A 72,089-nucleotide genomic window follows, 5' to 3' on the forward strand; every position below is an offset into this window, starting at 1 on the left:
CAAGCAGCCAGAAGCCAGAAATGTGCTAATTAAGGTATACAACAAAATATTAATCAAGAGATGTGGAGGAGGAGGAGGGAAAGAAACAACTTCAATTAGTCACACCATTATGTGGCATCCAGCATAGCCTGAAAGAAAAAGCTAGCTGAACTGATGAAACAGTCAAGGAAAATAGCCAGGAGACCTGTCTAGCATGCGGTATGAGGGTGGAGACCATGCATGAATTCTGTAGACCTGCATGAGCTTCTGACAAAGAGCATTTACAGAACAAAACAGGCAGTGCTGAGGGCACCATGCATGAGCTTTTCCAAGAGCACTTTTCCACATTTCCCTTCCCAAGCCTTGTGTTTGAATAATAATCATAATACGGAACTTAAACATGCCATACTAAAGAAAGGAATGGTTAATTAGACTGCAAGCCTTCCTTCACCATTGGGTAAACCAGCATGCTTCACTCTGAGGAAGCTACTTTCTACTACTAGCTACTGCTGCTAAAGGCAGTGCTGGAAATGTCATTGTCCCTGGCTGTGCCATACACTAGGGCTCAGTTTCCTCAGCCCTTCTGTGCATATTGCTGTTTTGAGACCCCCAAACAAACTAATAAATTGTTGGTTCCTATCTCTACAAGCTTTAAAGTCTGATGATTGGAGCAAACTAAGTGTTTTGTAATGTCTGTCCCCCTGGAATTTGTCTTGTGATCCCAGGTGCTCCACCTGTGCCTTGTTGTTTACAACCATATGCATTTTATAACAAACACCTGCTTTGCTGAGAGCCCAAATTCCTCTATCCTCATGAATTCTGGAAAGTGTCTACTCTGTGTTCTGATTTTTAAGCATGGGGACCAATGCCTTTCACTAGATAATCATTTGCACACAGTTCTCTTGTTATACCACCAATTTCATTTTACTGGCAGCCACTGGATTTTTCTCCAGCAAAATGATACAGATGGCTAGTTATCAAAACAGGCCGACAAATTCAAGATGAGGTCTTGCAAAATTCCAGCAAAACATCAAGTTTGGCAATACTATTTTATTCAAAAAAAAAGCCAGTGAGCAGGAAGCAAGACAAAGAACTTCAGTTTGGATTCATCTTTAAGGGTTTTTTCCTGTGCTTGTAGAGTATTTATTTAGTAAACAATCAAGGCCATTGTCACCTCTGTTTTTCAGGACATCTTCTCATCAGTTAACTTTTCCAGTGTTCCAGTTACAGCTTTGGAAAACAGAGTTCCTATTCCAGCCTCACATTATTTTCCTTTCTACAATACGTTCAGAGAGTGTACTGAAAAAGGGAAAGCTACTTAATATTTTTCTCATCTTCTGGTGTTAGACATCCTTTAGAGAATATATTAAGATTATGGCATCTGAGATCACAGCCTCTCCAGTCATATGGAAAGATCGTGTGTGAAGAAACAAACCTACCTGCTCACCTGCACTAGCTGAAGTTGTTAATTTCACATCACACTGTGCCCACAGGTCAAGATAGGTACCATGGCGTTTACCTTGAACTTTTTGATCAGCACAAGTCAACAGGATATAAACTGCCTCATGAAACTGTCTTCAACAGTTTCTGTGTCACCATCAAAATCCTATTTTGCTTCTAATTTCCGTTTTCTGGAAGCTTTCTCATTGACGTGGTTTTCAAAATACTGATTATTTGAAAGACATAAACTTCACCCCAACATTGCAGGACTAATATATAAAAAATCTGTCTAAAAATAGGTTGGATCCCTAATAAGAACATCAAATTTCAGGAGGCTCATCATAAAATTATACAAGTCAGCAGGACTGTGATCACATCACTCTATGTCTAGTTAAATTTCAAATATACGGCTTGACAGCAGCAGAATGACATGTCTGCGTAGCTGGAGAAGCTGTTTCATGCTTTTGTACTTCATAGTGTTTTTACACAAAAACAGATCAGAAGTTCTCAGATCCTTAGGAAAAGAAGAGTTAACTGTTTCCCTCATGTCCTAAAGAAAAATGGGCCCTTAAAGACGAGAGTCAAATTCTGCAATGAACAACTTATTCAGTAGTGGGCTAGCTTTAAGACCTTTGAGACTATGGGCATAAGCAAACAAATGCTAGCCATTAGTCTCACCAAGGCAGACAATCAGTATAGTAACAGATGTTGGCATTGCCCTTTATTTTTAGAGGTGGATGAAAGAGGAACTGAGCCAAAACTTCATATCTAAATGCAGTGTGAGGATCTCTCTCATAGGAAAGGAGGGATGTGAGATCTTTGTGGCCACCCAGATCACAAATGCCATGTCACCACTTGAAGAACGGGAGAAACTGAGGAAAATACAGAGATACAGAAGGTCTGTGTTCAGAAAGAGGTTATCTGACCCACTCAGGCTTTGGAAATTATTACTTCCCCCTCTTCCTCACTTTTCATGTATTCTTTTTTCTAAAAAGCTTCATAATTTTGTTTCTCCAGAAAAACCCACCCCTCTTCTCTAACCATCCCATCTGGCCTTGCCTTTGTAAGTAATCTAAGCAGCTTCTCTTGCTCATATCCTTTAGAGTGTGGTGCCAGTCATCTGCTCCTTTCCATATCTTTAGCCAATGATCATTTTTGAGTCTACCCTGGCACAGGTTTTTAAAGGCCTTTTCTTTGGGACATGTCTTTCCAAATTTAAGATAATGACTGTCACTCAGTGCATATTCCTCAGAAATGGCTTTTCAGTGTGGCTAGTCACATCCCTCTGGAGTCTGCGGCAGTGTCAGGGGGTAGAAACAGGGCTGAGTTACAGCTGTGATATTGCTCTTCACACTCTGTTCTGTACCATGGAGACTTCCTTCTGTTAAATCATGGAAAAAGGGTGGTGAAATTTAGCTTCTTCAAACTAATTCTAAAGCTGTAATTCCCCCTCTGACTCTATCTCCTTGTGAAAGCTTGTAGTAGCATCAGATGAGCTGGGAAGCCAGAGCTGTGGACAAGTCTCACTCACAAATCAAATATTGTTATCACAGCATCTCATGACAAAAAAAATTGTCAGAAGATTAGTAACTGCTCTCTGCCATCATCTGGGGCTAAAGCTCACACGTACTTTTCTCACTTTATTATGTAATAGCTGGAGATACATTGAGTTTTGACTGCAGTAAAATTGAACCCGTCACCTGTCTTTACAGCAATAATGTTAATCAGCAGATTTTTCAGGGCCATAGTAATGTGTCATCTGTCTCCCTATAACAGCCCTTTTTTAACATGGGAAACTGATGAATTCTTCTTTTAATTCTATTGCATTAGCATTAGGTTTCATTGATTCATAGAATGTGAAGTGAGTCATTTCTGCAACTGCAGATGTCCAACAATAATAGGAAAAAAAAATCTGTTCTTTACTATTTGGTTGCAGTCAGTAAAAACTTTAAAAGATAAAGTTCCTGTAATTTTGAATCATAGAATCATAGAATATCTGACTTGATGATCCACAAGGATCATCAAGTCCAACTCCTGGGTCCCCAAAGGACCACCCCAAAAAATCATACCATGTGTCTGAGAAAGTTGTCCAAAAACTTCAACTCCAGCAGGCTCAGTGCCATGAGCACTACCCTGGAGAATGTGTCCCAGTGCCTGACCACCCTCTGGGTGCAGAACCTTTCCCTAACACCCAGCCTGACCCTCCCCTGTCCCAGCTCCATGCCATTCCCTCAGGTCCTGTCGCTGTCCCCAGAGAGCAGAGCTCAGCGCCTGCCCCTCTGCCCTCTGTCCCTCGTGAGGGAGCTGCAGGCCGCCATGAGGCCTCCCCTCAGCCTGCTCTGCTCTGGGCTGAACAAACCAAGGGGCCTCAGCTGCTCCTCATACATCTTGCCCTCCAAATCCTCCACCATCTTCGCAGACCTCCTTTGGGAACTCTCCAATAGTTTCACATCCTTTTTGTACTGTGGCGCCCAGAACTGCACACAGTGCTGAAGGTGAGGCCGCACAGTGCAGAGCAGAGTGACACAAGCCCTTCCTCATACTGTTCAGTATGTAACCTCATACTGAAGACATTGCCGTTTCCTAACCAAGTCCCTAACATGAATGGCTTATAATACAACCATAGATGAACTGAGTAAAGGCACTGAAGCATTAATGAATATTTGTCAGACCTTAGAACCACTGTTATCAATGCTGCTTAGGGATGACCTTCATTAGCAGCTGTTTGATTTTATGCTAGTGTCCAGAAGTACTCCTGAAGATCAAGAGGAGTAGAAGATCAAGATCTTCATCGTGGTCTTTCAATATTTAAAGGGGGCCTATAAGAAAAGATGGTGAGCAACTTTTTGCTTGGGCAGATAATGATAGAAAAAGGGGGAATGGTTTTAAATTAAAAGGGGAGAGATTTAGACTAGATGTTAGGAGGAAATTTTTCACTGTGAGGGTGGTGAGGCACTGTCACAGGCTGCCCAGAGAAGCTGTGGATGCCCCATCCCTGGAGGTGTTCAAGGCCAGGCTGGATGGGGCTTTGGGCAACCTGGTCTGGTGGGAGGTGTCCCTGCCCATGGCAGGGGGGTGGGACTGGGTAATCTTTAAGGTCCCTTCCAATCCAAGTTGTTCTATGACTGATTCTCTTATCAATAACTCATTGTATCGTATGCTGAATGAACACATTGGAAGACATTGTCCTTCATTCACAGATCCTATAATAGGAAAAGCACACAGGAAGAAGGCAAATGCTAACACAGTTTGTCAGATTAGCAATTAGCGTTGTTTTATTTCTATCGCAGAATTAAATTTGCTTTGTTTTTTGGCCTGTTTTTACCAAGGGAATTTTGGACACCATGTAGAGGTAGGAAAGGGTAATGAAGGACTGCTACTTTCTGTTATGTATGCAACAGAAGAAGCTAAAGGGTAACAGGAGAAGGGGAAGAAACTGAGAAAAGATCTCTTTAAATATAGTGTAAAGAACGGAGTGCATATATTTTTATAGGCTCATAGAACTGATTGGTGCTGAATAAAATTTAAGAATTATGACTGCGTGCATTTCTGAGGAACAGGGTTGGAAAATACTGTGAAGCATATTTCTGGTTTCCTGAAAGGCTATCAGTAGTACATATAGGAGATGAATAGAAGTTTAATCCTCATGACATTTTTCAGTGATCTAGATACAAACATTTTGGATTTGGGGCATCTCTGTAGATAAGTAGAGCTTGGAAGAAAAGCAAATAGACATTTTCAGAAAATTAGGTGACAGCATCATAATATGTTTTTTCTTCCTGGAAACAAATGATAGGAAGATATCTTTCAAACATTTTCAAAGCAGCTTTTTAAAGGATAGTAACAATCAAAAGAGCAGCACAGATATAGCTGAAATAGGGTTGTGTGTTTTCTGGAGGCTTTTTCATACTTGATGAGGTTTTACAATCAATACACATGGAGTTTCCAGCAGGATTATCTTTCAAAGCATTTGCGGCACTTAAAAGAATTTTCTCTGTGTACATGCAAACCTTTTATTTTATTTTATTTTATTTTATTTTATTTAAAAAAATGAAAAGAAAGGAAGAAACACAGGGAAAATACAGCTCCCTGGATTTTGGTGGATAGATAACTGACCAGAAGAAAACCTCCCTTACTAAAGCTGATTCAGATGCAAAGGGAAACATCTCTTGACAACAAATGAACTAGTGCAGTTTATTCTAATAAAGTGTATCTTTCTACATTTTTTTCTACGTGAAATGGGGTCATTTATTAGTAATACAGTTCTCAGCTACTGTAAGATTTATATATATTTTGCAGTGAAAATGTACCTTTTAACCTGTGGTTGCAGGCTGCAGTGCCTGTTGGGTTATTCCTGAGAGACATCATAACTCCTGTCTGAAGTGACACATGCATTCTCACTAATGAGATGGCATTAATTAGCAAACACTTAGTGAATCATGTGAGCCACAGTTGTTCCCAAGTGCTTTTCGTTGTCTTGTTTTAATGTTTTTTATTGGCAGAAAAGTCTAATGGCCTAGAATTAGCAGCCTTCCAGTACCTAAAGGTGGACTACAAGAAAGAAGGAGAGGGACACTTTGTCAGGAGGTATAGTAATAGGACAAGGGGAAATGGTTTTAAACTAAAAGAAGGTAGGCTTAGATTAGATGTAAGGAAGAATTATTCACTTAGAGGGTGGTGAGGCATGGGAACGGGTTGCCCAGAGAAGCTGGAGGTGCTCCATCCCTGGAGGTGTTCAAGGCCAGGCTGGATGGGGATTTGGGCAACCTGGTCTGGTGGGAGGTGTCCCTGCCCATGGCAGCGGGTTGGGACTGGGTGATCTTTAAGGTCCCTTCCAACCCAAACCATTCCGTGATTCTATGAATTGAACGAGGGCTTCCTCTGGGTTTGCTCTTGGCTGTCCTGCATGGCACCATGAGTGCCTCTGTGGGAAGAAGTGATCAGCTGTGGGTCACAGAGGTGTCAGTATTTGGTGGTTTATAGGCTTCTAGAGAGCATGCATATGGTGAAAACACTCACCAGAAAATGAAGATCCAAGTTCAGTGCCTGTGAGCATTAAAATCCATATCTCTGTGCAACCATGTTTTGGAACTGAAAAGTGACACATTTTTAAATCAACTAGAGGACCTATTTTCATGCACAAAGTGTAATTAGAAAGGGGAACTCATTCCCTCAAGTTATTCCAAAGGCCAAGACTTGCATGAAATTGAAAACTGTATTATCAGTTTACAAGATAACAACGACTGCAATTATGTAGATGAGATTTTACGTATAACCATTATTTATGTGACAGAATAACACAAATCTATTTATATACATTGTGCATATGTATGAAAAACATAGACTTGAAGAGGACAGCTTCCTTATGGCTGTATTATTTAGTATTATTCCACTTCTTTTCCTGAAGCTTCTGGTACTGGATTCTGTGAAAGTCCTTACCAGAATGAGGCAGGTCTTTGGTTTGAGTCTTTGTGAATTAACTTGGAAAAAAAAAATGAAAAGGAAAACATAAATAGCACTTTTTAATAGAAAATGCTGAAACAAATCTGTTTTGTTGCCTTGGAGTCAGCATTCTGCACTGCACAACCAGAATTCCCTTGTCTATTACAGGAATACTTTTCAGGCTATGAGGATGGGTAAATGGACCAACAGAGCAAGACACCAGCTCCTTTAAACTCTTTATCAGTGATACCACTGTCCAGCTAGCACTTGATTTTCTGAGAAATGTTCATCAGTGCAAATTAGTCTAGTACCATTCAGGACTAAAAGGGAAAGTTTGCTATAAAACTATACCCACAGGTAATGGCATTAGCTACGGCTAATTATGCCAGCTGCGGTGTAGCTGATTGGCTCACTGTTCAAATTTCTATGGAGGAAGCATTTGGTATAAATTTTCCAATTTGCAGCTCTCTGAGGGTGATGTCATGGTTTACTAGCATAGAAATTCACTATAAGAAATGGACTTGGCTTTAAGCTGCAAGGGATTTGGGGCTTGTGGGTTTTGCATTGTTAGCTCTTTTAATTATACAAAAGATTTCCCACGTGTAAGGACCTTTTGAGTGACTCACAACAACAGTTATGAGCAGAACTAAATTAAATACAGCATAAATTTAAATACACACAATCTTATTAGACATTTGCAAGATAATTTTCCCATTACGGCTAAATGTGTTTGTAAGGGTAACAGCCATTCCAGAAATAAATGTTGTATTTGGGTGGATCATTTGTTCTCTTTGCTGTTTAAACTTTTGTTCTGTGAAGTTTAATTATACATGATTGTCTATAATGGTGAATTTTCTCTTCCGAAGTCTAATGTTTCAAGGCCTCTACAACCACAGGATGCACAGAGATCACAGATGCTGGTACAACATGCTTAGAACTCACAAGTTCAGTGCTGTGTATTGAGTTTCTTGCTGGGCTGGAAGACTCTTCACAATACTAATTTTAATCTAAACGCAGGCAAAGTGGATTATTAAACTGCCGTACATGGGATATAACTTATACAGCATACCTTTGCCCTGTCTTCAAGCTAATTTAGGTTTGGTTTTGCTACAGCAGCATGCAATGCTGCATTTGGATTACCATCACAAATTGCTGGCTAGTTTTCACAGCAATCTTAAACTTGTTCCGCCACACAAACGCATTATTGCAGCTTAGGAAATTGTACTGTATTAGGTGCCTGGCCACAGACTCTGTCGTAGGGCTGGTGCATGACAAATGGATATTACTCAATCTTTCCTGCTGTTGGACTCACCCGGCAGTCTATTCTTAGGGTAGTTCTGTAGCCACTGTGATAAAAGCTTCATGCACTCAGTATTCACGTCAAAAGCCTGTACAAATAGTGAATATTGTGCAAAAATACTCCGAAATATAATCCAATACATGACTGAATTTTCTTCCTGTTTCCAGAAATGAACCACCACTATGAGGAGAAAAAAATGCAAGTGCAGCAGAAGGCCTGACTCAGGGAATTACTCTGTGGGAGCTTGTTCCCTTACTGCTTGGCAGCTGACTGAGGTGCCTAAGTGAGGAAGCCAGGCATTCTTAGACTTACAGTGTTATAAGAGTGAGCCATGCCCTCTGCAGGGTGATTCTGTTCACCTGAGACTAAACGCGCTCTGGTGATGCCTCTGTGTGTTCTTCAGTTATGGAGGAGCCTGAATAAACCTGTGGTCCCAAGCTGGGCACCTGAGCTGCAAGTAGGTACGTGCAAAGAAGCTGAGCTCCATCCACTCTGATGAGGGCATCTTCAGCTGTGTTAACAGTTGTAGCTCGTCACTGGTACCTGGAGCTTGGTGGCATCAGAGACCGTGCAAACACAAAGACAGCTCCTGATCTAAAGAACGAGTTAAAATTGTAGTTAGAGAAGGTCAGAGGTGATAAGGCAACACCAGTAAACTTTGCAGACTCTGAACAGCTCAGAGAATGTGTAAGTTACGGTTTTATAAGCCAAAATTTTTAGTCTCAGTCAGACCAGAGCAAGATGCCACAGGCCACAGAGAAGGGGCTCCAGAAGAGAGCTTTTCACCTCCTTAGCTAGGAGTCACAACACAATCTTCTTGTCATTGAGTATAAAATAAAGATTGAAAGTTAGATCCAGTCTGGCAGGAGACAAGGTGACAAGTTCAGCATCTCTACTTTCTGTATTTGCAAGGTAATTTTATAGTGCATTTAAGTATTGTACCACAGCTTTATTGGTGATTAGATAAGAGAAGGTCTTTACCCTTGAGCAACGCTCTTTTGGCATTGCACTCAAGCTCAGGCTGAAGTTCTTACTTGCAAATACAATGAAACCTTGCTATGTTGCATTTAAAATCTAATGCCTGGGCAAGATTTATCCTTGATACACTGTCCTGTGTTTTAAGAACTTAAATCATAAATTAATTTCACTACTAAGACTGTTTTCTTTGTGTTAAAATACACTGCATGTGCATTCTTGGATGTAATATTTTCATTTTTTTATTTGCCTATTTTTTCAATAATTAATGTGATCAGCAAAGCTATTTTAAAATTTGTTTGTCTGTTTGTGGAATGGTTTCTTGAACTCCCTTCCCTCCCATCTGTAAGCAGAGACTTAATACAGTGTATGTTGGTACATTAACTGCTTTCATGATGTTTCAAGTATTAAAGAGAATTTTCCTTTGTTAAAGGTATAATTACAGGGGAAAAAAAAAAGAAAAAAAGAGAGAAATGGGTCACTTTCAAATTAGAAAGGGAGGGAAAATAAGTTTTATTTGAATAAAAGACTTTTGGAAAAGATTTTGCAGCCAGCCTAGGAAACTTCACACCAAATAAATGAAGATCTTTACATGTTACACATCCCTTCAGAATATGCTACACAATATGTCTAGGAGTAGGGGTAACACCATAAAGAGAACACTAAACCGTGGAGATCTATTATCCTAGTCCTTGAATCAATGGAAGAATACCAAAAGAACATTACAAAAATATACAAGTCTGAAAATATACAGGTCAGAGTCTGGAAAATGGTCCTTTCCAAATCAAAGTGTCTTGAGGATTTTCTGCCAAGTGCCAAGTGACTCTTACAAGCTCTGAGAACCTCTAGCTACTGCTGATATGAAAGGCAGGTCACCTCGTGGGCAGAAATGTACTCACAGATTATAGTTGTAAGTGTCTCAATTTTTTGTGTGTGTGATGTCCACTGAAGGCTACAGGATATGAATTAGCACTGCTTTTTTTTTTTCATCTTGAGTGAAATAATTCCCTTTTGGGTTTTATTGAAAGTAGAGATCATAAGTCATCTTCACTGCAAGAAGTACTGGAACCTGGAAGGAGATGAAAAGGATGATGCCATTGTCAGCTCTTCTACTTGGATCCAGTCCCTAATTTTCTGAAGGACATATTCCAGCTCTATATTCACAGCTGGCTGCTCCATCAAGCTCCCCATCTTTGCATAGTGTAAACTGTGTGGGATCCCATCTTCTTGAAGAATAATGAGCTTTCCCATCTGTTTTTCACTTACTCAGTCATTCTTCACAGGGAAATCTCACTCTGAAACTCTCAAGCCACGCACTGCAGGATTATTGCTCTGGATCTTTGCACAGTTAATGTCATTTCCAATACTAATCCAGTCTGTGTGTTAGGCCAAACAGCCCATATTTGCCAAGTAGTTGGCAAATGCTGGTAACCTATGACTGATCTCCCAAAATAACAAGAAGAGTCATTGCCAGCTTGTGACTTCATATGCTCTGGGCAGAGCAAGACAAGAGCAGCTGACAAACGTATGTGTGGAAAAAAAAATGACAGGGATGAAACAGCTGGGGAAGGAAACACAGCCACCAAAGTAAGTGAAGGCATTACAAGCTTCAGAGAACCAAGAAATCTTGATACTGGTGAAAGATGCAGTGAGCACTTGGCATGTGGAGCAGCTGAGGGTGCACACAGCCCTGGGTACCAGGCTCCCAGGTACATGAGGACATGCAACCAATTGTTGGGCTTGGAGGACCACTTCCCACTGCTGAGCCTTGCACTGCTGTGTTTTCTTCTGATGAAGCCCACTTGCTAGAAGACGGGCCATGTTTCCACAATCAGTGTCCCACTGCCCATAGTCATCACTTTGTCAACAGTAACCATGGCAGATCTCCAGGTTTCAGCCAAAATTTAGTTGTTGTGTTGTTTGCTCATTGCTCATGGTAGGTGAGTGTCTACCTATGAAAAAGACACTGGAGGGTTTAGGCAATTCATACCTCCCTGTGATGATTCAGATAGTGTCAGGGGTTTCTGCAAATACTAACAGGCTGAGAAAGTGGGGAATGAGCTGGCAATTCTGGTGGCATAAAAATATCTATCTAGTACCAGTCCCGGGAAGCCTGAAGGAAAAAATGCTCCGTGTTATTTTAAGACATGGATACTTCAACTCCAAAAAATCACGATGTTCATCTAAAGACTGCAGTAAGGTCCTTGTAAGTCAGGTATAAAGAGTTGGTGAAAAACTCAGAGCAAGCCCATGTTACAAGTATCTTGACAAATGACGGTATTTCAACACTCCACAATATTTTAAGTTCTGATTTCTTTCAAGACATTTGTGTTTCTGAAGCCAATAAATAAGATTTTTAACAGTATCTTGAAATATGGGCAATGGTGTAAGACCTACCCTTTTCACTGAAAAGCTCTTTTGCCCTGAAACTATATATATTTGATGCCTTAATGTAAAAACAATCAAGCAAAAAGCAACAACATTGTACAAAGAAGATAGAATATGTCACTTTTACTGTGCTGTAGTTTTACTGAATTTTATCTATGCCTTTGCCTGGACTTAATCTGACAAAATACTGATCATTTGGTCAAATCCGGAGAAGAAGAAAAGGGGTTGCTGGAAAGAAAAGGAAGCTGAGGGGAATAAGGATTCAGAAATATCATTTCACTAAAATCTTAACTCTTGGCAAGGTAGCATCACTTTCATTCTGTTGTTTTTAAGAAGAAAAAACAACTTCTGTCCCATGTGAAATGTCAGTAGTTGGAACATTTATTTGAAATACGAGAAAATAGTTGTCAAACAGTTGCTTTGCCTGTTTCAGAACAAAGACCTAAACACCAGCATCTGAGTGGTATGGGTAATGCCCTTAACTCCTAAGAAAGCTGCTATTTTGGGGTGAGTTTCCCTCATCCTTTGTGCTGGAGCTTTTTAACACTTTCTACAATGAATTAAGTAGATGAGGGAGAAAAATGAATCTGTGTTTCTCGTGTGCTAGACAAGTCCCCTGCCTTCGTGAGCAATCCTTTTTTCTTAACAGTATAAGGAAGGAGAAGCATTGTTGGCTTTCTCCTCTCCTCTCCTCTCCTCTCCTCTCATTTCCTTTCCCCTTCCATTTCCCCTTCCCTTTTTCCCCTTTCCTTTCCCCTTTCCTTCTAGAGAGCTTTTGTGCTAAATTTCCCTAGTATCAAAGTATTTCTAGTCCTGAAGCAATACATACTGAAATCAATGTTTTCAGTGAACATTGGGCCCCTTTGGTGCCTGGCTAATATACAGGAAAAGATCTGAATTGGTCATATTTTCCTTCCCAGTGCTATTCTTCTGCTCAGTTTTTCCCACCTTATATATTAAAATCTATTCATATCATTTTATGTTTTTACTTGTATTTTCCACACAAACATAAATGTTTACATTCCAGACATGCAGTAGCTGAAAAATGAAAGTAAACAAGAAAACTAATAGATTTCTATGATTTCACAGAAACTGCAAGTCATCATTAATATTTCCAAACCTGGTTAATTTTGTATTCATTTTCATAGGATCTCAAAATAGTTGTGTCTGTTTCTCATGCCTAAAGAATTAAAGGGCATATTGACATTTAAAACATCCTAAAACTGTAATATTTTTCTACATTAGGTTTGTTAAACCTAAAGCACTCCCTTAATGTAAAACAAATTCTTAAAGAACCAAAATTATAATTATACTAGTAGCTCATGAACACCTAGGATTTTTCATAAAAGTATGAATGCCCTTAACATCAACTTTAATTAAAAGCCTGTCCCAAGTGTTAGCACTGTTATTCTGTAGATAAAAGAAATCAGCTATATTGCAACATCTTTCCTGTCTTCTACAGACAGTGATCTCCAACAGTACATTGGAAACAAAAGAAGTCTACATGGTCTGCAGCTTCAGGTGGTGATGAAGTAAGCTGCATTTTTGAGTTGAACACCTACATAATCACCTAAATCTCACAAAAATCTTAAGGTAGGCCCTACAAGGGGCATCATTTGCTTTGGCCAGGCTTCAGCAGGGTTCAGCCTCTAGAGCAGATGTTACTGCAGGGTCACAGAGAAGAGAAATGAGTGTCATTAGTCAGCAGTATCACTCCAAATCACACCTAAACAAGACACCTATCTTTCCTCATGTTTCTTCTTCTCACCTTTTTTGGGGAAGCAGGAGGAAACCTGGATAAGCAGACCCTCTCTCCAGATGCTTCCAACTATAGTTAACATCTTAGGGGAAACAAAAAATAGAAATATCTGTGCTGAGTGTTAATACAGATAACTCCCACCAGATGGTCAGTTATAATCTTGATGAGAAGACATGTAACCCATCACCAGTGGCCATAACAGAAAAGAGGGGAACCTGCTTTTTAATCTTCATTCTCTGGCTGCCATCTGTCATGGGGTCTATCCCACAGGGCAAGGGCATCTGCCAGAGGAGTTCCTGCAGGGAAGACCCTACTTGGTTCTTCTCTGCACACACCCATAAGGGATCAAATGGCCACATAGCGTATCCACTGATATTCATTCATTCAGCTGAGGGGAGGTGCCTAAGAGGAGGTAAAGAAATAAGAAAGGAATGTTGGACCCAACCATCCTCTACCCGGTAATATAAATTAAGGACCAATACTTTTGGGTGTATTCACTCTCTGAGTCCTGTACAATGCAGTACACTGCTTTCTACTTTCTCTTTTCTATTGTTCATGGCACATTCTTCTCCATCACCACCATCTCCTGATACAATTTCTTTTTCACTGAAGAAACAGTATTTTATTCCCAGGACACTGTCTGTATTGATTCTTTCATGAGACTTGTCATCAGTTCCTGTAGTTAATACCATGGATTAATGGTATTTTTGATTTATGAAATATTGCACAGAAGTTCAAGTCAGGCTGATCATCCTCATCTGTTGCTTTCTCTTACCAATTCAATAAGAAATGTTTCATGTCTTTGAAAACAATGTAAACGAAATCTTGTCTATTTTCTTCTCGCTTCTTATCATAGCACAAATGATGCTTCCTAATCCAGCAGACACTGCCAAACACCTCACAAAGTGTGTCTTACGCCATCTGAGGATAATTTACTTGATGAGACATTTGTGAAAGGTATGAATTGAAGGCAAGAGCTCAGTGAAAAAGGAGTAGCATTCATTTGTTGTTCTTGCAAGAAGTAGTGTCATAAACCCTCCACCAATATAAATGCTTCTGATCCCTCCAGCATCCACACCTGAGCCAGTAACTGAAGCCTTTTCCCAAGTCTGAAGACTTGTTCATCAAGCCCTCTCTGCAGAGGTGTCAACTGGAATTACATGTGGAAAACATGACTTCCTCCCCACAAGCCCCTTCTGGCTTGCCCTTCCTTTACAAACTTAACCCATACATTAGTTTTAACAAAAGATTCCTTTGGCGGTTTAACCTTTTGGCAATTTTCTGTCTCAGGCTATGTTCAGTAGCCTGAGAGCCCTTGTTTTTTTTCTCTGTTATTCCATTATTTTGCTTATGTTACTGGTATTTTCCTGTTACAAACTCCTTTAAAGCCCATGGGAGTCACATGTTCTGCCCACCACCTTTTTGTATGCCACAGAGATTTTCTCTGCTCACTAGAAAATGCTTTGGCCATTGTGATACCAGCTCTGAAAGGAGCCCACATAATTGCCATGGATGCACACTCTTTCAGACTTTGCATACCATAATACTGACACTGACTTCCGCACTTTTGTGCAGAGCAAAAAGAAAGACCGCACCTGTCTGCCATGCCAGTCTATTGCTTTCTTGATTTCCTACATGATAAAGTTTCTTTTTTTGATCCTTGTAAGGTAGATGGGATTCATCTTGCCTCACCTCGTCATTGATTTCTACAGTATTAGTCATCCAGACTCCTTTTACTGACTTGGGAAAGAAACAAGCGCTTATAAGGAGGAAGTTATATTAGCAAAATGTGAAATACAAAATCTTCTAACTAGATATATAATTCTGTTAGCTGCCAGCAAGACATCAGCACTCAGCATGATGCCATAGATGACAAAGCTGGGGATGAGAAGGTAAAGTAGAGTAACACCACCTCACTTGCACATTTTCTATTTCCTGTGCAGTGAGATTTATAAGGTCCCTTCTGGAAATTTCAGAGTATTAAACACTTAGAAGGTAACAGGTACCTGAAAAGCTGCCTGTGTTCATTTTAGTCCTCAGCTTTCATACTATTTCATTGCTTTTGTATCTGGATTTTATGTTCCCCCTGCTCCTCGTTTCTTTTAAGCCTGTTTTCCAAACAGCAATATTGTTCTTTCTCTTGCCTCCTTTCTCAGCTTCCACATTCTCTACATTCTTCCTATTCCCACTCATTTCCCTCCAGGCTATTTTCCTTCCCTCAGGCTGCCTGGTTATCTTTCCCTCCTCACAGTCCTCGATATGCTGAATCTTAAACCTGTTTTCTTACACGTTCATCCCTTCAATCTCATTTTTCTTTTTTGTCTTTCCCAGAACATCCTGTTCTTCAAACACTTTCTCCCTTTCTCTTTGACCCGTAGTGATTAACGTTCATTCACATGGTACCTTTTTTGCCCCAGCCCTACGTTCATCCGTACCCGTGGTTTCACACCCCCTTGCATAGGCAGAGGGCAAGGAGTATGACTAAGAGTACGTTGTGTTGGTGGAGGAGGATGTTCCCTCTGCCAAACTGCAACCACACTGCACCCTCTGCAGATGGCTCTTGTCATGCTGAATGCTTCAACAAGCCTGCTTTCCTCCCTTGGGTTTCACTTATGACATACACCGCAACAATTTCTCCTACTTCCCCTGTAAACCCTTCCCGAAGAATACCCTTCCGCACCAGTTCTCCAGACTTAGCATTTATTTCATCTAGTCTTTTTGGCTGTACACAGTCCTGCTGACATATCCAGGGTCCTACCCACTTGTCAAATGTATGACTATCTACTAAAACCTATATTCATCCAGTTCATTCCTCATATTCTCAGCCAAATACACCTAATGTTTGGTAATTCACCCATTTCAGATTTAACCATGGCAGTAGCCTCCTATTTTGTTAAGGTTCTTGCACTGCTTTTGTCCCTACCCAGCTTCACACCTGATTCGATGTAATATTCACTGCAAAGTGGCCATCTTCTGCTCTTTTGTCAGTTTTTTTTTCATTCACCCTAGCTGTACACTGCTGAAAAATTATTTCTTCAGCAGCACCTCACACTGAGCTTTGGCAGCAGTCCTCCTGAATCCTGGAGCAAACACTTGGGTCAGAAGATTAATCTTTGCAGATTAATCTTTGCCTCCTCTTTTCTGGTTTTTGGGTCATATGATTCCCCTTCCACGGATGCTCTTGATCTAACCAGACAGGGGTCATTGCTGCTCATCACTGCTGGCAGCCCTTTCACCGCTGACTTACTGTGCTCAGTAAGAGCCTTCTGAATTCAGTCTGTGTGCCCTCAGTGGTCTGCTCCTGGACCTTCTTTCCCTGTCACTGCACAGAGGAGCAACCCAGCCTTCTGCACCAAAATGCACACCCTGCATGCCTTCCTCCCATGGTACCATCCTGACCACGGTCTCAGCAAAACAAGAGCAGGGCTTCATCAGAGGATGCCAACCTAGGAGTTGCCTCTGGGCAGGGTCCTCACAGCTACAGTCAAGGAGGGAGGAAACCAACAGCACCGGTAGCACCATGACATTTTCCAGAATCTCTAGACTTTTCACTAAAGCCTTTCCTAACAGCAGGCACAATTTCTGTCCCTCTGTTTTCCTCCATTAATGAGCTTGACTGATTAGCCCTGTTGCTGCTTCAGTTTCTCCCAGCTATGGTAACCCAAGTGCTGCCCACACATGTGCCTTCTTGAAGCCTAAAAATGATTGCCCTTTTCTCTGTCTTGACCTTTTCCCTGTCCTCCTTCAGCTGTCTTTTATCAGGAAGCCACTACAGGATCTGACTGCTTTGATTTCAAAGCTGGATAGTAGTTTGTATCCTTCCAATTAATTCGCTTTCAGAGAACCAACCTGCAGGGTCCTCTCAGCAAACACTCCAGCAGCCAAACAAACCCCAAATGGCCACTTGTAGATATCTTTTACCACCTAAAATGCAGAAAATCTTTCAGCATTTTGTGCTTTGTCCCTCTGGTAAGCCAGTGGGACCCCAAGGATGGAGCTAAAAGCTGTCTAAAGCATGGGTCTTGACAGATTGTGGACTAGCCAGAGAAACTAGAGAGCACACTGGAGCTGAAGTAACCCCCCACACTCCTCCCAGAAAGGTATTAAAATATTCAAGTTCACCTTCTGGGGTTTGAACACAGCAGCCTGGGCAGTGTCACCACGCTTGCTGCTCATGGCAGGCCCGCTTCTATTGTTGGTACTGTTCCCAGAGCTGATGAGAGACTTTTGCTGAAGGCCACAAAAAGGTCCATCACTTCTGACTTATCCTGCCTGGCTCACAGCTTGGAAATTCTCTATTTTGCCCCCAGGCAGGATTCACAGGTCTTAAAAATTTGAAAGAATATTTTTGAGCTTCTTTTGGGACCCTGATGGGGCATAAGTTCACTTTTCTACCAACATTTCTTTCCTGACTGAATAGCTGCAGTTATATTTTTCCTTGTGCAGATGTCTGTTCTTTCAGTTCTTTGGCTGTTTTCTTTTGTTTGTTTGTTTGTTTTTATTATTACTATTTTGTCAATTTGTTTCTGGTTTGTCTGGCCTATATTGTTGATGTTAGGACCTCATTATGTTAGGATCTTTTTGATGTTCAAGAGGAAATTCTTCACTTAGAGGATGGTGAGGCACTGGCACAGGTTGCCCAGAGAAGCTGTGGATGCCCCATCCCTGGAGGTGCTCAAGGCCAGGTTGGATGAGGCCCTGGGCAACCCGGTTTAGTGGATGGCATCCCTGCCTATGGCAGGGGGTTGGAACTGTGTGACCTTTAAGGCCCCTTCCAACCCAAACCATTCTGTCATTCTACTGTTCTATGACCTGTTAAGGTGCAACAGAAACAGGCATGGGGATTTTTGGTGAGTCACTACTGGGAGCAGAAACTCAGAAAGGTAGAAAGCAATCCTTTGGCCATAACATTAATGTCTCTGCTGTACTCACTGTTTCTTTGTGCCTGCAAAACACAAAAGAAAAATTTCTGAGATCACTGGGAGTTCTTGTTTGCTAGCGCAGTGACAGTAAGCAAGAGTGATGTGGCTGGTTAGAGAAAGGAGAGCCAGTGCAGCAGGGACACACGTCACACATCCTACCCCTTATAGAACAAGATGAATGAAATCATCCATTCAGTCAAGGGCTAAGAATCAAGAAAGCGATGTTACACAAGCAAAGCCTGAAACTAAGAACTAAAAAATACCTCCCTGAACACAACTGCTTTGTTGTTCTATTGTTTTTTTACAGATCAGAGGTGTACTGAAAGCTTTTAAAACAAAAGCAAGAGTAATTTCCAAAACCAGTAGCACAATTATAGGTATTAAAAACCACAGGTAGATTTGAAAAGACAATATTTTAGATAGCTTCAAACCCATTCTCTCCTCTTATGGGACTCTTTCTTCCCAGAGTTTTGATTTCTGCTGGCTTTGGTTATTTATGATTTAAAATAATGACTTAGAGATTGAGAAGTGTGACCTTGGTTCAGGAAAGCCTTAAAAAATGTGCTTCAGCAAGTTTTGAGTTGTTCTTCAGTATTGACCTGAGTGCCCCCAACAAATTATAAAAGACTCTATTCTACGGTGTTATCTGATATGCCACTTTGATCTAATAAGTCAAACAATTCTTTGGTGCTTGTAGGGACAGATGTGAGATTTATGCATCATGAAACATTTAATAATGTGTAGGATGTGAAAAACATTTGATAAACAGGAGATACAAAGATGAGTCTACTGTGTATGAAGTCATGAGTAGGGGCGCCTGGCATAGCCAGTATAATACAAAATTATAAATGCATTTATTTAATAGAAGTGGATTGTTCCTTGGCACGCAGTGCTGCCTTCCTGCCTCTGTGAAAGCATGCTTAATGGAAATCTGGAGAAACTGTGAGACTTTTAATTTGCTGTAGTAGCAAAGGGACTGAAGGATGACAATTCAAACAGCGTGTGGCTTGTGTATTGCAAAGGCTTATTTATTCTGTTTAGTCCTGGGTCAGGAGATTGGGTGTTGCTGGAGGAGCTGAGAGTTCCTTGTCATATTAATTCAGTCTTCACTCAGGGTGATCATCCTGAAGTTTCATAAAGTGCTGCTTTATCTTTTGAGCTTTAAAGACAGTTTGAAGATACCACTTCACATCTGGGAATAATCCTGTTCCTTTTACCTACTGCACTCACTGAGCTATGCTTTGATCCTCATAAATTCTCTTCAGTTCTGCCCTTACAGCCAAGCATTTGCAATTTGCCTGTTCACTGATCATGGTGATTTTTCCTTCTTCTGCACCCTCTCACCTGCCCCCAGGTTCCTCTAGCACTGAGCTCCCTGGCTTTCCTCATGGTGGTGGGGTTCAGATACCGGGAGGCCTTGGGTTTTGCTGGGTGCATTTATGGAGGACACAGCTTCATGTATCCTGTATCGTGTGTTTTAGCAGGTTGAGGGAGATGATCCTTCCTGTCTGCTCAGCTCTGGTGAGGCCATATCTGGAGAGACATGTCCAGTTATGGGGCCCCAGTGCCACACAGACATGGAGCTACTGGAGAAAGTGCAGTGTAGGCCCACCCAGGTGAGGAAGGGCCTGGAGCACCTCTCCTGTGAGCAGAGGCCGGGAGAGCTGGGACTGCTCAGCCTGGAGAAGAGGAGGCTCAGGGGGATCTCACCCAGGGCTGTGAATCCCCGCAGGCAGGGGGCAAAGAGGCCGCAGCCAGGCTCTTGTCAGGGGTGCCCAGCGCCAGGCCAGGGGCAGTGGGCACCAAGGGGCAGGCAGGAGGCTCCCTCTGAGCACCAGGCAGCACTTGTGTGCTGGGCGGGCGGCTGAGCACTGGCCCAGGCTGCCCAGAGAGGCTGTGGGGTCTCCTCCTGGGAGAGCGGCACAAGGAGCCTGGACGGGGTCCTGGGCACCCTGCGCTGGGGGGCCCTGCTTGAGCGGGGCTTGGGGCCGGGGGCCTCCAGAGCTCCCTGACAGCCTCAGCTGTTCTGTGGTGCTGTGGTACTCAGTGGGACTGGATGCAACCTCACACATGCTGGGAGATGATCTAGTATTATAAGTGGATACAATTTCCCTGCACGTGAGTAACAGGTCCTGTTCATCTGGCTCCACACAGATTGGCTCCACAGCCTTCAGCTCATTCCCTTTTTAAAGAAAGGTCCCTTTTTGTAAACTAGGCAACATTTATTTTCACATACTTCAACCTGCAATTCTGTTCCTTGGTGTTTCACTGCATCCCATCCCAACAGTCTCTTGAGGTCTCTTGATTGCTAACTTTGAAGCCACTGACATCATCAGCATTTTAAATGTGTGATTTCTCTGATCCGTTGTAGATGTCTTCAATAAGATGATGTGACTAGCAGCCTAAATGAATCTATTTCTCTTCCACTAATTATAATGGAATTTTAGAGTGTCTGCTTCAAGTGGTTTCTACCCTTAGAAGCAGAAATGTCGGGCTAGTTTTAGTGAACATACAGTACCAGCAATTCCTCACATCAAAGAACTCATTTATTTTAATGTGGATTTTCAATTTCCTGCCTAATTCATGATATGTAAAAACATTATGTAAAAACATCACTCTTTCAAAGATGGCAAAGGTGGAGTTCAGAAAGGTGGAACAGCTTGCTGAAGTTTGCCAAGTGTTCAGCACTGAATTACTATGGTGTTAGTCACTGAAATTCAGGTAGGGACAGCTGAAACCAAACCATCCTCCCTGGCATCTGTTACCTATTCCTTTAAATAAGAGCACTTGCAGAGATCACAAAGAGGATGGCCACATTTTCTTTTTCTTTGCGCCCCGTATTCATCCACATACCTCAGCCACAGAGGCATTTGAGAGACTTGAACAGCTGATAATGTCATTACAATGTGGTTCATGTGACAAGAGAAAACAGTTGGATTTACCACCAATCTTCAATCTGTATATGCAAAATTAGATGCAATTTACCCTTACAAAAACTGGGCCCTTGGATTTTGGGCCCTCACAACCTTTTACACTGACAATTCCTGTGTCTTTTATTTCCCTCTCTAGGGAGAAAAGTACTTTATTTTTCAATAGGTACGCTCATGCAATAGATGACCATCCTGTGCTGGCAGTAAGCATAATTCAAGCACAAATTCTAATGTTATGGCTGCCCCTCATGCCTTCCAGGAGCCAGAGCTGTCCATTTTCTGCAGCACCTGATAGAGCTGGACATCCTCCACCTGAAGGCTGGAATAAGATAAAGTTTGACAAAAGAGTCATTTCCTATTGTACACAGCAAAATTGAAGGAGAAGGACAAAGAAATCTTGAAGAGCTCAGCCCTGACTCCTAAACCGGACAATACATAAAATATACAAGCTCAAGCTTCAAATAATAAGGAACCCAGCAACAACAGTGAAGACGACAAAACATTTTAGAAGCGGCATGTATTTTGCCCTATATTTTTTGATGGTACTGTCAGGGGTGAAATATTTATATGACATATACTGACAGCAGGCCTTGGTGCATGGTAACAACAGACTCTAAAAGTACGCTGCATATCCTTTATTTCGTTTTATCTTCACACCTCATGCTTCAATGGACTATTTTTCTTGTGCTTATGTGGCAGAGGCAGCAGCATCATTCTGAATGCTTGCAAGAAAGCACTTGTTAAAGCTTCATATGCCCATTTTGGGCCTATTTCTGACTTCCCTACAAAGGATAAATCTGGAGTGTGCCAGAGGCTTTTGTCATTGGAGGTCTAAACCATCGGAGCTTGTAGACACTCAAGTCTGATTGCTATTAATCAGTCTTAAAATCCTAATGTAGTCTGGACAAATTGCATTATAGACACAGCATAATATTAGTTGGCTAGGATGAACTGTAAATCTATGCTTGGCACCTTGATTAGACACAGCCATTCAGATGAAGTTGCACTACACTCATTAAAAGCTTAAATGTCAGAGCAAGTATCTTTTATTTTTCATCCTAACAGCCAGCTCCAGTTTTGGACCAGTCAAGGAAACTTTTCAAACCAAAAGGATATGCTCCTTTTCTTTTTTTTTTTTTCTTTGTTCAAAGCCATACAAGAAGTTGATAAAAGGCATCACATAAGCCTCTGTCTTAATAGCTTTCCCCAGCTTCTCCTCATCTGACCTTTGTTACTGTCTGAATTATCTTCTATTGCACTGAAGTGTAACTTCTTTCTCTGTCATTGGATATTTTGCATTGCATTAAAAATAATAGTTCCTCAAACATATCCTCCAGCTATACTTGCTCCAATTCACATACCTCACCCTGTCATAGTGCAGCTACAATCTCTGCAACTACCTTTCTGTCCCTTTCGCTTAGCTCTTTGTGTGCTCCATTATTTCATGGCTCAGCTGCCTTTTGTCACTAGGCTAGTAACATACTCCTGCAGTCAGTGGGCATCTAACCTCATTTACTGAGCTGTTGGGTAATTGCCAATTTCTTTTAAATGTCCACTTAAAAAAAATAGCACTAGAAAAATTGTCATACAAATAAGAGTATGCATCAGATTACATATCAGTGTTTATTCCCTCTACCATGTTCCCCTGAGGACAGGAGTCTCTGCTGAAGTCAGTGAGAGCTTTGCCATGGGCTAATGCCTGAACTTCACTGTTGTTTTCTTTGCTGCAAGAGACATTACAAAATCACTCATCAGCCAAGAATGGCATGGCTCTGAGTTGCAAAAAGCTGATTTGCCTCTTTTAGTGTGTGGATGACATCAGTCCCTCAAACACTCAAGCTTCAGGTGCAGAAGAGTGACAACATGAGCCTAACATTTTTAATTTGCACTAAAATGCTACCTCCAGTGTGAGCTGCCTTTCTTACAGGTGCTCCCAGTGGCTTCCCTCAAGGGAAGGAGCTGCTGGGTAGCACCACCAAACAACTATCTCTGAAAAAAGTAGATGGGGTGACATGTTGAAAAAGTGAACACAGAGGAGGAGCACTGCCTCGCCAGTCTGTGTCTCTGTGCCGTACCGCAGCGAGGGGATGGGGAGGCTGCATGCAGGGCATTAATGGCAGCGACTTCTGCTGAAAATGACTGACTGCTTTAATTTGCAGGAGCACTGCTGGGCTCTTACCCAAGAGACTGCCAGGCCCCCTTTTGCCAGTTTTCCACTGATTTTATCAAGACTATGAATGCAACTGCTGAAGAAACTTCTAGCAACCTCTCCTGCTTTGCCCGGCTTTAGGCAGCACAGCACACAGTCTTTGCTGAATGAGACCAAGAACAGCATAGAAAGGCATTCACTCACATGACAGAAAAACAAAAGCTGAAGCATCTTGAAGGTGTTTATCCAAAAATTTTGCTTGCACACACTTTTCCCCCTCCAAGCACTACTTGCTGCCACCTGCAAGCTTCCTTTGATATTCATTATTTAATCAAGTGTTATTTTCAGACCTGTGGTCATTTAAATTAGTGTAGAGTCTCTGAATTAAGATTCGTTTCTGCTGAGGCAGCTGCAGAAAGCACATTGTCTGCTCCAGTGCCCACTGGCAAAGAGAAGCCCCAGGTGCAACAGCCTGTAATTCTCATTGCCCTTTCACCTATGGCTGCATTGATCCAGCAACTTTCAGTCCTGAGTTACACTTTATACAGGGTTTTCTATAACACCAGGAAACTTTACCAGGTTACTGGTCTTCCCACAAAGTCCTTTTTTCTGACCTTTTCAGCAAGGATGAGAAAAGAGCAGCACACTTCTCATGTGTTCTCTCATAGTGGAGAACATCAACAAAGAGTCAGATTAAGGGGAAAAATACCGAGGAAGTCTTCAAAAGACTTTGGGAAGTCTGACAAACTTCCATAAATGGTATGGAGTTTGCCCATTTCATCTAGCTATTGCACATTATTTAAGATGTGCCACCTTTTCCTAAAACCCCTAGCTATCACTGAAATCTCTTGCCACAGGTACTGTGCAACTCAACCCCCTCTGCCATTTTCCCATCAGTACCTTTTACTAGCTGTTATCTCCTTTGCATGTCTCGCCTTTCATTACTGTTGCTTCATTTTATCATCTAGTCCATTGTCAGTAAACGAAGTCTATTGCTCTAGAGAGTTTCTGCTTGTTTCGTGTTATCAGATTTGATTGCAGTATTCCCCTTGCTAGGTATATATGTGTCAGTAAAATATTCAGGCAGCATTTCTGTGTAGGTGCAAGCAAACCTAGCACTGGACACAAAGAAATTCAGAGAGCAACTTGGAGAAGCCAAGACATCTGGCTTCATGTCTATGCAACATAGGTAGTTTTCTAGGGTGGCAGACATTGGGGAAAAAAAAGGGTGGCATCAGCGTGCCACTGCAGCCACAAAGCAGGCAGCTGGGATTTGCAAAGTGAAGGCTTTTGTTGAGTGACACTGGGAGAAAACCCAGTACTGTGAAAGGTGTACTGCTGTTTAGCACCACAGCAAAGGGGTGTCCCTCTATGAAGGATGTGTAAAAACATATTACGACAGCTGTAGTTAAACTCAAGTGGTTCGAGGTCTTACAAGTCCAGTTGTCCACCATGCTCCTCTGCTGATGGGCATTTCCCAACAGAGGGAGTGGGACACATCTCGTCCTCCACGCTTCTGCATTCTCCAGTGAGGATGGAGTCACTGCTGCATGGGCTGCTCTGTTTCATGACTGTGGGGTAGGGAAAGGATCTTTGCAGCAGTCCAGCCTGCAAGTTGCCTTGCATGCTGGCACCTGGCAAGCTTCCTTTTCACTTGGCTTGAATAAGGTGGAAAGCAAAAAACTACAAAATTAACGCAGTGGTGTTTCATTCCCCATGGAAATCTGCAGGCATCAAAACAACTGCTACCTGTGTCAGTCTAACAATTGCAGCATTTCCTGCTGTATCACAGTGTCAGTGCTGAAAATGGATCCCTCGGCAATCCAGCTGAAGTGTCAGCATATTAATGCTGTTGGAAGTACAGGCTTTAAATGTGATAGAAAAATAATGACTAATATCAACTCCTACTGCTGACCCCTTGCATACTCACATCTGTGTATGTGATTTTCCATGGGTTCAGTGTCATTAAAAGATCTTATCCTGAGATGATGTAAAGCACCATAGCTCCATTGACCCACCCAGTTGTCCCCCATTATGTATTTACTTGTTACTGCCTGCATAGTATCTCGCACCTGTCCTAATTAAATAACATTGTTTTTCTTTTACTGACCACTTTTTCAAAATGCCGAGCTGTTTTTGAATTCTAAGCCCATCTCACAGCCTCTCAACAACTTGTTTTATAGACTGGCTTAATATCCATATTCTCTCCTCCACCATCCAAGTAATAGGCAAAACCACAGAACAGAACAGCACCGAGGTTATCGCAGACATCACGAACATCTTCAGGAGCCTCTTCCTTTTTGACAGTGAACCATCTTGACAAAGAACCATCCACAGTTTCTATTTTAGAGAGGTTATCCACCCAGTTCCCAATGTTCCCTTAGTTCTTCAAGTACATTTCTTTCAAATAGTTTGCTCTGACTAATCTGCATTGACAGTTACTCAGTCCGCCTTAGCTGTTTATAGACAGTTTTATTTTTGTTTGTTCTGTTCCAGACTTTCTCCAAGAATTGAATTAAGCTGAGGGGAAAGGGGAGGAATTTATTTATTTATTTATTTATATTTTTTTTGTTATTTGTTCTTCTTTTTTAATTCTTCAGCTCCTTTCCCCTTCTTTTTCACAATGGGCACCATATATGTCCTTTTCCAGTCTTCTGGACAAAAACAGGCGATCTGGGTTTGATTCATAATATTGAGAGTCACAGCCTCGTGCAATGGGCCTCTGGCCACCCTGAAGAGGACAGGCAATTGGGGCTGGGGAAGTAAGTATTTTTCTACCATGAAAATGCAACTAGGACAAAGGGGTAAGAGGGCATACATACTTGCACAGAGGACTAAAATTCAGTGAATAGTTTCATTCCCAGGAGGAGGGAAAGAGAGAGATTAAAATATTAAAAATGTAAGGCTTTTTAAACAGAGTAAAATTCCAAAACCAAAGGAAAACATTGCATTTTGGATTGGACAAAGATTTGAATCATGAGTGGATTTTACTCTGCAATCATTTCGTCTATTGTTTAAATGAGAAAAAAAAAAATGCCATTTGGCAATGACTGCAACCGATTTCATTCTCAATTTTTCAGGTTAGCTGAAGAGCTGAAAAAATCAATTGTTTGCACAGCTCCTGTCCTGGAGGCTTGGAAAATTACACTTTAGAGATAACAATTATGGGGGTTATGGTGCAGAACACCATCATGGAAGTTTAAATCAGAAGAGGCTGAGATTTACATCATTTTGGAAGATGTCATGAGACCTTTGTTTTGAAATGGACCTAAAAGCAGTTTCTGAAGCAGTAATGAATATGGCTTGACCTTCCCTATGCTTTTTTTGTTTGGCATTGTTAAGCATAGAAATCTTTAATGCTCTTCATGTTGACAACATAAAATGATAGGTAGTTTTCCTGTCATAGCTGAGACCTCTAAGACATATTTTCATATGACTATGCTGCTGGGAAAGATGAATTGCTTTTGCCTTCGTTCACGTTATCTGAATGCAAGGACATTAGAATGCTATGCCCTTTCATAAGGAGATTGAGCTCTTCCTTTGAGTCACACCAGTTCTGAGGTTGACCATCAGGACTCGGGAAATGACTGTTTGCTCACTTCAGACCTTGCCTAATACAGAGAGCTTATGCAAGTGATGACTGAGACGGCCAATGAGTCTGCTTTGTTTTTTCCAGTAACATATTGTTAGTGAATGGAATTAGTTAAGAAACTATTTGGTTTAAACTTCTTTTTTCATCGCCCAGAACAGAATACAGTTGGGTCTATTTTCCACCAAGGGACCAACAAAACTTGGGGCAGGCTTGAGCTGGTCTTCTTTGCAATTGGAGAGTGTTATAAGACAATGTCAACATTTGGTTTGCAGCTTGGCTTGAAGAAGACGCAGAGTAAGGTATGACCAAAACCTAGGAATGAGCAAATGTCAAATACATGACAAAGTGAGGAATGTTACAGGACAACACTCTGTGATCTTCATGTCTGCTTTACAGTGCACTTAGTAATCACTGAGGAAACATAAGGTGAGAAGCTGACTGAACATCACCATGGCTGGACTTAGGACATGAGATCCAGGCAAAAGCATAAGTGGAGTGCTTGGGATAGCACAGGTGGTACCACAGGCCAGACACGTATTGGCCTCTCTGCTCTGCATACCAGCTGGGAGCACAATGAAGGGCTCCACAGTTCCTCTGAGCAGGGCAGCCAAAGGAACTGTGGAGGAAGGACACACTTGCACTTACAATGACACTGATTGCAAGAAGCCTACTTTCCCTCAGAACCATAGAATCATTAAGGTTGGAAAAGACCTCCAAGATCATCTGGCCCAACTGTCCCCCTACCACCAATGTTACCCACTAAACCATGCCCATAAGCACTGGGTCTAACTTTTCCTAGGGACAGTGACTCCACCACCTCCCTGGGCAACCCGTCCCAATGCCTGACTGCTCTTTCTGAGAAGAAATGTCTCCTCATTTCCAACCTGAACCTCCCCTGGCGCAACTTGAGGCCATCCCCTTTAGTCCTATCACTAGTTACCTGCGAGAAGAGGCTGACCCCCAGCTCCCCACGCCTTCCTTTCAGGTAGTTGTACAGAGCAATGAGGTCTCCCCTGAGCCTCCTCTTCCCCAGACTAAACAACCCCAGTGCCCTCAGCCGCTCCTCACAGGACTTGTGCTCCAGGCCCTTCACCAGCTTCATAGCCCTTCTCTGGACATGCTCCAGGGCCTCAATGTCCTTCTTGTAGTGAAACTGAACGCAGTACTCCAGGTGCAGCCTCACCAGAGCTGAATGCAAGGGGATGATCGCCTCCGTGGTCCTGCTGGCTACACTATTCCTGAAACAAACCAGGATGCCGTTGGCCCATGCTGATTTATTTACAGTTCTGAAGGAAGCCATCACACTGGGAGGAACTTCTTTTCGCAGTTAAGCTGGACTCACCCTGTGGGCCCTATGAGCACAGGTAGGGCTGTGACACAGCAGAACCAGGCAAGAGCCAAGTGGAGAAGCTCAGCTTAAAGCAGCTCCTGCAGGATGGGGTCTTCCCTGGCCACAGCCTCCCAACAGGATATCTGGGAGACTTTCCATGTGGCCACAAGCAGGAAAAGGGCAGTTCTCTGCACTGTCTCTCGTCTGGCCTTGAGCCCCAGCAGTGAAATCAGCAGGAGTGGGGACACACAGGGCCCTGGCAATCAATATGGTTTTATATGTATGTGCTTATCTGGAGTACAGAAAAGAGCAGAATTAGCAAATCACCACTTACCTATGCTAGAAACCACTGCAGCTCCCCAGAAATGTGCTGGTGCAGACACTAATGCTGATGGCATTGACTGGCTTCAGCAGTCACACCACGGGGCAACACTGTTGATGAGACAAGACCAGCAAATGATTTTTTATGGGACAGATCAAGATTTATGGCTGCCCATCACAGAACACAGGTGCCCAGGAGGCTGCTGCCTCTGTTTTAGCTGGTGTTGGGTCAGGGGCTGGCCAGGGAAGGCTGACTGTTTTTCCCAGTCACAGCTATCAAAAGGAAAATTGTGCCTGTCACAGCGAGGGCTCAGTGAGGAGAAGGTGGGACAATCAGAGATACTCTGCTTAGGATATACCATACTCTGATAAGGATATACCATTGCCCTTTGACAATTTTCTGGGTTAACTCACTGAAGAAGCTGTCGAAACCATGAGGAACTCTCTCAGGTTACAAATTTCACTCAGGTTCACCCTGGTGAAGAACTCATGACAACAGTTCCTGGAGTGTCTTCTTCGTCCATTCTGGACTGGTGGTTTACCATTTCTTTCAAGGGAAATCTTTGCTGCCCAGGATTTAGTTGCTTCAGCTGCAATTAGTCCACACTTTTTTCAGAGACTGCAGCTAGGGAAATGATCTGCATATAAGCTGTCCTAATCATTTGTTTTTCATCCCATATGCAGACCAAAAAAATAACTTGTGTGTGTGTGCATGCACCCACATTAGCCCACAACCAAACCTTCCAGGAGTTTCAAGTGAATACCAGAGGAAGAAAAAAGGTTGTATGCAAGTTGTCTGTTACATTCATCTTCCCAGACATTTTACTGAAAGAGATGTGCTAGCCTAGGGATGGGAGATGAGTCCAGTTCACAAAACTACAGAAGAGAGTACCCCCCTCATCTAGTGGTGAGGGCACCTCTTCAGGGTGTGGAGGACCTATGTTTGTCCCTTCTCTCTGTCTGACACACACTTTGACAAGAACCAAGGACTCTTGCACCCCAGAGTTGCATCTGATCCCTGATCCCAGCATCCCCTAATAGGCCGTCTCCAATCTCTGGTTTTGGGTCTCTTTTCTTTGTAAAAAAAAGTATTAACCAGTCACAGAAACACTCTTGAAGGCTAACGCCAGTCACAGAAGCTGCTATCATTAACATCCTTTTACAATCACTTGACTACCTGCAACAGGAGAAGGTATTTTGTTTTGATTTAAAAAGTGAGAGGTATGGTCAAGATGATTTCCACATGAGATCTTCTCTTTTGAAATCCATTCCCTTTCACCTAGAAATGTACCAGTATTACATAAAGTCTGATTACAGTCTGACTGCTTTCCCTCAGCTTTGCTCAGAGGTGCACTGAATATCTGTGTTATTAATATAGGCAAAGCTCAGTGAGATGCTGGGTGCTTTAAAGTTTCTCATGAATCATAATAAAAATCATTAAAAAAATTATATAAGAGCTGGTATATTCTATACAGAGAGTGGGGAAAATGTTCTGAATCTCACTGCTCTGAGTACTGTTCCTTCTGTCCACAGTTACAAAAAATGAAATGTTAGTAGTTCATACCTGTGGGTGCCCAACACTTTCCCTTAGCAGGCACCTTGAGTAGCCAGGAACGTATCTTTTTAAGCTTTATCAGCCGACTGCTTTTGAGGGACATGTTCTTAATGCAGAAAGATCCTTCTGGGTTTTGCTCCTATTAATTTTACATAAGGAGTTTTTGTTAGCCAGAATTAGATAGCACCACTTATTTATGAATAACCCATGAAGGAATGCATGAGTCAATATGAGATACTTTCCCAGTCCCTGGTGCTGGGTATTCACAAATCAAGAATGGCATCTATTCAGAACAATCACCAGCAGAGGTATTTCTATGGTATGCCTGGACTAGCTTGGAATGAATTATCCTTCTAACTATATGAGTTGGTTTCCCCGAAGCGTATTTCTCCCATCCTTTCCCTGTTGGGAATAATTATTATGGTGGAGTTTTTTAGCTGCGCATTTTGGGTGCCCTCTGTTTCTTTCCAACCCCCTTATTTAACTGTTCTGATGACTGCTCCCAAAATAAGAAACATCTGGCACATATCATGATTGCAAAGCAACTGTGGTGAAATCCTTGATGTGTACAAGGTTTTTTGAGCTCAGCCAGTCCTGCATGGTGTGATATACAGTTCATCAGGCTCTTCAGCACTCCTTCTTCAGTGTGGTACTATTCATTCAACTATAGATATGGACACAATGGATAAAGACCTGGAAAAAAAGTGAATTATAACACAGTGAAGGAAAAATTGAGGCTATCACAATCAACACTATGCATGCATGTATACGTGTGTGCACTCACACACCCCTGGGCTGACCGCACCTACCTTGTTTCCCGTGAAATGACCTATTTAAAGTAGTTAACCTGCCCCAGACCGTTGTTCAGTAACTGTAGTTAAAGTAGGGGGGAAAAATCCCCTGAGAAACATCTTCAGAATGAAGGGAAAAAAAAAACGCTAAGCCTTTCTAAACCAAAACTAGTTTTTTGTAGGTTGTTCCTTCTGCCTTTATGAATTTTCATTTTTTTCTCACTGGGAAAAAAAAAAAAAAAAGACAGTTCTGTGTCCATCCTGTCTCCTACATACCCAGTTCCCACCTAAAATCTGTCTGAAGTTTCTATAGCATACGAGAAGCTTTTGGACTTCTAGGAGGGTGTCATAACAGAAAAAAGGTGAACCCACAAACTGAAGTGTAACACACAATACTGTTTAGCTTAGAGAGGAACAATAATGTCCATATTGTACCTGTGAATCTTTCAGACCACACTTGAAAGCCAGCAGGCCTCAAAGTCTAAACAATTTAAAAATATATTCACAAAACTTCCTCATGAGAGGCAGACACTGATTTCTCTGTGGTGACCAGCAACAGGACCCAAGGGAATGACGTGTAGCTGCAACAGGGGAGTTTGGTTGGATATTACATAAATTCTTCCCTGTTAGGGTGGTCAGGCACTAGAACAGGCTCCCCAGGTCATTGCCTCAAGCCTGTTGGTGTCGAAGAAACATTTGTATAATGCTCTTAGACATAGGGTTTAACTTTTAGGTTGTCCTGTGTGGAGGCAGGAGCTGGATTCAATGATTTTCATGGGTTCCTTCTGACTTAGGATACTCTATGATTCCATGATTCTATAAAACTTTAAGAACGATCCATGGGCAATTTTGAGGTAGATTGGAAGCAGTTTCTGATTAACACAAAAGCATGATTGATTTGGGAATGGAATCAGATTGTGCTTTCACTGTGAGACTTTGGATTCGTTTTAAACCAAGGATCAAGCTGAAATTCCTCAGCCACATTGCCAAAGTTCACCTTATGTTTTCCTAATGCATTAAAACATCTCAACCTGGTGTATGGACTGCTCAAACAAGAAAGCAGCAGATTCCCTGGGAGTTAAGGGTACTAAAGAAGGTCACAGGAAGCTCAAAGATGTAGTGAGGTTTGGCAATGACCTGGTACCATGTGATGCTGTCAGATATAAAACAAGAAAGTAATAATACCCATGGTCCATTCACTGCTAGATTTTGGTCACTTTGATGGGTGGGAAGACAGAGAATGCACAGAGAACTCAAGCACACTGAAATAAGAGGGACTGGGAATAAAAACCCTTGTGACTCTGAGTCGTACTCTCTAAGAACTTGTCCAAACAGAATTTTCTTTCTTAACACTACAAAACTGGGAAAGGCCAGGTAAGGTTTTCACTCTATCCCCTGCAGTGCCAAAGATAACTGGGAGGGACTGTTTGCCGAAGAATCACATCACCCTTTACGGAGAGACAGCAATTTGAGCATGCTATAACCTCCTCAAAATCTCCAGAAGAAAATTTGTTTCTGATGTATCTGCCAGAGCACACTGCCACAGCATTCAGCCATCAGGCTGCTCAGTTTGTGTGCAAGTGATATAGCCCATAGCAATGCACATCCTACAGGACATGCATTTATATCTGACGGGTTAATTTTTTTGGAGTATATTACAGAAGGAGAATGCTGACTCATAATTTGCCAGAAGCTTTCCAGCTTGCAAAATATCAGGTGAAATTAGAAAGCGGATTAAATACATGTAGAATATGTGTTTGGGCTCTGGAGTACATCCAGCCTAAATCAGTTCATGTAGGCAGCAAAACATGACAGTGATTTGTTATGAATTGACATTTAAATCGCAAAGCAATTGTTGCAATGATTAGGAAGCCTAGCTTTTGAGCACATTTCAGTAATCAGTAGATATAGCCATCATCAAAAAAAAAAAAAATAAGGAATGAAAAACCATAAATACAGGCTTATTTCACTTTAACGGGATCACTATTAAAATATAAGTCCAAAAAAAAAAAAAAAAAAACCTGTGTCTGAACGGTAAGATAAAGTTAATTAATATGACTATTTTGTAGGGATTCTTGGATAACTATGCGAGTTTTACTACACACATCACCCCTAACCAGATCTTTCACTCAGCATCCATGTAAGAATGTCTGCCTTAGATATTTGCAGGTTTCTTTTAATTTTTCTGCAGTGACCACTGAGAACATGAGAACTCACTTGGAATACATGGAATTTGTTCTGATTCCCTGGGTAGAGATGAAATTCATACATAGCTGAGGGCAAGCTGTGCACTGATAGTTCAACAGGTTTGCTAGGTATTTCATGGCAGTGAGTCCTAACCCCATGAGAGAGGTCTCAAAACTAAGAATGAACATCTTAAAAATTTCAATGCAAAAAATTAAGCTCAGGCACACTGGTCCTTTGGGGAAAGGGGTGAGCAAGACTGCTCACTTTGCATCAATAAAACAGCTTAATTCGGGCATAGAAGTTTATACAAACAAAACCAAAACTCCTTCAGTAGAAAGTCTGTTTCTTTTCTGTGAACAGAAGAATTACTATGCAAATTATTGAATGCTGTGGTTATTTTGCTTGCTTAGCTATATTAGACTCTCCAGTCTTCTCTTGGAATTGAATTTCAGTTTTTCTTTTGTCATTCTGCAACAGTTCAGTTGACATTTCAGATTTGCTCTCTTTCCTGAATGTGAGGCAGGTCCAGTGCTATCAATACACAAGGCGTACGTCAGGCAACCTGCTTCCCAGAAAATCGTTTTTTTTTATTTGTAACAGACTATATATCCTCTAAAACGATCCAAGACCAAAAGTCCAAATAGTCTAGACCAGAGAATCATAAAATCCTAAAATGACTTAGCTGGAAGGGAACTCTGGATTTTCTGACCTTATCCTGTCAGTTTTCAGCATCTCTAAAAATACTAAAAGAGGATGGAGATGCCACAATACCATTCTTGTGGTTCCCTTATTGGATTGTGAATATGAAGTGAAGCTCACAATAAAAACAATTCTTACTGCATGTGAAACAAACCATTGAGTCACATTTACAGTCAAAGAAACAATCAGAAGAAGAAGAATAACTTTCTAGTTGAAGCAAGATTTCCCATATTTTTAAGACCTGAGGGACAACTGAGGTCATGTGGTCCAAGCTCCTGAGCAACATAGGCTGGAAATTTGTCTTCAGACATGCATGTATCTAAAAGTTCATGGCTGTTGGACTCTGAGATCACTTGTGGAAGCAAGCTTTATATGGTCTATCAGAAAGGACAGTTCTAGCTGAAATCTTGCAAGTATATTCCACATGCACAATCTTCTGTTCACTTGAGATGCCTTCACTTTTGTCTAACAAGGGCTCTCCATCCTGTTTCAGGTTAAATTTTAGCCCCTGTGGATTGGTTATAAGTTGTTATTCAAACTCAGTTGCAGCAAAAGGGTTATGTGTGTGATAAAAGGCTGTGAGACTGACCCCTTTGCACTGCAACTGTAAATCAGGATGCAGAAACAGGCTGTGTTTGCATTAGAGTGAAATAAAAGCTAGGAATTACCAAATCTCAGCAGGTGCTGTTATCAGGAAGATTTTCAGAAAAGATCTAATCCTTTATAGTTGCTGGGTAGCTGACGAACGGAGCCTGTTAACATCTTATTTTAGCTCCTGCTGTGTTGAAAGATGTAGCTTTCTTCTCAAGCAACATTTTTGTCTCCACATGGGCTGAAATGCATCTGCCATGGATCATGTAGCGATAAGGCACCTTCTTCTGCCTCCACAGTGCTGACTTGCTGTTCCGGTAGGTGAGAAGCTCGAGCTGTTTCATGACTGTGCTGCCCCCATATGGCTCAAGACATCGCTTCAACACTTGCCTTGAAGACATGTAAAAAACAGTCCAAAGATGAATTTGCCTCACTCTAAGGGGCTGATCTTTCTCCCTCTTTGTTGCACTGATCTATTTGTTGCTGAGTGCCAAAGTCTGGGCATCAAATACCGATGTTCAGAGGGGAGGGTATTTACAATCACTTTGGAAAATTCATATGGTGCACACAGGGTAGGAAGTGTCCAGTATATTTCTATCTTCACATTGATGGTTTCCTACTGCAGAGAAAACACAGCAGAGTTTTTGACACTTGCAAATGAGCCCAAAGTATTCAATCACACAGTGTATTTATACTTCATAAGGCACAACACATAAATTAAATAAAATTTGCCCTTCCTTCCATTCACAGCCCACTGTAGGAGCACTATATTTCCCAGAGGCAGCTCGTTCCCAGGAATGAAAGTGAAGAAGACTGAGGAAGCTGCAGGCTCTCTACTTCTCCCTCAGTTTGCACTGCTGGCTACAAATTTGTTCAACTTCACATGCCATAGGACCTGCAATGCTATTACATGATGTACTGGGCCTGGCCAGGATGGAGTAACTCCTGCATTGCCTCTGTAAAAGCACTCATTTGCAAGAAAATAAAAATAAACCCTTGACTCCTCTGTAAGCTGGGCACCTAGCTGTGTTTTGTCCCGGGCTATATATGTAGGCTCTCAATGAGTTGTGGCTCTGGATTTTCACTGTAGCCCAAACTCAAACACCAATGAGTCTGAGGTGCTTAGCTCCCTTGGATACCTCTGGAAACACTGACAAACCATTTTTTGATTTCTTGGTTGATAAAGCTTGCCGCAGAGACTGAAATCGTGAACTTCAACTGATGCGTATGGGTCTTTCACAAGTAGCAAGGGACTTGTTTCTCTGCTGCACCAGGTACCAGCCTAACTTTTCTCTTCACAATTTCCATGTCCTCCACACTGAACACTGTTCAGCTGCATCTACAGGCTTTCCATCACCTGGCCATGAACGGGCTAGGAGACCGATGCTCATCCCATTGCAGTCCTGTGCTTCTGCTTGAAGAAATCAACTGCTTAGTTGTATCCAGTACAGCCTTCATCTGTGTTCCAGATTTGAAATGGTCTATCTGATGCACTGTCTTTCTCTCCTAATGGCATGTTTTCCTTACGTAGGTTTCCAGTTCAAACCCAATCCGTGCTTGCTTTTCTATTCAATGAAGAAAACTGGTTGGAAATTTCAGGAAAGTGAACTTGCACGCAAAAAAGTTATCTTCCAGGAAATACAATGTGTTTGCTAAGTTTGCTCTAGATCTCCACTAGTGCACAGAGGAGAAAAGTAACAACTCAGTTATTTAAAGTATTTTATCATCTCAGAGAAGGTTTGTTTGGGGCAAGGGATTGGAAGGCACTTACTTGTATATGGAATTTGTTTATCCACAGTTAATGACCCATGAAACACTCTGGTTTGTTAATTATCACTGCCACCATAATGGGAAAACTTACCTCATAAATACACTGTGACAATTACATTTACTTTACTACAAAGCTCTTCTTGTTGTTAAACATTAGTGTGACTGGAGACAACAATGCCAGCCCCATTTCTGAAAAACTTTTCAAATACATGCCCAGCATGCTCCTTCGTCCATACATTTTCCCTAAACTTTGCTGAATTAGCACAGTAGTGAGATTTACCACTATACAGTGCCTATTGATAAGTCTTGTGTGATACTCCTAGACACAGATGAGACTTACCATGCTGTGCTACTTCCATCCTTATTTCAGATATACCATATCTATACCATCCTAAAAAGAAATTAGGAATAAGATGCAGCTGAAGATTTTTGGGATATCCTAAGGCAGGACTCATGCAGTCTAATTATCCTAGTCAGCCTACCTATAGTAGCTTAGTGTCTGACTCAGAAACTTCCCCATCGTCACAGTAACAAAGTGGTTCATTATCACAGTGCCTTTGCATGAGATTGAAACATTATGCAGTGTAGTATTTTCAAAACTGGATATTTCGGTTTAGGCCCCTGAGCATAGATTTGGTGCCCATAAAGTTGGCTTCACTTTCAACTGTACCTAAAACTCTGAGAATCTGATGAAAGTTATATAGTTTCAGAAAAGGTAGCTTGTATTTTTAATATTCTTTGCCTGGAATTTTTTCTCCCAAGTGAGCTTCAAGCTCCTGACTTTTTGTAGAGTCACTAAAAACATCAAAATTTTCATCCCGTGGGAAATTCAGATATGTTGGCAGTTGCTTTTAATATTGAAGCAATATACTGAATTCCACAGCATTTATTTCTTTTTCAGAGTCCACTATTTACACATTTTTTTCTGTGTAGAAACACACTGTTTTAACAGCTTGTTTCAGGTGTGTCTCTGCTATATGTCCATTTTAAGCTGTAGCAAATTCCATGAAAACTGTAATTCACACATCTTCCATAAAAACTGGAATTCAGATATCTTAATCTCCTATTCCTACTGAAGTTTCCAGATCACCTTTAAACTAGATCACCAATGAGGTTTTACTAAGGATGCTCAGATAATACTTTGTCCTGCAAGAGATAGCCCAATCCAAGGAAGAAAAATCACTAAGGCACTTGGAGATCATGGAAGTAACCAGTCTCTTAACTCTGTGAGGCACTGCAGAATCCCATGCAAATGCAAATAAGCATGGATAGGCCAGCATGGAATGAGTGGATTGATCCAGTAAACTGGAATATGTGGATTTGGTTTTGTCTTTAAAAAAAAAAAAATCCTGATTCTTTTTTTATTCCCATGTAGAATATAAAACTAAACAACAACAGAAAAAAAATGCTATTATTAGTTCTACACTGAAAAATATCACTTTCCATGAAATACAGTAGTTGGAAACCTCCTGATTATCACTATTCTTTTATATAAGGATAAAGGTGCAATTGCACATGCTCATGGAAATAACTCAAAGAAGGACGGAGGTAAATGCTGCATAGACAAGTGATTTCTCAGAAGCATAACACTTATCTTACTGAAAGAGAGATAAACCTTCGTTTAATATGATTTTTCTTATAGTTCAAGCATGCTCCTTTACCCAGTCTTTCTGAAAACTTGTAAGAGTTGCTGAAATTTAATACTAAGGATGAGCTGACCTAATTACTCTTCTATTATAGCGAAAGGGCTTCCTGACTGCAAGATGACATTAACCTGTCTTTATTATTAGACCCTGTCAACTTAGAGCAGAGTACAATGGTAGTTACAAGGAACAAAGAGCTCTCTGATGGTTGTTACCTTGTGTACTTTTTAGAGGAGGAGGAAGGCTTTTGGATGATGCTTTTCTTGAACTGCACTGCAATTAGGAACAGCTTTTAAACTTTATATGTCTTTTCAGTAACTGATTCAGTGTCGCATATGAGATCTATGGCTATTGTGCTCGCCTCTGCTCCTGCATGAGAGATCATCAACACAAAACTAAAATGCTTTGGAGAATGATGGTATGCCAAGAAACACTAGAGCCAGAAGAAAATGATCAAGAAATACCAGAGGAAAATGCCACTCAAATTTAGCCGAAGATATTATAAAGTCTGAATTGTACTACCCAGTGAAAGAATTCAGTCACATCCATATTCACTGAATCCTTCACTCTCTTTGCAAAAAATAAAATAAAATAAAATAAAATAAAATAAAATAAAATAAAGTAAAATAAAATAAAATCACGTGTATTAAGCAGCTACCTTTCTGGACAGAATCAAAAGGAAACAAACACAGAGAGTAAAATGAGATATGCCAGTAATCACAGAACCACAGAATCATTAAGGTTGGAAAAGACCTCTAAGACCATCAGGTCCAACCATCCCCCTACCACCAGTGTCACCCACTAAACCATGTCCCTAAGCACCACGTCCAACCTCTCCTTGAGCACCCCCAGGGACGGTGACTCCACCACCTCCCTGCCCCCCAGTAAGGAACCAGGGCTTTCTCCTAGTCATAGAATAAACACATAACAAGCAAAAACACATTGTCAGAGAAAATCAAAGCCTAGAACGTGAGACAGAAGATGGCTTGCACATGTGTCTGGCAGGGAACTGATGGAGGCACCAGATCCCAGCTCAGCTGCAAGGCAGCAGCTGCCTGCTGTGTGAACAACCACCACTTATTTCCTAGGGCTCTGAGTCAGAACATTTATCCTCTAGCCTTAAATATATGTGCATGTTTTCACAGGGGAGTTCCTGTGAACTGGCTGCATACAAGAAAAATATTGTTTGCTTGGTGTTTTTTTTTGTTGTTGTTGTTTCTTGATTTATTTTTTTTTTTTTTTTGGCTGGAGACTTGAGTGGGGGAAAAAAAGTTAAAAAAAAAAAAAAAGAAAAAAAGAAGAAAAAAAAGTTCTTAATGCATCAGATGTGATGCTTTGGCAATATTGTGTTTACATTGCTGAGCACAAGCAAAATCTACCAAAAACATAGCCACAAAAAACTAGAGAATACGGACAGCAAGAGACTTACCTTGACTATACAGATATTCCTTACACGTCCTTTCAAGAAAACACCTCAGTTCAAGTTTGCAACAGTGTTTGATTCACTTCACCAAGGAAATAGAAAAAAGCAATGTGCGAAAATGCAACACAGACATCTAGGGTGGAAAAAAGCTAATGTGACTAGTCCTTGTGAAGGTGGTACATGGGGAAAATCAATGACTGGTTGTCAACAGGTACTCAGGAGTATCTCCTAAGGCGTTTATCAAAGTTAGACCGAGCCTATATACCGTTTACAAGTATATCTAAGTTCACTGATCACACTTTCAATGTGATATGTCACATACATACAACAACATTGCTTCTGCCATCTGCCTAGAAAACTACATTTTATGAAAGACAGGAATAATAAACAATAATTAAAAGAAAAAATTCCCCCAAAGCACATAGCTAATGGTTTGTTGTTACAGGTAGAGATAAACAGAGCTTCAAATGAGGATTAGGTAGCACTTGCAAAATCACCTTTGTCTAAATGAAAAATTGCATTGGCTGTTAATCCCAAAGTGGCAATCATAGTACATCTACAGCTGAGCTGTATTGGGTTATGTTTACATCTATTTATGCAGACTTTAGAAAGATGTACACAATCTGAAAATGCTTTCCTTTTCCCTGAATTACCCTCGGAAGCACTGAAATTGGTGACTGGTACCCACACAGTTAGTGAAAACACTTGTTTGAGCGCTGATCTCCTTGTTCACACAGATGAACACAAACTGTACACCAAAGCTTCTACTGAGAATTTGGATGAGTTTCTGTGACACGGAAAATAGCTCTGGTTGAAAACGCTAAATACCAACATTTTAATCTTCTAGCTTGATTTTCATAAGCATTTCAGATTTGGAAAACAAGTGGTTCCCCGAACCATTTACTTGTTCAGCTGAGCTGGAGCAACACCGACGAAACTGTGCATGCATCCTGACACCTGTCAATCACAAGTAGCCCATCTGGGCCCTGTGCTATTTATTCCTATTCAGTAAAGAGATATTGCACAGAGGCAGCTGGCGGGCTGCAGAGAACGTTTTCTCCTCTCTTCACTTTCATACCTCTGCCTGCAAAATCAGGACCTAGCCAGAAGGATCCAGTTTTTCTCTTATGTGAGACCACAAAATAGCTGAGGCAGTTCTAGCAGAAGTGTGGAAACTTGTGTCACACGTGGCTGGGTGGAGCTGGGATGAGGTGACATCCAGGAGGCACACATGATAACAGCCAACGTTAACTGGGAGATGAAGATGATTTTTTTCATGCTTTTTCCCTGGATGCTTCCACCTTGCTGTCCCCACCACTGCTCAGAACCACTAAGGAAAAAAAACTATACAAAAGACAGATCTTGGAGATTAGTTTGAAAATCATGACACCTAAACACACATAGTAATTATTGGACTCTGATCCACAGGTCACATATTTAAGCTGTGAGCCACTTCGTTTGAAGAACGAAGTTCTTACCTGCAGTCTATCAGAAAGATGGGCTGGGCAAGCCTCCAAGCTGCCAGCTTTTTGTCCTGATTACTGTGCACAAAGTGTCATCCACACAGTGAGCTGAACCACTTTGCTCGTGGACTTAGAAACCAGGATGAGAGAGCATGGACTGTCCAAGGGAGGTTCACAGGAACATTCAATTTTCTCTAGGGCTCCAAAGAGAAACCCTGTAGGAGCCAGAGTCCTGCTGTTGCACTGCCTAGCTCACCCACTGTGACAGAGACAGCAACGCATTCAGATATGGGAGGGGAGGCACCTTCCTTTTTTTTCATTGCCTTTTCAGTTCTTCACAGACTTTCACATTGACTTTGAAGAGCTTTGTTACAGATTTAAAAAAAAAATACAATCCCCCGTGAAAGTATGAGGAACCATTTTTTTCCTTTCCATTTCTTTTCTTTCTTTCTTTCTTTCTTTCTTTCTTTCTTTCTTTCTTTCTTTCTTTTTCTTCCTTCCTTCCTCCTTTCTTTCATCTTTCTTTCTTTCTTTCTTTCTCTTTTTCTTTCTCTTTTTCTTTCTCTTTCCTTTCTTTCTTTTCCTTTCCTTTCTTTCTTTCTTTCTTTCTTTCTTTCTTTCTTTCTTTCTTTCTTTCTTTTTCTTCCTTCCTTTCTTTCTTCCATCTTTCTTTCTTTCTTTCTTTCTTTCTTTCTTTCTTTCTCTTTTTCTTTCTCTTTCCTTTCTCTTCTTCCTTTCTTCCTTCCTTCCTTCCTTCCTTCCTTCCTTTCTTTCTTTCTTTCTTTCTTTCTTTCTCTTTTTCTTTCTCTTTCCTTTCTTTCCTTTCTTTCCTTTCTTTCTTCTTCCTTTCTTCCTTCCTTCCTTCCTTCCTTCCTTCCTTTCTTTCTTTCTTTCTTTCTTTCTTTCTTTCTTCCTTTCTTCCTTCCTTTCTTTCTCTCTCTCTCTCCCTCTCCATTCCTTCCTTCCTTCCTTCCTTCCTTCCTTCCTTCCTTTCCAAAAGACTTCTTATTGTCCCTGCTCCGGCATTTAGTTTTGCCAGAACAGAGCTATACTGACAATGAAAAAAATGGTTTTCCTCACTTTCTTCTTCCTTAAATTCAGTTTCAGCTGAAATGTTGACCTCTGTTCCAATTCATTGAAGCCCAGAACTGCCAGAAGCAGTGAGTCTAGAGGTTAAACTACCTGAACTAGAGCTACTACAAGAACTACAGCCCCCATGTCAGGGCAGCCTGAGGAGTTACAGATCTTCACCTGGAATGGACACAAGATTGACAAGGGTGGTGTGCTCCCCTTGCACATTTTGTCACTTCAAATGACCCAGGGAGACAGAGCCTTGGACCCTGAATAATAGCCACTAAATACTGTCCTTTGGATTAACTCAAAATCTTTAACTGCATGGTGTAGACAGGAGGAATAAAAGTTGCCCAGCTTTGTACCACTGAGAAATAAAGGATGCAATTTCTCTAGCTTAATATTCAGTGAATGCTATTCCTGCAACTTGTCTTCAGTACCTGTGTTTGGACAAGAATTTACCACTGGAAGTACCTTCTCCTTTCCACTGACCATAGCGGGATACAAGGGTGAGTAGTTCAGATAAATCAGAACAAGTGCGGATATATTCGTAAAGTGAACATGCACATGCAAGATGGTTCTAAGGGACAGGATTAAAGATTTTTTTTTCCATATCGACCAAAATGAGACATCAGGTAATGTTACTTTCATGCTGCTATTTTCACATACTCACCCTTCCCCATGATCTGCTCGTATGGGGAAAAGCAGATCTGACATGGTGGAGAGTTGTTCAGAGACAGGACAGGCTTTCAGCATGGACAAGGCAAGCTGCACTTCATGCAAAAATCTCATCCCTTCCTATTGACATTTGATTTCAGCACAGGGAGGTGAAACCTCCATTATTCGTAGCCTGCTTTTTCCTCTCCCAAGACAACCTCCTTTTCTACTCCCTAAGAAGGACTCTGGACCCTTCCCAAGCTATTTCCAGGCTGTGTAAAGACACCTGTGAATTATTCACAGCATGTGAATAATGTTTGTGCATCAGAGCTGATATACAAAATATAAGACTGTGAATTCCTACAGGCTAGCATGAGTCTCTCCAGGGCATTCACAAGTATGGGATGAAAATCACTACTCTGAATGACAACCGGCTGCTGTCCCACTCCTGCCACTCCTGTCCCTACAAGATTATCTGGGTTTTACCATACACTTCAAAGTCAATATTCCGTCTGCTTTCTTTGGCACAGCAACATTCATTTTCAGAGGAAAGCAAGGCAAGTGAATAGCTGCAGAAACGCATGGGTTGATGGCAGGCTTGGCACAGCAATATGCCGACAGTGAGTCCCAGAGCACTTGGGAGAGCAGGTCCCATGGCCAGCAGCACAGCCAAGTCCCACAAGCCCCACTCAGCAGCCACCAAATATCTCACCATGAGTAAGAGGGTGCTCTGGTTATTCATCTCGCAATTTGTTTAAACTGCAAAAGCACAAACAGGCTTGATTTTTGTCATTGCTTTTGGCTTCAGCAGATGTCTTGTGGGCAGTAACTGTCTCCTTAATATTCCTGCGAAGCAGCTTTTTGCTATACGGTACTGGGGAAAAGATAATTGCATCAGAGACAAGCCTCTTCCTTCACAGAATAATTTCCCCACCCTGCATCATGTTTATATTTAATAACAGAGCATATTTGGGGTATTTCAGAACTGATAACTCATTAAATTAACAACCTAGGCATCAGCCCATCTGGGAAATATAGAAAGTATAAATTTTAAGCCAGCCAATAAATCAAGTGAAGTATTAAAACTTCAAAATTGTAAAAAGGAAAAAATAAGAAAGAAAAAAAAAAAAAGGCCAAGAGTGAGACATTAGCAAAAATTAGCCCTTTCTTAGGTTCAAAATGAGGCAGTGCAAACCATAGGCCCTACCAGTCATTTTTATCAGGAAAGTGGACAAATCATCATGTGTGGGAGAAGCAGCTCTGCTGGAGAGCTGGGAGAAGCTTAGTCTCACTGCACCCCACCTATATATCATCTCTAATTTTGGGGGAATGTGGAATTTTCTGGGCAGATTCAGCTTCCATAGTCTCTCTTGATTACCATCTGTTACATGACAGAAAGGATGGTGGGTGCTGGCTGCTAGTTTTTAAACATTAACCGGACAATCAACCCACAGCTCCCATTTGGCACCAGGGAGCAGATTCCAGCACTGTCAGGCACACTAACCCACTTGAAATCTGGCATATGTGGCTTGCCATAACTCAGCAAGAAGCACCATGTATTCAGATGTTTCATCCATCCTTTCCACCAAAAATCCTTTTTATGTAGCAAGGGATGCATGCAGTTTTATAAGAGGCCATGGAAGGACAACCACTTCGGGCCAAGTGTCACTTTTAATGAGGGTTTAGGCTACATGGGTGCTAGGGACCTTATCATTAGTCTTTCCCACAGTTTCAAATATCTAACAAGCCTGCAATGTGAGCAAGTCTGCCTGAAAATGCTGGTGATGTCGGAGGCTCCATCTGTTGCTCATTCACAGCACATATTGTCAGGAGACCGGGAATGCCACTCTCCCACCTTTTCATACTCTCACGCTTTTTTGCATTGATAAGATTTCAGAAGCACATTTGTGGCTCTGCTCAGAGGGGAATATGACAGCACACTTGTCATGCTTTCCCTCTGCCAACACGCCTTCTTCACAGACAGCAGACTGGGCTACTGCTGACCTTATTGTCTGGAAAGACAAAATCTCATGGGAATATTTTCTCTCTGTTGTTTTCAGAGGTAGGTGTTTCTTTCCTCTATTTCTTCCTCATCAGTACTGAAGTCCCATGCCTTTAATCAGTTTTGTGCTTTGACTTTCCTGACTATGCCATCGTTTACCCTTCCTTTCCATTTTAGCTCCATGTCATTTCCATCTCTCCCTGCTCTCTTTGAACATGATCCTATTGAGCAGGGCATAAGAAGCATCAAGTACCATTGGCTATGCTGGAGTACTTTGGAAGCAGAGAAGGCAGGGTCCAGAGTCACATGGGAAAAAAGTACAAATTGCTCAAGGATTTTCAACATCTCCACTTCGGAGTGCCCAGCCTGAGATGGTTGTGGATGGCTGTCAACAGTACAAAACCCCTACTGTTGGTTTAAAGGCTTTATTGTCCACTAGGTTGTAGCAAGGGATGTCACTTACTGAAGAGCAAAGTTTCACTTGGGGGTAGTGTTGGTGCAGACACACTCCAAGGTGGTTGTGTGACTTAATTTGGGATTTTTGGACAAACTGTCATCAACTCATGGTATCAATACATGGTCCAGAGCACCAGAACCACCAAGTCTAAGTGGAGTAAACTGGACCACAGTTCTTTTTCCCCTGCTCTGTTGGACATGGATTTTTTAATTTCACCCCAACTTACACATGCATGAGTAGATGTCATGGTATAAACAAGAGGAATAGTTTTAGTTCCCCTCAGATATGGTGAGAGTTGGAGGGAGACCAAAAGACATTTTTAAGCCATTGATCCATAGAGCACTCATATTGCACTATATCTCCAGCTCTGAGTCACACGTTTCCTCTAGGCTGGTACGTTTGGTATTTTGGGACATGAAGCAAGAGAAAAGTCATGGCTCCGAGACAGAGGAGGTGCAGAAACACTGCAAGAGAGTGGCAGAGGAAGGAGTTAACAGAAGTATTACAACCCCATTAGCTTTCCCAGGAAATCTGAGCTGGTACTAGTCACTATCATAGAAAGCAGTTATCAGCTGTTGAAGAGCTGCTATGAATTAAATGACTGGTGAAAGGAAATCTAAATCAGTGAGGGAGCCTCACTGCTGAGTATTTGTTTAATGGAATTATGGTAATGAAAATTCAAAACACGAAATTTCAGTTCTGAATACCAGAAGCTCAAGGAAACACAGGAAAATGGTAGTTAATCAAAAACAGCATCTGTAGGTAAAAAATGCAGACTTGTTCTTGAAATGACTGCAAATTAATTGTTGAAAAGAAAAAAGAAAAAAAACTCACTTGTCTAATTATCTGCTGTGCATTAAATATTATGGAAGAGGCCTAGGGCAGTATTAACTTATCACAAAATAAAAAATGATTTCTTACAAACTTCTGAAGTTTATTTAGGAGGGCAATGTGACTTTTCAAGAGATGTATATTTGCTTTCGCATGCACCAAAGTAAAACCTAGAAACAAAATCTTCGCAAGTGCATCCTTTCTTAAAAGAGAAATCCATGGTGATGACATTCTTAATAAATTCAGTTCATGTTACTGTAATGATGTTTGTCTAGCAATGCCTTGGGAATTACAGTTAGCTTCAACATTAATTAATTCATTGCAATTTTCATGTGTTATCAACACATTTTACATCCTCTGCTGGATCAAAATTACCCCAGCATAATGGAAAATTTTTCTATGCAAGAATTTTCAAAATGCCTTTCAAATAAGCATAGCATACACAAAGAAAATCAATCTCTTAGGAACATCAGCATGCAAGATTAAATTCCTAGTTCATGATCTCCACCTATGTTTCCTGACTAGTAATGTAAAATCTTAAAATAAATTGAATGCCACGACAGACAGATCCTTGTCGCATGGTTATAGCAAATCACTAAGAACTAGTACTTAAAGTTCAAATTCTAGAAAAAGGGTGTCTGGGAGAGGAAATGAATGTTGTGATCAGTTTTAAATAACTCATAGGGAAACTTCTGATCGACTTTTCTAGTACGGTGAACCACTTTTGAAGCTTGGTATTTTGTGTAACTAACGTCAACATGAATACCTTGGGTTTAGCTGTCAAAGAGGGAAAGGCATTACTTCAGCCACTCAGGAGATAAAAGTTAGAAGTCAGAAGCAGAAATTAAGCAATGGAAAATAAAATAAAAATATCAGGGATAAAGCAGCTGACTGTGAAGTCTCTAAGAATAAGCAGCCAACATTGTCACAAACAAAATATGAACAAAGACAAAATCTCTCAGTCAACTGCTCCGCACTGCCTGGCAGCAGGAGTGGTTTATGTCTTTTTTATTTTGGCTTATTTCAGACCTGATTCTGCAGCAATTTATTCATTCATACTTAAAGCATTTTTAATTCACTGCTTGTAGTTCCTGACACTCAGGACAGCAATGGCAGGAAGAAAGACAAAAAGGAGTTTCATGCAGGAGGTGTTGAAATCCACACTGCAGCATGCATAGAGGAAGGGCAATTTGATGGACACAACCTCCACTAAGGGGGTAGAAATATCCCATAACAAAACATGTGGTGGAGTTAGCTGTTATTATAGAGTTGCAATCATTTAAAACAAACTCTTTCTTTATGCTTGTCCACAAAACGGGGGAAAAAGAGAAGAAGGTGAAGCTGAGCAAATACCTGGTTATACATGCCCATTAGAAAGCTGTTTAGTCAGGACAGTCATATTTAATAACCAAAGGCATAGCGTAACTTCATTCTGGATAACAAACAGGCAAAACAGAAAGACTTGAAGGAATATCTTGCTGTCCCTTTGTTGCCATGACAGCCTTACAAAAAATATTAGGCAGAAGATAACACAACCATCAAACTCCAGACGTGAAATTCCAGTGAGGTCAGGATGTTGTCTGATAAATTAGCTCAGAAATTCAGTAAGATTCACTGTCTTTAAAAATTACACATATATGCTGGTGTGAAATAAATGCAGCAGAGAGAACTACCGCATGCTTCTGCTCAGTCCTTCTGGAAAACAGAGACAGGGATTAACAGCAAGGCTTTGTGTTGTAGTCTTCCTTTTCATCATCAAAGAAACACTCAGAGTTCATCTTGATTGTCTTTCTGTCACCCTAGCTAGATTTTGGCCTCTCATGCTTTCACATTATCCTTAGTGCTGAACAGTCTTGACTATCACTCAGAAGTAGCAGGTATTAATCACTAATTTTGCAGTGCGAGTATTCTGAGATGTCATCAGCCCAACAACCCAATGAAATGCAGACCAATAAGTCAAACACTTTCCTGTTTACAGGCTAAACTATGCCAAGGAATCATTACAGACAAGTAGCTACTTAAGGCCAGGACCCAAGAGAAGACTTATATGCTATAAATACTAATGTAGAATCATAGAATCATCTAGATTGGAAAAGACCTTGGAGATCATTGAGTCCAACCATCACCCCAACGACTGAGTCCCATCACTAAACTTAGTGCCCTTAGTGCCACATCCACTTGTCTCCTAAATACCTCCAGGTCTGGGGACTCCAGCACTTTCCCAGGCAGCCTGTTTCAATGCCTAACCACCCTCTCTGAGAAAAAAATATTCTTAAGAAAACTTCCCCTGGCACATCTTGAGGCCATTTCTTCACGTCCTATCACTTGTCACCAGAGAAAATAGACCAACACTTTCCAGATAGTTGTAGAGAGCAATGAGGTCTCCCCTCAGCCTCCTCTTCTCCAGACTAAACAACCCCAATTCCTTTAGTCATTCCTCAATAACTCTTGTTTACTAGTCCCTTCATGAGGTTTGTTGCTCTTCTCTGCACTGTGGTGGTTTAACTCAGGTGGGCAGCCAAGCTCCACCACAACCGCTCTCTCACTCCCCCTCCTCAAAGAGAAAGGGGGAGAAAATAGGATGCAAAGGGCTCAACGGTTGAGGTAAGGGCATGGAGATCACTCAACAATTATCGTCACAGGCAAAACAGACTCAGCAGCTCCCCCCAGGCGCCCTGCCCCTGCGTGGGCTCTTCTCCACGGGCTGCAGCTCCGGCCCGGGGCCTGCTCCTGCGGGGGCTCTCCATGGGCTGCAGCCTCCTCCAGGCCACATCCACCTGCTCCACCGGGGGCCCTCCACGGGCTGCAGCGTGGAGATCTGCTCCATGTGGGACCCATGGGCTGCAGGGGGACAGCCTGCTCCACCAGGGGCCTCTCCACAGGCCGCAGGGGAACTGCTGCTGCTGCGTGCACTCCTGCACTGACCTGGAACACATTGGTGGATTTCAGTCCTAGGATCTGGGTTTGAGAAGGATCGTCAAGTTAGGTGACACAGCAACCCATTTCAGCACAAGCGATTTTTCATGTTCTTTACAGCCCTACAACCACTCAAAATCCTAGTGGAAGAATACTCAATAACTTTGAGGAACAGGACACTTTTATTAGTGTAATTTTATAGAATGATTTTACAACTGAAGTTTTGGCAGCTAGCCTTTGCAACTTTGGCCAAAGTCAAGTAATTGAGACAAGAGCTATTACTTTTGCAACTGTACATGCTTCAAAATGCTGCGAATACCTGATATTTTTTCAATTCCCATAATTATGCTAATTATTAGAAGAGACATGAACTCTAGAGCACATGGAGGACTGGATAACTTCTCTTTTCAGTTTGATGTCTTCTGCTGGCCATGCAAGAATGCAAATCTTAGTGGATAAATTAGAAAAAAAAATGGTAAAAATGAAAGAATAATGATACCCAAATGAAAGTGTCTATACCACCCCAGGAAAAAAAAAAAAATCACAAGGGAACATGATTTTGTAGGTGTTGTCCCCCTGCAGTTCAGTGAGGCCCAAGACAGGCCCTGAATAATACTGAATTATTTTACTGCAGAGATGAAATATGACCCTGTCAAGGGTAAAAAACAGATCAGGAGGTCACAATGATCCTTAAAAAAGAAGTTGTAAACAAAATCACCTACTGGGATCTGGCCTGCATGAGTAACAAATTCAGAGACATAAACAATCCAGACCAATGAAACCAAACATATGCTACTTGTACCCCCCCCTACACACGACTGTCTACTAAGGCATATTCAGAGTATGACACAATTTATTTCAAATTCACTGAACATTTCCAAGTCAAAAAAAAAAAAAAAGGTGATTACATTTCCCAGTTAGGATCAGAAAATGAATTTGATCTTCCCGCCTTCCTCCCACACACACTTGCTACCACATAATTTTTCTCCCATGCATAACTTATGCTGATTTTGCAGAAGGCCTATTTTCTGAAGCCAGCTCTGCAGTGAAAACACATAGCCTCAGTGCTGAACCAGCACTGTGCCAATGGTCTGCTGCAGGCAGGCAGCAAGTCAGCAGCATGAAAACTTCTTAGCTTCAGATGGCCGAGCAAAGTTGGAGGTAGCCTTTGTCCTCCTGAGAAACGCAGTCTTTTCTGTTCCTGGGGACTTCATTCTTCTCCATGTATGACAAGTGAACTGAAAAGACTGTCTTATCATGCAGCCCTTTCTTCTGTCATATGCCTTCTAGTTTCACTCAGTTATCGTTGTATGTAACCCAACAACTTGTACTTGGCTGCAGCATATCTTCCAGAAACACCTCCAGTGATAATTTGCAAACACTTATGAAAAATTTGCTGCTTTCAAGGCTAGTTCTTTCCCAATGATGAATCACCCTTTCTGTTAAAAGTGTGTATCTTACATCTCTTCTGATTTTTAATTGAAATTCTGATCTGAATGTTGCTTATGGTTCCAGCAGAATTAAGCCAATGAATCACTACAGCTCTGATCCAGCATGACAGCTCCTATGTTTAACAAAGCAATCCATAACATTATGAAACACAGAAAGCTAAATGGACAAATGCTTTTTGTATATCAAAACCACTGTCACCTTGCAGTGAGCTGAAAGCATTCTAGGAACAGGCAACTATCAATTAGGATTTTTTAATCTACTATCAAATATTCAAGAAAGAAAAAGTTTGTAGAGATCAATCCCAAACAGAACTTTCATTAAGAGTTCAAAATCTGCATGCTATAGAAAAACAGATAAGTACAATATCCCACAAGTATCTGAGCTTCAGGCTGTAGCTATGAGGGCATTAGTTGTCCCTCTATATATAGAGATATATAAATATATATGGATATATATGGATACATGAAAACTGTGTTGGAAACTTCCTGTTGCTTTTACTGAGGACTTGAATAGTGCAGTTCATCTTCCTCATCTGCCTGCTCGTCAATTTATTCTGAAAACATCAAGGGAGGCTAACATTAAATCTCAGCTGTCTAGACTGGTTTCTTGGTTAGTTATGCTAACAAAAGGCAAAAATTGTCTAAATCATGTTTTCCCACAAAGCTCTGACTCATAAGAGCTCTGCTGTCCTCACTTTGAGATCTGCCTGTCTGGCTCAGCCTGCAGAAAATCAGGCTCCTGGTGGTTTTCAGAGGTGTGAATGGAGAGAACAACTGCTGAATTCTACTGAATGTAAACACATGCAGAACTGCTCTGTGCAACCTCTCAAAACACTTACGCATGGGATTGTAATTAAAAATCCTCCTCATAATGAAGTCTTATATTCTCCAGCAAGGAGTTACTTTCCCCATGCTTTGCTTCAAGATGGCTTGAATGCCCTGAAATGTCCTTGCATATTCATTTTGTTCACAGCTAAGCCCCGTACTTTTGGAACTGTTTATATATAAGTATCTGCTTAAGCCTCACTGAAAGCAAATTGAAGTTAAGCATATATTGTGAACAAGCAGGGCTGTGTTTCACAAACAGCTGTAAACACTGTCATTAATAGAAAATACTAACACTGGTAAAGCTATAAGCTTAGGCATTTCCATTAATGAACCTCATCAGTTTACATATTCAAAGCAGAGTGCAATTAGCTTTTTTTCCGAACAGCTTTGTGTGCAATGCCAGCGAGTAACACCAATTCCATTTATGACAGAGCTGAATTTTCAGAAATGTGTGTGCACGTTTTGTGATTGCTTTTGTTTTGGAAATACCAATGCACACATGTCCCTGGAGCAATGTCTGATCAGATATTTGTATTAACAATTACCTATGAATGGATTTTAGGTAATTTCATGCACTAATTATGTATGCGTTTGTTCTGTTGTATTTTCGGCAACTAGGTCCGTCAAAATAGTCTGACACAGGAGCCACAGGATATACCCATGGCAGTAATGAGGAGTTCCTTTGAAACCAGGACTTGCTACACTGAAATCTGTTACGTGTTACCTCTCTTTGCAGGGACCATGCTACAAACAGGAAATCTCTGCAGAGACTGTCAAACCTAGTCAATTTTTCTGAGTCACAGAAAGGGCATGAAATGACGAAAACATTCTGACTATGCAAAGGCTGGGAAAGGCACCTACTGAGACTGCTTTGTAGCAGTGCACTGGACTACTCCTGACCTGCAGGGAAAAACTTGAGTCCCAACAACTAATACCTATAAATTAAGAATCACTATAAACTGAGATTCACATTTAAGTGCTTAGGAAAACTTGAGATATACACATAAATCATAACATTTTAGAGGTGCATATAATAATAAGTTTAGGATGCAGATTATGCACTGTCACATAGTTTAATCATGTATCTGTGTTAGGATTTTCCTCTTCACAGCTCCAGGTAGCACCTTGTTACCATTTAACATACTGGTTGAAAAATAGAAGCAATGACTGTAAGATGCTTGGAAATCTCTCCACCTATTGTCAAGCAAGAGCTGCAAATAAATCCTTCTTCACTCCTTATTCCTTACCTTCACTTCACCGGTTGGAAAAGAAACTTAACGTTAAGAAAATTGAGAGGAAGCGGGATGTAATCATTCTCCATAAATGGCCCCAAAGTTTCGACTAACAAACTGAAGAAGCAAGTCAGTGCGTTCCTCGCATTGCAAGGAGAGGATACTCAACTTATCTAGACATATATAACGCTATATAAATCTCATAACCAAGGAGACATCAGAGTACAGAGTACAGAGTACAGAGAACATCTGTTCAAGCTAAAAGGTACTTTTGAGAGTGACTCTTCGCACGAGGAGGGGCTAACCCCTTGATCCTTGACCTGGATGGTTTGAGATGGTTCAACCATGTCCTCCTGGCCCAGTGAGATAGACTGGAAACAAGATTAGCTTGTCTGAAGTTAATCAGACAAAAAATCAAAGTTGCTCAAATTCAACAATTTTGATTATTTCTTCACTGTAGCCTGAACAGTATTTAAGGCACTTATTCTTCCAAAAAGAAAGCTGAATGCAAGTGTTCCACAGGGACTCTGACCTGAACTTCACATTTGTTTGACTCATACTCTTTTCCGAGGACTTGTGAAACAGATTGAAGGGTCCACATGAACCCTATTCCATCACCTTCACTGCTGTTACTGGCGCCTTAAAGTTCAGCCATGTTTGCTGAGCTGAGCAAGTGAGAGAAATGCAAACAACTTCCATACCCCTCTCCTGGCATGGCATCAGTCTGCTGTGCATCTCCACTGGCTCACCAAACAGAAAATGTTACTGGTGCAGCTAAATAATGCCTCTCACCAAGCTACAGTGGCTAACAATGCCTAAAATAGGGAATCAAATGTCCATACATTATTTAGTATTCTTCAGGAGTGCTAACTTACTACATCCAGTTATTTGGAGTTTTTTGTTCAGACCAGCTCCAAGCCTGTAAACTCACCTACATGTCTTCTGCTCACAACCTCTCCACAACACCTCTGGGGGAACTGTTTCTTTAGGGTAGGTCTTGGCAGCGGGATTAGTCAGGGCTTCTGCACAAAGACTGCTTTCCTCTGCCATTCACGAGGGAGAGAGATCCCTTATCGGGGGGCTGCAGTACAAACAGCTGAGGATTTGAGATTTGCTTTGGATTTGGCCCAGACTGGCAGATTGACTACCTTGCAGATGAACTCAAAGACTGTTATATTACTCCTGCCATCCTGTCCCGCAAATCGATAAAACGGCCTTGTATTCTTGTCCCCTTAACTCCTCCTTTTGGCACTGGAAGTTACCTGGGTTGTTGCAGCATTTAAAGACCAAATCCTGCTCTTTGTGGTGCGGTGCTTCTGTCAGTCGTGTGCCAGATTTGAACAGGAGCTCTCTCCTGACAGCCTGGAAGCTTGCCTTGACCTGACCTTACATGCATTAAGCTTTTGATAGGGGAACAGTAAGACTCATCATTTGGGAAGAACCCAGAAATCAGAAACTGAAATTTCTAAGCAGACAACAAAAGGACTCCCAAAAGAGCAGCCTTAACATAGGAAATAAATAGCGTGCTGAAGGCTGTGCTCAGGATGACCACAGAAAGCAGCTCAGCACTTGGCAGATCAGTAGTGTCTGTCTGATACTGCTTCTGTTGAATTACTGATGATTATTCTAAATACACCGTGCGGTAGTGTCAGTTTCGGCTCAAGGCTGCCTTGTAAAATGACAGCCAGCCAGCTCAGGGGGATTTTGTTGGCCATCTTCACTGCACACATTTCCACAACATGACATGCTTCTGCATCAATGCAAAATGCCATCAGAATCCTTTTTTTCCTGAAACATGACTTTCATCCTCTGGCACAACAACATATCCCTCCCTGTTGTTGGCTTGATCTCCTGACCAGGAAGGGTAACAGCACTTCCAAGTAAATTTTCCTGCAATGCCAGTATCGTCTGGGATTGGCACAGCTGGTGAGCAGAGCCAAGAGCTCAAACTAAGACATGGGTTTACACATCACTGAAGTGAACAAAGCAACACAAATGGAATTTTGTGTGTGCTCACTCTTCAGTGAAGATATGTCCTTAATATAAATGACTCTGTCCTTTTGCAAGCAACACTTTTCAATGTACAAGGACAAGCTTAACTTGTATTGAACGTTGGGAGATTGGGTGTTAGAACTGTTGATTTGGAGACAAGAGATTTCTGGAAAATAAAATCAGTACCACTCATATGGCTATTGCACAAATGGGATTTTAGTTTGTTATATGGCATTTAATACCAAAAATATTTATTTATTTATTTGTTTGTTTGTTTATTTATTTATTTATTTTTGTTAATGCTTCTGTGCTGAAATATAAGCTGTTATTGCATTGCCTGCAGAGTGGGACACCTTCAAGTGGTCTACAGGGTTTCATGTTTTTGTTACAAAGCAGACTGAGAAAATCAGATCTGAGAACTTGTGGGAGAAACTAGCTGCAGCGAGGCACTTATGGAACAAAGATGGATCTTAGTGAATCCTGAATTCCTACAAGACAGGATTTCCATGGCTCATAGAAAGGAATTTAAGCTAGAAAAATGAAGGTTTGGTTTTAGTTCTCAGGAAAAACAAATGAGATAACCAAGAATATGGTAACAGCTGGTGGAGAGCGAGGAAGGAAGGAAAAGTTCATGCTGATAGGGACCAAAGTCAGGCAACAGATAGCGCTTCCAAGGGACTGCTCCTCTCCTGGAAGGTTTGCTGAATGTGACCAGTGAGAATGCTTCCTGAACGTGCACTGATGCAGGGAGCCTGGCAAACAGACTGGGAAATGTCAAACTGCAGAAAGGCAGAGATGAAGATAAAGTCAGTGGGGTGGATCAACAAAGGACCGGAGTGTAAAAATGTAAAGGTAGAAACAATGGTGTGGACAAAACAGTACCTGTCTTGATCTATTGGAAGAAAAAGAAAAGGAAAGAGGTTTTACCAGGTTGATAAACCACTATATAATTTCATGCTGGCATATAGCTGTTATAAGTATTTAGGTAATGCTAATAGATAGAGAGTTTTACTAATAACTGCATCAGTAAGGCACACTTCAATGTCCTAGATAAAGACTGTAGGATATATGTGATAGGAGGGCCAATTACTTCTAAATGACTTGGGTTGCAAAGTTCTCCACCAAATAGCCATAAAAAAATGAAACATAAAAAGGCAGATTGTATGCAATTTTGTATTGGTCTTGTAATTGCTGAAACCATTTTTAGAAGATTTGATCATTAAAAATAAATTGCAAGGACTAGGAAGGTGAATTTATATTAAACAGAAGAGTACATGAAAGTAGGTCTGCAAGTTCTTCTCTGAAGACAGACCATTATTAGAAAAGAAGGGAGCTATTTAAATCATCTGTTCCTGGAAATATCTATATAGTGACTAATTGCAAACATTTCTGCTGTTTGCTTGGCAAAATTTCTTAATGGAGAATGACATGAAAAGATGCTTGGGTGTTGTACAAAAGACTGGAGAACTGGGTAAAATTCTAGTCATCCATATTCAAGAATTCGAGTTCAGAATTAAACAGATACAAAGCAGCACTGTTCAGGTGGCCAAAGCAAAAAGTAGTTTATGTTCTGGGAGAAAATGAAAGTAACTTGATTTGTGTATCTTTGTAGCAAGAAGACTGAGAGCTAGGTTAAACCCAGATAGGATGGAGAAAATATTTTATATATATATAAAAAGTCATTGGCTTTTTAACTCACTTTTTAAGGAACACACTAAAGTGACTGACTGTGCACACATTTAACATGGAAATAGGAAGATCTCTTAACTTTAGAGGAGGAGGTCATAGACCAAACTTTTGGTCAAAGCAGGGGCACAAAACCTAATCAGAGTTAAGACAGAGCTCAACCAGTTCATATGACATGTTTGCAGCAATGTCAAGTGACTTCGATGCTCAGGAGGGCTCTTCCTGCCCATTGCCTGTTTCCAGCTATTAAAATGGCACAGTCAGAAATGCAGTGGAGCTTACATCTTCCACATTGTCTCCTTACTAAAACAAAAAATACACAAAATAATAGAGGAAACTGAAGACAACATGAGATCAAAGGTGCAATATTCAGATGGAGCTAATGCTCCAATATTGGATTCCATGATTTTGTTTTTGATGCAGTACAGGATTCTGGCTATTGGGCTGGAACTGCTGATAATTGTGTGTTATTGATTTTTTTTTCCGTTTCATAGTACCAGAGTCAATTTCCTTCTTTGCTGATGCACAGAGCTTGCCAAAGTGCATGGGCTGGAAGGGAAGAGCTTAGACTTGATCAAATATCCCTGCTCCATCGCTAGCAGTGTCTTTAGCAATGAGCAAATAACATCTCAGCCCTACGGTAGGCATCCTGTGATGCTACTGCCTGCAGTGCCAGTGATTGCCTCTAGCATCAAAGAATTTTTCTGCAAGGATCCCCATTGCCTGAATCATTTACCTTTGAAGTGTGTCTCTGTGCAGCAACTCTCCAACCACCACCCTGCAGATGCAACCAAGCTGGCCTTCTTTTTGTTATGTGGGATACTGATAACAACACCTCTGTAGCAGCTGAGAATTCAGGAACAGACTCAAAATCTTGCTGGGAAGGTGGGTAAATATTCAAGCAGATGGCTGCTGCTGAGCTCTGCTGCAGCTACTCCTGCTGTTCTGTGGGAAACTCAGGTTTAAGACAAATTGGACCAAGCACAACACAAGGAAACATGCTGAAATCATGACTGGTAAACAAGAGGAACAGTAAACTGGAAAATAAAAGACCAAAACAGCTGTGGCAGAAACTAGACCTAAATAATGAGCAAAAAAATGAGGGAACAGTCTAAGGTCATCCTCCTTCTCTTTTGGGGGCCTTAGAAATAGCTCAAACAGGGGAAAATCAAAGCAAAGCACAGAGGGAACAAAACAATTTATATTACCTTTATGGCTGCTAGCCCATTTGTCCTCAGGCCCTCCTGCTTCTCAGATATTTCCCACCCAGAGCACAGAGAGAAAACCCTTCATATATCCACAGCCATCAGTTTCATCTACATCCCGAAGATTACCCAAATATAAGACTGTATTTCTTCTTTCCATTATGGATTATTTTCTTTCTTCAAATCTTCTTAAGTTATAAGATTAACTCATTTTTCTGCATATTACAGTATCAGGGTTATTCGTGGGGAACGGTGAATAATGGGGATTCACTGTGTGCTTCATGGGCTAGCAGCTGATTCTTACATACCCTCCAAGAAGTCCCTCTCATTTTCACCCCCTTTATAGCTCTGGTTCTTCGCTTCTCTCTGGCAGCACTATAGAAGACAGTTAGTTTTGCCTGACTAACACTGCGCTATTTAGCATTCTAGTGTTAATGTTGCTATTCTCTGCTAATTTAGACACAGCAGACAAACCCAGACAGTGGAAAATAGTAGCAGAACCTGTAAGGAGGATGCCTTGGATTGGTCACAGCAAGAAGAGGTCGGCAAAGAATGGGAATCCTATCCTAGTCACTGAGGGACCTGGGATTCTGGCACTCAAGCCTCTACCTGCTTCACACCTCTCCGACCTCAGCCTTTATTTATTTTTATTATGCAAATCTGCACTGTGTGCTAGAGCCCCAGTGTTCCCCAGAGGACCACACAGCTGTTTACTATCACCAGCATGCAGAAAACATGTGGCTTACAATAACATCTGGCACCAGTGGGTGACTGATGTCCATTCCATGGCAGTGGAAAACCAAGAGGTTATTCATCTTGATTATTATTTTTTTTAAGCTCTGACAGTCTAAAAACAGATTTGTTTTGTTTTGTTTTTAAACTGAAATAGAGGACAGTTCATGACAGCTAGAACAGCAGGTGGCTGGTGATCAATTCATTTTAGAGAAAGATGACTAATTCTCTCCTGTCACACATGAAAGCTATTTCAATATCAAACAAAGAGTCTAATTTTGAGAGACTGCATTATCCTCCAAGCACTTGAACCCTGAGATCTTCCTTTTCTATTTCACACAAAGTTTTCTTTACAACTCATGTACAATTTCTGTAACATGCTTCTTAGGAGATTATGACCCTGCATCAGGGACAGTCATCTGTTTGCAAATGCAGATGTGTTAAATCTCATTAATTCTACTGAGGAAGATGTAGTGGTGGTCACAGTGTGAGTTTCAGTTGGAGACTTGCAAGAAGAAGAATGTGTCAGAAGGATAAGGAAGATAAGGAGACATTTATCATTTTGTGAAGTTTATGGAAGTGGATGATCTCAAATAAAGGTTTGTAATATCTAAAGTAAAGTAAATAGGTAGGGAGTTGTTTTTTTTTTCCCTCTTTAATCCATGAAGATATATTCCAGTGCTATTCAGATGGCTTAACAATGATGTTGTGGCAGAAAGCAATCCTAAAACCTCTTGTATTGAATTTTTAAGGATTTTGACAGTACAGCTACTCCCACAGATACTTTTCCCACCTTTTCTTAGACAAGGAAGACTGGCCACATGCTTAAGAGCTTCTTCCATCCATCTACCCTGACCACCGGAAAGACACCGAAGAAATTGTACAGGACCATGTTATTTAGAGCAGCCCATAGATTTGCAATAGGAACTTATCTCTTTGAAGCCTTGGGAGTGAGACTACACTGGTGCCTCACCCTTGCATGAAGCATAGGCTGGGAGGATAGACAGATTTGTCTCAGATTGCTTCAGTGGTTCAGAAGTAGCAAGACAAAAACTCAGGTCCTATCTACACTGGGCTAGAGGTGCTGGATCAGTCTGGACATTGTTTAAAAGCTCTGATGGCACAGAGTCTGCCTTAGAGAAAGTGTCTTCCTTGAAAACAGCAGGACAAGGAAAATCAAGCTGTAGCAAACTCTCTTGAGCACATACAAGTTTGTTTTTCAACAGTGGGTAAGTGGGAATTTTTAGCCGCTTTTCATGAGAAGAATAAATGGCATGTTCTCAACGCAGACTGTAAACCAAGTAAAGGAGAAGCAAAACTCTATAACTCCACCTGAGTAAGACCTGGGAGGCAAAGCTTGACTTCAAATGTTTAAGAAACAACATAAGTAACAACTGAAAATGGGGTCTAAGCATGATACATATAAAACACCTTTACTAAGCAGCACAACAATTAGCCCTGTCTAAAATTATGCATTTGGTGTATGCAAAATTTGACTGCAACTACTCAAAACATAAAGAAGAACCATCAATACTAATTCTTCCCCCTCCTATAAAAAATTACGAAGCACTTATGTTTCATCCTGAGCTTATTCTGAATGCTTCTTAATCCCATTTTATCTAATCCCATATAGGCTGAGTCCTTGATAGGCAGTTTACAGGTTGCTGAATGGTAAAAGTTAAGGATCTCCCACCAGGACATGCTGGGCTTGCTGGCTTCCTGCCTTGTTTTGGTGCACATCAAGCACATAAGGAAATCTAAACAGTGAAACTGCAAATGGGGGTATTGACTGTTCAGGAAATTTTGTATATTCAGAACCATGTCATTAATAATAACTTTTAAACAATAGGAGGAAATAGAACAAAAAAAAAAGGTTAACAGAAACCAAGCAACGACCTCAGCTGAGTGGAGAACTGTTTCTGCAAATTGTGTGACACTTAAAATAAGACTGAAGTAATAGCAGAGTCAGGAGTGCCTGCAAAGGTCAAGAGGAGATAAGCATTGCTCCAATGATTTAAAAGCATCTTCTTTGTGCCATAAAGACCCATACGCAGAGCGCTATCCAAAACCAGTTGTCAGATGAAGTGCTTTCAAAAGAAGACAACATCCTTCAAGCCCAGAAGTGGTTATTTTTAGAAAAGTTACAACACTCACACTCCTACCTTCAGCCTGAAGCTAGTGGTTACATGAGTATAAATAATTAGAGCTAAGAAATGAGAGGTCAAGTGTTTATGCTCCTGCTTAACTTTCCCTTGCTAAGCCTTGCCTCACTGCAGGAGGATTTCAGTGGTGAGGGGTACATGGTTGTGCACTTTGTGCTTCAGATTACTGACTGAGTAAAGCATAAAAGGGTAACCTAGACTGGAGGTCTACTATTGCTGTGAAAGTGTCTCACATTTCCATTTTCAGTTTGATAACAGCAGCAGGCTTTGAATAAAGACAAGCACTATATGGCATTTAAATAGCAGAGCTAATGTAATTATCTGTAAGTTGGAACAATTATATAAAAAACATGCAATAAAGAAAGGAGACAAAGCACTCAGCCATCTCAAATGAATCAAATGCCAGAAGGGACCTGAATCTTCATTACAGACTGATGACCTGCTAAATTACATTGCCAGAGCACACACAGTCCCACCACTGACAGGTTAATTCCAGCCTGCTTCTGTGGAGAGATGAGCAATCCTTCTCTCAAGCCCATACCCAGGAAGTAGATAAAAAGAGCAACGACATTGAAAGACTTCATAAGAATCTGCTGGACCTCACTGGTACTGCACCAAAAAAAATTATTAAAGAGGTTACAGGAGGTTTCCTATTTCTCTGGTCATCTCAGCAGAGAGGATCTAATAAGTGAAGTAATGGATAGACTGAGAGTGCTTCAGCGAGGACACTCACTAACCCATTAACTCAAGGAAGCCAGTTTTTCTCATAAATGCACTTTTTCAAAGTGTAAGTGCAAAGAGGTGTATACGCGCTCAGCAAGAATACAAGTGACGGTGAGACTGAAGCATTTGAGCACAGAGAGGGTGGCATTGGGAAGTGCTGCTGGAATACAGCTGCACCAAGCTGACTGTCTTTTGATAAGACCTGGGGACAAAAAAAGCCCAGTTCCCAGACTTTCAACAGTGGAAACCCGCATCTTCCCATGATTATTTAGTACCTAAGAGCTAACTGCAGTTTGACTAGGGTTCTGGTGTGTCCACAGTGAGCAATGTATTTAGACCACCCGATTACAACACCTGCCTGATTTTGGCACCACTTTCACTCTCCTTCTAAGCTTGACTCTCCTATCAGCCTTGAAGGCTCAGGATCAGAGAACTCCCCTTCCTTTTCCCTAGACCAATGCAAAACTATTCTCAGACAGTTTTCATTTTCTCTGTGGCCAATTAAGCAATAGACCTTCCATATTTTGCTTTGATTTGAGCGAAAATTACCTTAAAGTAATTGAGATAATTTCTTTGAATGGTGGCTACAGACTTGCATAGTTCACTGTGCACTAAACTAGTGAGATCATTAACTATATCATTACAAAAGGTAACTGAAATAAGTGCAGTTTGGACAACTCCTTGGGAATGTGGTCCAAAGCCTATTAATGAATTGTTTTAGCAAGTGTTTTTCTAGTAATTGGGAGATGGGGGTGAGATACAGTCTATTTATGTCCCCAGCTATTGAAAGTCACAGACTTCCCAAAATACTACCAAATGCTGAGGTACCAACCACTCTGTTTTCCCTGTAGAATCTGGTATAGCAAAGAGGACCACACTTTCTATGGCAAGAAGTAAAACTTATCCATACATTTCTCCTTATCCACCTAAAGATAAATATCATATCTCTTAGCTAAATGTATATGGAGTCATAAAAGAAAGGGATCTGGTCAGATTTTTGTCCTGTGATCCAACTGTTAAGTGTTACAAAGCAGAAATGGCTAGGCATGTTAAATGACAAACACATGAGGAATCCTGTTTCAAAGGGTTCTGATTTAAATCAGAATTGTCCTAAAACATTTTCCTGGATTCAGGCACCAGGTAGGATTGCTGAGCAGGAGAGAAGCATCTGATATGGGCAGGTTCAGGAGGATTTTAGGTTGTTGTTGTTCCTAGAGTTTAATGCATTTTTTTAAGTGATGCAGAAATGATAAAGGTGTTTCCTTTATCATCATTCCTGCTTTGACATGCAAGGCTTGATCCAGACAACCCTTAAAAAGATAAAGAAGAAACAGGAATCTTTCCTGTCAATGCAATGGACTTTTTTTCGTATCTTTACTTTGCACTTGGATTGAAATTTTCCTGCCAGTGACTGTCAAACAGCAGAGAAGCCAGTTAATATGGTTCATATGCTAGTGTGCTTTTTTTTTCAACCAGAGACAAAACAGCAACATTTTCAGGAGGAGTTAATTCCACATTACACAAAATTAATTCTTCTTATGTGCCTCCAGAAATGAAAAGTTTTCATTTCCATAAAACACCCCAACTTTGGAAGCTTCAGAACGTGTGCCAACTCCGTGTCTTCTGAATAATGAAATCGCTACGTTTGGTATGAAAACATAGATTACAGCAGTTTAATTAAGACAGTTCTGGAAAAGTGAACAAATATTAGAGCAAGTGTTCAGTATTAAATGAAAGAAATTATTACATTTTTTTTGGATAAGCTATATGTTTGGCAGGGGAAGACATGTCCTAAACAAAGACAGCATTCTTCCCGCTATTCCCAGAGTGGATCTGTATCTAAAGATGAAGACAAGATGGGTTTTAATCACAATATTGAGCTAATCAAGTGCAGCCTGGAGCAGGAGAGAGAGTAAATGGTACTTACTCAGAAATGGTGCCTCTTTCTTCTCTATATGTAGATCCAGTGTTAGGAAGTCTGGTTCTCATTTGCTTTCCAGCACAGATGAGGAATTCAAGCTGCTTATGTAGATAATGTTATGTTGTTAATATTAAAATTCAACCTAGTGAAATTCAGATTTCTTTCCTGGGGGAACTTCAAGGCACTGTCATTTGGTTTCATCCTACACCACAAAAGAAAAACAAAAAATACCTCACTTTGACTGTTCTTACAGATTTTGTTTCGGCTGTCTCAATTTGAATCAAACGAGTGTGATAATAAAGTCAAACTGAAATGTTGCAACCTTTTATAAAACAAATATTGTAACTTCCCTCAAATATTTTGACACAACCACAGTACACAACCATGAAATCACTTCATTTCTTTCAAATAACATTTGCTGACAGAAAGCTGTTACATTTGCAATTGTTGACGAGTTCTGATTAGAAACTAACTAATCTGTTAATGATGAATGAACAGATGTATTTATCCACCATCAATACATACCCAGGGCCCAAAATGCTCACCAGGGCTCCTATACTCACCTGGGCATAGGAGCAATCTGGATCTAGAGTGATGCTTCTGTATACAGGAGACTGGGCTCATCCAGAAATGACAGATGTTCACATCATCATCATCTGCTCCAACTATGAGCTCCCCATCCTTGACTACCTTCTGCTAAAGTCATTGTGAAGAGAGGAACAAAGAAAAGGAAGGAAAACTCTATTTAGTCTCCCCCCAAGAGCCTGAACTATCCTTTAACTAACATGCTTCAAGTTTCTTTCTGCTTCAGGCAAGCCTTTCAAAGGCCCATATTCCAAAAAGCATATTGACTGCAATGCACTCCCCTCTAGCCTGTGATTGATTTCGTTGTTTTCTCCTCTGTTTGCTTGCTTGGTTTTAGATGCATTACCTTTACACTTTAAGGCCTGCAGGGAGCACGGCTATGATCTGTCGCACCCCATTTACCACCGATCTTTGTGGCCATCAGCAGTGGTACCTAAAAACGAACAACACATAACAACAAAGTCAACAGAAGAGAAAAGGAGCTCCTAGATGTCCAAAGAATGAGCTAGAGACAAAAGAAGGATGAGGAAGGAAGCAGGGACTGGGGAGAGCAGGCCTAAAACCCCTAACCCTGCACTGCCAAGTGGGAAATCGGTCCCTTGAGTTGAGCTGGAGTACTCGGATCCTGCCTGGGCATGGAAAGAAGAAGGACTGGGGGGAATGCAAGGGCTTCAACCTTTCTACCTAGCTGCATTGGTCCCAATACACCTGCACCTCCAGCACAGGCATTTAGCAGCGGTGCCCATGCCAGAAGCGCGGTCAGCACAGGCAGCCTTGGTCAGAAGAAGGAAACACCTTCCAGTTGGGCTGGAAGAGAGGAATTGGAGGCAGCCTGCCAAGAGCGCAGCACCTACCTCCCACAGCCAGGAACCAATAACCATGGTCATGGGTAGCACTGCGCAGTGCAAAAGACAGAAGCTTTCTCCGAAATTTCATCCACAGCTGGAGGATGAGAGCAGGAAGCTTTCAGTGAGGGGGGCTTTCTCTTGTCTTGTCCCTGGAAGGAGTTAGTACAGCAGGGCCCTAATCTTTGTCACTGCTTCTGGGTATGTTAAATGAACATAATCACCCAGTAGTGCAAAGTAATAAGATGAAATGAAGCATTGCTCAAGTTTAAGTACTGGGAAATCACCAGGCACCTGAGAAAACAAGTGAAGGATTATCTCACATAAAGCTTCTAAATGCAAATTGACCATTTCTATGTCCCCCTGCATGGCTGGTGTCATGTACATGATCCCTATGACTTTTCTCATTAATGTCATGCTCGGATAAGCTCTGATTGCTTTCATGTTATCACAGGATACTTGGTGCTCCACTGTAGAAAAAGAGAAAAGGAGGAGAAAATGGAAGGGAAGGGGAGTGGAGGGGAGGGGAGGGAGAGATCTGAATGAGCAGACTCCAAAGGGTGGAAGTGCAGAAATGGCCACTTTACAGGTAGAAAAGCACATCTGTCCTGGCCTACCGTCTGTTGTATCGGTGTTAAACACAGTGGGACAGAATCAGTTCTGATTAAAGCAACATCTAAGATAAGGGAGACGTACCCTAATTAACCAGTTCTGAATGGTAATAAGCAGGGATAATCAGGGCTGGAATCTGCACTGAAAACAGCTGCTCAGTAGTGACTAGGACAAATATCAAAATGAGGAAACCCAGGAAAAAAAATGAGGAGGAGGAAATGGTAATGAAACAATAGTAGCTTGTGCATATCCAATGGCTCTCAGCCCAATAGAACCCAGAATATTTTTGCAGCATAATAGGGAAGCTATTAAGAGAGGTCACTTTACCCAGTACCAACATGGAACTGCCTCCCGTGTAAATATCTGGTTGATAAGATCAGTTATTAACAACACAACAGTGACACCACAAAACTGCTTAAGGCTGGAAGTATAAAATAATACCGAAACTATCTGAAGCATCAGGTAGACAAGTTGCTCAGCCTGAGTTCAGCTTTGGTCAGTAAGGCAGTTTCAGTCTATCCCTTCAAAACCAGCGTGTTGGTAGGATCCAAATTCTCGGAAGCCTGCAGCAAAGACGTCTGTGCCTGAGATGTTCTCCCTGGTTCCTCTTACAGGCAGCAATGGGAAATAGGTATTTTCAGGACACAATTCATGTGATCGATGATAGGCATTTATTTTAACATGAGGTGAATCACATACCAAAATTATAGTCATGTCCTGGCTATTAAAAAGAGAGCCTAGACAAGTAGTTTGAATGTGAACATCTTTACTGTATATTTTGTTATTTCTGTCAGATGAAGGCCATTTGATGTATATAGATGCTTGATGCTGTGTGCAAGACACCAGACATTGCTAGATTTATTTTTTTTTATTTTATTTTAATGAAGAGGAGAAGAATGTAGCAAAAATAAAGTGTCTACAAGATAGCAAAGCATATGCTTTTCTGGTCACCATTTGCACTTAAGCTAATGACCGTCTTTTTCTGCACTCCTTCTCAGCTTCATATTTCTTGCCATTGTAGCATTCTCTCTTCCATTTTTTTTACATGTTTATGCTTTGTAAGTGGGAACAGCTCTCTACGTGCCAAATCACCATATTATGGGAGGAAGAAGAGTTCAGGATGCTCAGAGAAGCACAACAAAAACAACAACCCTCTTCCCCCTCACCTTTTTTTTTCTTTATTTTGAGTTGAAGATCAAAACAGGGGGACAGAACCAACAGAAAGGACTGCCAAGGCATTTAGTCATTCAGTGAAATAAGGAGAAAATTGGTAGGCATAGTTTCTGGAAGAAGAAATAGCTTCAGCAGAAGTAAAAGCTTTTTAGAACAAACTTCAAGGTGGTTCAGGAATCAGCTGTGATTTTAACAGACTGTGTTACTGAATTAGACAAACTACATCTAGCTCAGCCTGCTTTGATGCCTTTGCTCTCATTCTTCCAGAAAGGAAGAATTATGTGCAATGAGCAATATTTCTGCATGTTCTTTGAATATGGTGACTTGGGTAAATAATAAAAATGATAATGCTTACTCCCTAGAGATGAAGTGAAAAATAATGGCTTTGACAAATAGCATGATCCTTGGAAACATGGGAAAAATAATCTTTTCTTATAACTTTCTACCATTTTTGAGACATAGTTTTCCAAGAATTAGCTTTTTCAGGAATGCTACTTGTAATTGAACATAAATGAAAAATTATTTTCAACATTCAGAAGATGTAAAAATGATCACTGAGTACCTAAGTATTGCCTCCAAGTAGCTGATTCTGAAAATACAGCCAGGACTATTACAAAAAGAATCTTCTGCAAGCTCTTTTCAACAACTGACACTTAAATTTTGATATTATTTTTTTACATCTGCAAGAAAATCTTTCATACTAGATGGACAATGCTAAATATTTAGGTATGTATATAGTCCAGTAGTTAAATTCTCATTTCAGATGTCTTGCTGCAAATGAATGAAATTCATTACATATAAAGGCGTGATTAAATTGAATTATATACAGGAAGGTAGGGTGCAACGACAAAGCAGACACAATGCAATGTGGAACTCTATCAAGAAGCAGCGTTATGAAGTTCCAACAGGATTTTTTTAAATGTATTTGGAACAGATGGTATGATAGATCCATGTCCTCTATGCAAGAGAGATCAGAAGCTTGCAGAATGGCGTGTTTTCAGTTCATTAGGTTCAGACCATCTGGCTGTGGTGGGAGATTTTGAACTGACGAAATCCAGGTCCTCATGGTGCCCTGGTGAGTCAAAGCGTCTCAATCCTCTCTGGTTTTTACAATGAATCCATGGAAAAGCCACAAGTTCACCTTGCCAGTCAATTCCATCTGCCCATGCTCTTCCCTTTCTCCTTGCACTTCAAGTTCTGTGCAATTAGCATCATATTTAAATAGCAGTTTACTGGTCATATCCTGCTTTACCTTTTTGAAATGCTCCTACAAGCTTTCTTTAATCACTTTTTTTCCTGGCAAAGCCCTTCAGAGCGTTGACATCACCTTTCTACAGATGCTACCACCAATCTCTGATATATTTAGAGATTAAGCGACCTGCTCAATGCTACAATATGAAAAGAAATTAAAACCATAGTCAGCACTGAAAACTAGTTAACAAATAATATGAGAACAGGGAAGGTATGAAGAGCTAAAAATGGTGCTACACATAGAAAATGAGAGAGCTGTCATATGGCCTTTGGGATGGGTAAGGTTTATCTCATCTAGTTTTTGAGCTGCAATTCAGCAGTAGGTTGTAGACACTGATTTCAGGATGCAGCCCCAGTATTTCTGAGATACCTGCATGAGGCTGACGTGCTCTGCAACATCAGCTTCCACAAAGCACCAACAGGCTCTGACAGAAGTCCCTGTTCTCTTGCTCATCAAGAATAGCCACGGACCTGGAGCTGCTAAAGAGTAGGAGCAGATCTTTAGGCTTTCCTGTGGTTGTGGAGGACCCTGTGTTAATAGGAAAAATGACAAGAGCCTGAGCAGAACAGTCAAGTACAGGATGTAATTGACGGGAAAAGGAAGCCTGCAATCCATGAGTTAAAGCAGTGACATCATGAGGGGATGCACTTGTATCCCCTCATTGCATGTATCATCTGAGACTCTGGACAGTCACCTTGGGCCACATTCACAAAGGGGATTTTGGTATCTTAAAGCCATGCCCAGGAAGAGTTAGAATGAAGTGCCTCAAAATAGGATTCATAGTAGCTAGCATACTAAGTTTTGGAGAAAGGTACAAAGCCACCTAGTAGTGGCCACCACTCCAAACAGAAGGAAGTGTTCTTCAGACACAAGCACTTACATGAAGCCGGGATCCCCATCAGGCACCCAAACAAAGAGATCCCTTTGGGACAGGGCAGTGCAGACTCCTGTATTTTCAGTGCAGATTCCTGTATTTCACTCTCTACAAGACAGCGCCTTAGGCACGGAGCTGAAGGTAAGCAGAAGAGGAAGATGGCATCCTTCCCTCTTGCCTATGATTGAGAAACATGATGTCTCTGGTGCTGGAAGGTGAGAGCACTTCAGAGTCTCCTCCAAGGAAAAGAAGGGTGATGCATGCTCTGTTTGCTGCACATAGGAGATGCACAAGCAGCTTCACGTAGCCACTGTCCAGCAGACAGTCTCAGCCTGAACCCATATCCAGAGCCTTAACCCAGCCCTCAGCAATGGGCTGAATTCCCTTACAATAAGTCTGTATCTGGAAATAGCAAGCCTGTTGCTGTAGCAGTGGTCTAAATATCTTAGATCGTTAGGGAGAAGTGATATCATCTGTTAGACCAATTACTGCATGCAGGGGCACAAGACCTTCATCGGGTCTTTTTAAGTCCTTCTCTGCTGCTGTACACAATTGTCAAGCCAAAGTGTGTTGTCAGCCTTGGAGTATATTAATTCAGGTCAAAATTGAGATTAATGATACTTTTTCCAAGAATTCACACATTCTAGCGTAGTACTTGGTCTGAAGGCCAATTTACCCATGGTGTAGTGTTCTGGGATCTCTGGAAAATTATCTCATATAATCACTGGGTAGCAGCGCAGGAGAATTTTGATTTTGGCTAGAGTTACAAATAGTTATCTCTGAATGATGGATCATCTGCATTATACAGTTCATATTTCTCATAAAACTTTTGCTCATAAATCAAGAGGGATATAGCCTCTTATCTACTTCATCTAATGAAATATAGATTAGTCTGCAGGAAGATTTTTGGAAGTCAGTTTGATGAAAGTCAGCCTGTGTTTCTTCTCACCAGCCTTTTTTGTAAAAAAAAAAAAAAAAAAAAAAAAAAGCAGGAAAAAAAAGCAGGATACATCCATTAAAAAGGTATTAGCATAGGGACACTTCTTGGCATCAAAGTGAGAGATTATTTTTCACACATACACAGGCAAGTAAGCAGTTCAGATTATAAAATACTACTGAGGTGAAAAGCAATGTCCTAAATGTCCTACTTACTTACTGAAATCCTACAAACACATTAAGTACATTTGCTTCCCTAGAGTTTGTCCAATATGGAAGGTAATCTTGTAATGCTGTCGCTACATGCTGACACAGCACAGCGTACAGGCACCTTGTGAAATCAGTGAGTTATAATTACAAAATGAAGATACCCAGCTCAGCACACGCGGTGTCTGTGAGAAACCGGGCTGTAATACAGTTTCACTTCTGCTCTGTGTAAGCTCTCCAGCTCTCGCTTTAAGGCACTGGAGACTCATTTGCACCTACACAAGGCTACTGTGTTCAACTCGGAGTAAATCAGGAACAAGGAAGGGGCAAGTGAGATCTCACAAGAGAGATTCTTCCCAAAGCGAAAATGTACACAACTCAGCTGTGAGGTTACAATTATAGAAACTTCACAGAAACTCTTCCCTGCTCTCCAAGAAGCTTGTTCCCAGTGATGAAATCAGAGGGGAAAAGATTTGAATTAAAGGTTCATGAGCAACTTTCCAGATGTCACAAGCTCCCAGCTCCCAATGGTTGATACTTTTGGATATAAAGAAGAAACTTTTCACAATGAGGGTGGTGAGACAGGTTGCCCAGAGAAGTTGTGGATCTCCCATCATGGGAAGCACTCAAAGTCAGGCTGGATGCAGCTTAGAGCTACCTGATTTAGGTACTGGAGGTGTCCTCCAGTACCAAAACCTTGCCACGTAAATCCTATACAGAGGTGGACTATGAAGCCATGGCTAGCACAGAGCAGTCCCTTACTCTGCCAGTAGCTCCAAGGAGTAAAGCAGAGATTATCCACACAATAAAGCAACGCAGAGTAAGTAGCTCATCACAGTGAGTGGAAGCTGGAGAGGGCATATTAAAGTAGCAACTTCATTCTCCCTAAATGATGTAACAGAGAGATAATATAGTTTTCCTGGGAGACCCATTCAGAGATGACAGAAGAGCACTTTTCCAATTAGCTGATCATCTGAAAGGTGAGTAGTGGGTGTCACTCACAATCAGGCTTACAAAAACAATGCTCTGTAGCTTTGAGCATGACATTTCTTGTCAAATTCAGGTAACAGAAACATAATCACAGTGTTCATTCCTCCTAGGACGCAAACTTTTATAATTGTTTAGATGCAAAAGATGTCTGAGTAGCTCATACCACTCATGCCCACATAAATTTCATTAAGAAAGAGTTTGAGAATAAATAAATAATACTATGAAGATCCCTATATCTTTTCAGCTGCAATTTGCTATCCCAGGCAACTGTTCAAATTTGCTTGCCTGATGTCCATGGATCTTGAGGGATCTGTGCTTACTACCACAGGATCACCAGCCTCTGCTCTGGCTCTCTGGGAAGATGGCAAAATGATCTGAGGACCACCCCTCTGCTCCTTGGCAATGAATAGCCATTATTATAGACCATTCAAGAGACCCTGTACAGCTTTTCAGGAGGACACCATGCAATCAGTTTTTTTCTTGGAAAGAGGAAAGATACTTTCTATCTTTCACTCCTTGACCACCTCTCTTATAATTGCCAGTTCCTTGGGGAATTTGAAAGTAGTGTGTACTCTAGGGTTACTGCATGATTCCCTCCAGTCTTGTCATCCAGTTTAGTGTTCAAGTCCTGAATGCAGGTGTTCCTAAAGATTCTAATAGAAGGAAAGTAAATTTCTAGCTTATTTCATTGTCTTCTGCTTTCCTCCTGCTATTGATAACGGTTAAGCTCTTGACCAGCTATTTATTTGTATCTTAATTACTTGCTGTGTGTTGATGCAGCTATTTAGATGGATAAAACTGCATGGTGTCAAGCCCTGCATGCAGCAGAGGTTCATATGTAATCTTCTCTTAAGAGAGTTCAAACCTCTGGACTGAATGCAAATACAAATGTTCACCAGAGCATGACTGCTACCAGGAATAAAGAGTGGCATTAATGAACAAAGTTTTCCATCAAAGAATTAAGTAAATAACAAATGGAATAAATGACAAGGCTGACATTTTAATAGAGAACTTTCCTTCTGAGTCACAGCTGTGGGTTGTGAATTGTGGTAGGCTTACACTCAAACGGTGTTTAACTTTTTTTCAAATTGCTCGGCAGCATGTGTTATTTAACACATGCTTCATGTGTCCATAAGCTATTTCTTTCTCCTTTTCTTTTCTCTTTTTCTTTTTTTTTTTTTTTTTGAGGATGTGATATTTTAGATTTCTTTGCAGTTTTTCATTTTTCTTAGTGAATGCTCTTGAAAACCACTTAAAAAAAAAAACAGATGAGAAAGACAAAAATATCATTTACCCTGAAAATGTGAAGTTTTCCAACAAGCTGGAAAGATCTTCCTCTGACATTCCTACATACAATGTATTACCTATTTTTAATAGAAATGAATATATAGTGTGTAGATATGATAGACTTCCCATGTGCCGTTTCCATCACTGGCAATTTGCACTCATCCCAAAACATATGTTTTTGTAAGCTGTTTTCAAGCACCCACTAAATATAGCTAAATGCTAATTATGAAGTACCTAGGTTCCAATCGTTGCTACTTGTCTTGCCCAATGGCTTCTTATTATTACACTTAAAGCTGAGTATTTATTCCAAACGGGGAAAAAAAGAAAAAGGGGGGGGGGGGGGGGGGGGGGCAGGTTGAAAACCCACCCACTTTTAAGTTTATTTTGTTATAAACCTTGCCTGATCTGGGATAAAAAAACTTCATTAAAGTCTGCTTATGTGACTGAAAAAGTGCTGGATGTCCTTCATTACTGGATCTTCCTGTTCAAAAAATAAAATAGAAGTGGAGAAATGCATATGTTGTTAAACATTATTCTTGACACAGGTCTCTGAAATGCCATTGGTCAAGTCTGTGTTGCTTTGCATGGAACTGGACCACAAATATAATGCCTAACACTGTGCTTATGGAGAGTTAAATTTAGCTGCTGTTAAATGTTACCAAACCTTCCTCACAGGTTGAAGAGATTGCCTGGTGGAGAAATAGTCTTAGAAAATGTTCCACAAACAAGCCTCAAGAGCTGAATTCTAATCTGTCCTGGAAAGTCAATTCCACTGGAATTAGTGTTTAGTCACTGTAGCTCAGTCCATCATTA

General features: G+C 41.1%; 1 long non-coding RNA gene across 1 annotated transcript; it reads right to left on the minus strand.

The window, feature by feature from the left end:
* Positions 1 to 26,610: 26,610 nt before the first annotated feature.
* Positions 26,611 to 30,264, minus strand: LOC121062278. Its single transcript, XR_005815500.1, has 3 exons — positions 30,092 to 30,264; positions 28,541 to 28,638; positions 26,611 to 27,188 (listed from the first exon to the last, which is right to left on the minus strand). It is a non-coding gene; the product is annotated as an uncharacterized LOC121062278 (long non-coding RNA).
* Between the last annotated feature and the right edge of the window lie 41,825 nt (positions 30,265 to 72,089).

This window comes from Cygnus olor, chromosome 1 (genome assembly GCF_009769625.2).
Source record: "Cygnus olor isolate bCygOlo1 chromosome 1, bCygOlo1.pri.v2, whole genome shotgun sequence".
In the NCBI taxonomy this organism is placed as follows: domain Eukaryota; kingdom Metazoa; phylum Chordata; class Aves; order Anseriformes; family Anatidae; genus Cygnus; species Cygnus olor.